General features: G+C 39.4%; 5 protein-coding genes across 9 annotated transcripts; 4 read left to right on the top strand and 1 right to left on the bottom strand.

Moving 5' to 3' along the window:
* Positions 1–5,781: 5,781 nt before the first annotated feature.
* Positions 5,782–8,120, top strand: LOC135470929 (malonyl-CoA-acyl carrier protein transacylase, mitochondrial-like). Its single transcript, XM_064749977.1, is given in 3 exon segments — positions 5,782–6,660; positions 6,662–6,890; positions 6,893–8,120. Coding segments are annotated over 3 exon segments (1,392 nt in total). The 5' UTR covers positions 5,782–5,868; the 3' UTR covers positions 7,264–8,120.
* A 10,202-nt stretch (positions 8,121–18,322) lies between these two features.
* On the top strand, positions 18,323–31,204 carry LOC135470759 (threonylcarbamoyladenosine tRNA methylthiotransferase-like). The gene is made up of 15 exons (XM_064749798.1): positions 18,323–18,488; positions 18,875–18,976; positions 19,776–19,939; positions 21,186–21,252; positions 21,894–21,970; positions 22,596–22,639; positions 24,278–24,381; positions 24,985–25,151; positions 25,895–26,040; positions 26,416–26,476; positions 27,496–27,618; positions 28,683–28,745; positions 29,437–29,520; positions 30,262–30,444; positions 31,100–31,204. Exons 1-15 carry the CDS (start codon positions 18,323–18,325, stop codon positions 31,202–31,204), a joined length of 1,656 nt encoding a protein of 551 aa, XP_064605868.1.
* A 3,663-nt stretch (positions 31,205–34,867) lies between these two features.
* Positions 34,868–44,604, bottom strand: LOC135471946 (uncharacterized). 2 transcript variants are annotated; one of them, XM_064751403.1, is made up of 3 exons: positions 44,548–44,604; positions 42,715–42,807; positions 34,868–40,614 (listed from the first exon to the last, which is right to left on the bottom strand). In XM_064751403.1, exon 3 carries the CDS (start codon positions 40,585–40,587, stop codon positions 37,231–37,233), a length of 3,357 nt encoding a protein of 1,118 aa, XP_064607473.1. In that variant the 5' UTR covers positions 40,588–40,614; positions 42,715–42,807; positions 44,548–44,604; the 3' UTR covers positions 34,868–37,230. The 2 variants fall into 2 exon arrangements, with proteins under 2 accessions (XP_064607473.1, XP_064607474.1); XM_064751404.1 differs by lacking the exon at positions 44,548–44,604 and adding an exon at positions 43,999–44,107.
* LOC135471947 (probable thiopurine S-methyltransferase) lies at positions 44,117–53,470 on the top strand. Its single transcript, XM_064751405.1, has 9 exons — positions 44,117–44,180; positions 45,971–46,071; positions 46,738–46,830; positions 47,313–47,436; positions 48,101–48,153; positions 48,751–48,825; positions 50,063–50,157; positions 52,141–52,185; positions 52,568–53,470. Exons 2-9 carry the CDS (start codon positions 45,992–45,994, stop codon positions 52,687–52,689), a joined length of 687 nt encoding a protein of 228 aa, XP_064607475.1. The 5' UTR covers positions 44,117–44,180; positions 45,971–45,991; the 3' UTR covers positions 52,690–53,470.
* A 4,649-nt stretch (positions 53,471–58,119) lies between these two features.
* Positions 58,120–64,610, top strand: LOC135471633 (thiopurine S-methyltransferase-like). 4 transcript variants are annotated; one of them, XM_064750931.1, is made up of 9 exons: positions 58,120–58,303; positions 59,420–59,545; positions 60,476–60,568; positions 60,959–61,088; positions 61,727–61,779; positions 62,274–62,348; positions 62,796–62,881; positions 63,621–63,662; positions 63,950–64,610. In XM_064750931.1, the coding sequence occupies exons 2-9, from the start codon at positions 59,445–59,447 to the stop codon at positions 64,066–64,068; spliced, it is 699 nt and encodes a 232-aa protein (XP_064607001.1). In that variant the 5' UTR covers positions 58,120–58,303; positions 59,420–59,444; the 3' UTR covers positions 64,069–64,610. The 4 variants fall into 4 exon arrangements, with proteins under 4 accessions (XP_064607001.1, XP_064607004.1, XP_064607002.1 ...); XM_064750932.1 differs by lacking the exon at positions 58,120–58,303 and adding an exon at positions 58,931–59,013; XM_064750934.1 differs by lacking the exons at positions 63,621–63,662; positions 63,950–64,610 and adding an exon at positions 63,158–63,238.
* Positions 64,611–72,089: the final 7,479 nt, after the last annotated feature.

Here is a 72,089-nt window from a genome sequence, read left to right as displayed (position 1 = left end):
GTTTCCCAGTTCCAACTAGTCGTATGCGCATGCTTGAATCCTGCCACCGTTTCGGAATCCCTCACATATGGTGGATAGCACCGATCATAGTAGCAGATCACCTGCAAGTGGCGGTCTATGTTCACTAGATCGGGATGCCTTTCGTAGATCTTATAGGGAATGTCCACTCCATTGAACCCCCAGTCAGTGTCCACAAAGGTCTTCATACTCTCTAACTGAAATTGCAGGAATCTTGCCTTTGGTTTGGCTAAAATAATTCCTAAGTTCAGCGTGTCTGGAAAGGTTCCTTCCGGATAAAGAAACGAATCAACGTTCGTGGTGAATTCAAACTCTCGTAGACGTACAGGAATGGGTTGAACGCAAAGCACATCCCAGTCCAGATAAACCCCACCATACCTCAGCAAAACGTCAGCTCGCACTATGTCACTGGCGTGAGATGGATTTTCCACTTTGTTTCCCCAGATTTCGTCTGGAAACGTTCGGTATATGAAGTGGACGTTGCCGTAGGCTTGTGCTTTGAGCCAATACTCTCCCAAAGGCATATGGTCGCCGTGGATGTAAACCGTGTCGACGCGAAGTACGAAGAGGACGCTGAGCAAACTTAGGTAATTGAACACTGACATGTGTCTTTTGCCAAACCACACATAATGAGCAATGTTAGGAACAAGCGTGGTGTTGGAAGGTTTTGGTGCGGCGGGCTCGGAGATACCGTAAGACAACCATCTGAGGTGAGAAGCCAGGGGCAAACGACTGGTCATAATCTGAACAGGAAAGATTTCTTCGTTCATGAAAATGCACGCATACGCGTTCAGGTCACTGGAGAGGTCTCCGTTATTAACACATGCGTATATATTTTTCGTCGCATTGACATTGTCTTCGAGCGTTTGTTGCCTCTGAGTACTTCCAAATTTTGATGAAGCGATAACAGTTCCTCTAAGAAAGTCTGACATTTCCAAGTTACCCGAAAATGGCAGACGAATATTACTTGGCTTTCTTCTGGTAAAACTTTCCGTGAGGATGATGTTTTCAGGAATGTAAACCCCACCCTCGGCGTCCAGAATGTTCAGTATGCTTGTCAAAGAAGGCCTGCTAAAATGATGGCAGTTCCTTGTTTCCATCGGTCTTAAGTTCAGCTGAGGAATGTCTCGCAGAATGGCGGGAAAGTAATGGTAATAGCCCAACCGGTCCATTACGGGCAGTTCACTGTAATGGAAGTGTATCTGGTGTGGGTTCAAGATTTTCACAGCGCTTAAAACGCTTAAGAAATTGTGGAATTTGAAATGGCGATTTCCGCACCAAAAGAAATGAACCGTGATCCTGTGTTCGCCAGCCAGTAGTATATTCGTATCTGCCTTCACAGCAGACAGGTGCTGCCGCTGGTAGTTGTGGTTGAGGAGAGGCGAGTCTTGGCTCTGGAATGGAGGCATGAGATGGTCCGGCAGAGCGCCGACGTGTCTCCCAAATTGTTGCTGACGTCGGGATAATTGAGGTATGGACTCGGACGGATTACCAAATTTGGACGGGGATAAAGTCAAATCTTTCACTATGAAAATATGAACATAAAGTAGCCCCAGGAAGACGGGCTGCCATAGGTTAGGTAAAATGATCTTTGCTCGGCTCAGGACAAATCTGACACATTTCGCCATTGCTGAAGATTCCTTGGTATAGACCTGAAACGGAAAAAAACATGAAATTAAAACTGAAAACATACGTATACTTAATGCAAAATTCGTTTTCTTCTCTCATTTTGTGTATGGTTGTTTTCCAGGTAACCGTACATAAAGAAAAGGCTTCCATAATTCCCAATGAGCAAATCGGAATCACACTTTCGCCCGCCTTCGTCATCAGCATCTGACAATATTTGCCATGTATACATGACAGCCTTCGCCAAGTATATGCGTGACAAAATTCGACACGTATACCTGAAAATGACAATATTTCCAGCGTATACACGTTTGACAAGCTTCGCCATGTATTCCTTCACGAAATCGCCACGTAGCCTATACGTGGCATGCGTGGCATACCTGACAACATTCGCCACGTGTAAACGATATGACTCTCTCCAAATACACTGGACCACCTTCAGAGTAAGGAATACAATCAAACTGCACGACCTGAAAATCACCAACTCACATCACCAATATCCGGTAGAGGCTGTGAATGACATACACCTTAATCTGGTTATATGGTGTACATTTGCAAATGTGATACAAACGTGTCAGGGAAATGACGCCTAGAGGACATGATCACATCGATCTATACAGCGTTTGCTTCATCGCATCTATGTCTTAGTGATGTTGATAAAGTGTACTAATTAACAGATCTAATTAAAGACACTGAATAGCCTTGGCATATTTATATAGAATATGCCCTACTTTTCCCGATTTCATATACACAAATTTGACCTAAGATTTGCGATGTCGTCGCTGAACATGCACTGTGATGCAAATAGTATATAAACTATATAGACCCCGAAACGTTCTCTTTCGCCACTGGAGGAAGTTGTTATATTAATTTTATTTAAAAATATACTGACTGCATGATTGAGTTAAACAGGCTTCCCACATTTCTTACTTCTCAAACATTTTCAGGTTTTACCTTATTTTGTCCTACATATAATTTTCACCCTTCTTAGGGAGTTGACTTCCTTGTTTTGAAAATGTGTTAAACATATGTATACATATATTTTGAAAAATACTAAAAGGCTACACAACAATCTACATTCACGCCATTTGTTGATCATTCTTAGGTTAAGCATAGTTTGGTGTTTCTTTTGTACATACTCCTGTGTTAATTAACACAATAACGGTAATTAAAAGAGATTTCCCATTATGTATGTATTGTACATATCTGAAGCGGGGGGGGGGGGTATTTTATTTACTCAGCGGGAACTATAGATGGACAATATTGGAAGGCAGTGTAGTTATTTATTTATATTTTCTTTCTTCTTGAAGAAAAGGAACTTGGGTTATGGCGCGTGGTTCGTTTGATGCCCTATAAATTGTAACATGGAAATTGATCAATGCCTATAAAACCATAATTTGGAAAGTATATTAAACCACATTCAGATGGTTATCTACCATCATTAACTAATAACAAGCTCTCACAATGTCAAATGACTTCATCCGGCTTATCATTTATATTCTGGTAACTCTGGTCTTTAAACCTCGTTAGTTCGCGAGAGCCTACGCTCTGTCTCGTCTCAATCTGCATGAACTCGCGAGATATCTGAAATGCCAACTCGGCTTCAACTACATCTTCTTTCAGTATAAAACCATCTACCGCGAATATAAGCATGTATGTATAGTGGCCTATATAAATTGGTTTGCTCAACACTTTCGGCTGGCCGCCGTCGTATAAGTGAAATATTCTTGAGTACGGCGTAAAACACCAATCAAATAAATAAATAAATCAACACTTTCGAATGAACGCGTGCGTACATACCAAATGCCTTCCCCAGAGGCAAATCAAAAACCAACAATCTTAGCCAACTTAACATCAGGTTTATACAGCTTAACCTATATACAAGATATACAAGAAAATACGTATATTAACCGGACCATTCCAGTAATTACAATAAGATAGAACTCAAATTGAAGCATCTTTTGCCCACACCCCCCCCCCGCCAATCCCCCCCCCCATTTTCAGGTTCCCGAAATTATGTATATTGTAACACAAACAGGCCCCTTCGCCGAATAAAAGAGCACACTGTTGCAAATCTAGTTTCTCGGTAAAATAAACATGGTAAACTACAATTTTCTAACAACGCAGTTATAACTGCTGCTTTATGTAGTTCTGAGTAAATAAATTTACATGAAATAAACGTGCTGTGCACTGGCATCTAGTGTGTCTAGTGACTTCATCCAGCTTATCATTTATACATAGAATGCAATTTTTCTCATGCGTTTTGCTCGGCTCAAAATAATCTTTGAAAATAAATCCAACCACCTGGACATTTTTCATGGAGTTTGACATATATTTTTTATGTTATTGTTTTCCTTTCTTTTTATGAGAGTTATTCAGCGTAGGCGTTTTTTGAAGTATGTTTTCAAATGTTCATGCCACATGTACTGAAATAATGGCCTTTTTTTTAAATAACAATTTTTCTGCAACGTCGGTTTTGTATTTTCTGCATCCATGCAACCAGGGCTGCAATTGTCGTAGGTTGTGAATTTTGATTATTTCTCAAAGACTTTGCTTTTCCAGATCACATGCTATATTGTCACGAAGTTATACATGTACCTGTTTTCCCAAACTGATAATGTGCCAAAATTACATAGGTTTGCTTGTTTTAACATTCAATACACATATGGAAGTAGCATATATTAATATATACAATTCTCCCATAGAAGGGCAAATCATCTACAGTGTAATTTGTGAACCCATTTGTCTCCAAATGCAATCTTTTTTTCTAATTTAGTGACTGCGTTTCAATGCGATGACGTTGCAGTTCTATTTAGCCCAAAAAGCAGAATAATTAATATATTTGTACAATATATGCACTCATCGGTGTTATTTATTTCATTATGGTTTATCATCATTCCAAGATCATTTCACTCAAGACGGGTTGCAAGATTCATCAGTGAATAAAAGATAAGTAACCGTTGTAACCACCAACTTTGGCGCGTTACTGACAATTCCCTTAAATCAGATGCACGCCTTTTTTCTGAACCAAAGGCCTGATCAAAAAGTTTATGCATAGGCCTACATGTGAATGACACTGATTTCAAATGAAAGCAAGCCAGCGCGAATAGGCCGGCAAGTTCACCACCAAGGCCAAGTAAAAACATGTATGTTTCCTTCCACGGCTTCTCCTCCATACGAGTTAAATGCTTGTGTTAGTCAATCTACACCAATCTTTTTAAATTTAATGTTGAATTCTGGACAAATTGTTACAATGTTCTTTGTTGACCCGTGGTTCTCCAGTTAAAAACGTCAACAATTGAGCTAAACGTTTATTTCAATTTTTCACATCTCAAATGGCATATCTAAGATACGGCAAATCGTCTCTAAGACGATATAGCTCCTTCAGAGCGGCCTCTGGACCCTCGCCTGTTTTGCTAGGACTCTTGGCCTCTCCACTTTCAAATTGCTTCCTACGTCCCTGCTGAATTAGCAATACCCCCCTCCTTGAATGTAGCTAATTCACTAGTTCATAGGAATAAAATATCCTTAATACAATCTTAGTTAATTTCCTCGTTATTCGATTAAAGTGCATATAATTGCATGATATAATTATGATCTAGATGTTTTTGTGTTGATCTAATTGACATTGGGTTTAATTCACGAAACCGGTCTTAAGCACATAAATAGTAATAATGACTGGCCAGTAGATTCTAGTAAACTGAGAAATTACAAAAAGGTTAACCGGTTACACGGGCGGACGAACGGACAGACGAGAAATATATCATATATGTATCCCTTCATTTTGGTGAAGAGATAACGATGGTAGCCGGCAGATTAACAATCACTGATAAGATCGACCAATTAGGCCCTACGTCATTCGTATGACATCACTAAATTTTTGATAATTTCAGACCTTAGGAAAAAGTCTCTACCTTTCCAAACCTGAGATTAAAATCTTCTCAGCACACATGGCACTGGCCGAGAACCTGGTTTTAAAGCTGAATGTAAAGTTTCTACCTATCAAACTTGAAGTTTGTGAAGTTGCCACTGACAAGCGTGACATCCACATTTTGGACGATGTCACGAGGTTAAGCGGAGAGTGTATCCACATTATCGATGACGTCATGTGCGTTGGGCAGCTCCTCCACGGGAACCACGTGAAGGTGACAGTGATTTGTTCACGATTTCTTGACCATGTAACATTCTGATTGCAAGTTCAGGACTTATTGTGCTAGGGAGAGAATGACGTGGATACACTGTTGTGTTAATGCTCTTAAACACAAGTCGTTTGCTGTGAGAAATGCGCTGACTGGACGTGTGCCCGCACATGTTTGTTGTCGACAACAACAACAACAACGTGGGTTGTCTGACAGTTCGGCGGATTGTGAATCTACAGACGTCCAACTGGTTTCCCAGCGGCGTCGACGGAAAGAGCAACTTCAAAAAAGTATTCAAACAAAGAAGCGTGAAGGCGATGAAGAATTATATTTCGACGGAAATAAATTTAAAAGAATTTCTACCCAGCAACTTGCCGAGTTGACCAAAGCAAATCAGCACGAAGCGGTGTACAAAACAAGTCTCCAGGACGATGTGGATTTTCCTTCTGATAGACAGAAGTATTTACATTGGAAATGTGAGCAAAGTAAACATGCGTTCAGGCCTAAAGTTGACCCTGCTAAAACCAGTATAATTTTGTTTCCAGGTCAGGGCAGTCAGTTTGTGGGAATGGGGAAAGAGCTGTTGGATTTCCCTAATGTTCTGGAAATTTACAAAACTGCTAGCGACGTTGTGGGATTTGACGTCCTAAAGCTGTGTCTTAATGGACCGAAAACTGGACTGGATAAAACCGTACACTGTCAAGTAGCTGTGTTTGTAACGTCACTGGCAGCAGTCGAGAAACTACGAGAAACGAAACCCTACTTGATTGAAAACTGTATATCTACAGCAGGATTCAGTGTTGGGGAATATGCAGCTCTTGTGTTCGCAGGAGTGATGTCCCTTGAAGATGCCTTACTTGTTCTGAAAGCCAGAGCGAAAAGCTATGCAAGAGGCTTCAGAACAGGTGTCCAGTGGAATGATGTCAGTGTTTTGCGGCCGAGAAAGTAAATTAGGACTTGGAATGGAGGCGCGAGGGAACACTGTCAGAAGCAACATGGTATCAAAGACCCCTGTGTGTTCTGTAGCTAGTTACCTCTGTCCAGAGGTGAAAGTTGTCGCCGGCCATCAACAAGCACTAACCTTTCTGCAGTCACATGCTAACAGCTACAGTTAAAACGTCTAAAACCTTTGCCTGTCAGTGGAGCCTTTCACACTGCATTGATGAAAAATGCTGTCCAGCCAGTATCGAAATGCCTGAAGCAGGTCTCCCTTCGTGATCCCTTAATTCCGGTTCACTGTAATGTATCTGCTATGCCATACAGGGGTGATAAAATGATCCGAGAGATGCTGACAAAGCAGATTTATAAGCCAGTGAAATGGGAACAAACCATGCATGTAGTATATTCACGACGCAAAGGAGAGAATTTCCCATCGACTGTGGAATGTGGCCCAGGAAATCAGTTAGGCATAATTCTCAAGCAGGTTAACTCTTTGGCTCACAACTCCTACAGTAATGTCATTGTGGGATATATCAGTTGATCGAAACCTGGATGAAAATAAATTGTTGAATTATGCTTTTTGCAATAAATATATAAGCCTATGATGATGGGTCACGACTCACATTTGGCCATTTTTGCAGTTGTCATGGTTATAAGATTGCCATTTATACTTTGTACTATATAAAATAGAAATGACTTCATCTCCAGGCTATAACTCCAACATTTGTCCACAGTTTTAATTTTGGTGGATTCATAGACAGATGACGATATGTTGTGACCCACATTTGTCCATTGTCATGGTTGTCATGGTAACCAGAGCCATTTTCCTTATATATACTATATTAATAAATATGATTTTATGTCCGGGCTACAACTTCAACTGTTTTCCACCCAGAGCTTTAATTTTTGGTAGATACATAGGTACACAGATGACAATGTGTCACGACTCACATTTGTCCTTTTCTACGGTTGTCATGGTAACCTGATAGCCATTTTCTTTGTATATACAATATGAAAAGAAATGATTCCGTGTGCAGGCTACAATTCCAACTGTTTTCCTTTTTGGTGGACACATTTGTTCACTCGGTGGTCAAGGTAAGGACTTATTACCCACACTGACAGATAGCTAGATTTCTGCATTCAAAATGCTTATGCACATAGAGTTATGAATGCATTTATCAGAAAGAACTTACCCAGCAGTTCAAACTTTCAAGCTCTATGCACACATTATATTCCATCAAACACAATGCCTGTCATTCCTAGTAAATGAAGGAAGTGGTAAGAAATTTGTAAACAAGAACAAAAGTCACTGAGATATTATCTTAGTTTTCTAATATAACCAAAAGCATAAACAATGCCAACACATTCAAAGTTAACAGAATTTATTACCAAATAAAATAACTGAGAAAATTCATAAAAACTTGTTTCACTATTAATTTGCCCATGTCTGCTGAAGCTTGTGTTAATGAAAAGCCTTGCATGGATAAGTATATCTTCAAATATTTGTATATATGTATATACTGGGAGTGAAGTCATGGTTAAGTGGTTCAGACACTTGTTTTTCAGTCAACAGGTAATATCGTTATAATCACGGCAATCAACCGTGACTTTGGTGACTGTAAATGGTTTAGGCCCTACACGATCAAAAGTGCACGTTTTCGAGCACAAAATACAGCTGTGGCCTAACAGACCTGTGTTTTAAAAGCTTCTTACTCGATCATAAAACTAAAAAAAAAATAGATGGAACTGTTCTCCAAGATAGTGTTCAATGGTCTTTCGTTTGACATATGCTGACAGGGTGAGGTTTATGGTCATGGGAAACCACAACACTATGCCATGTATTAGACAAATATGTGAGCTGAAGCTTACTGTTAAATTTATTTTATGTAAAATAAAAACTTCATTGATGATTAAAATAACAAACGGTCATATATTAACTTTTGCAAAAATCAAATTCTCATTCTTTGATAAAAAGTGAAAATGGTACTTAAACCAGTGGTTAATAGGCGTGGACTGTTGAGGTTGCAGTTTCAAATCCTGACATAGCCAATGTCGAAAATCGGCGATGGAAAATTTAACACGTTTGAAGTGACTTTGATGTAGTTCTAACCGCAGCAATGATTCAAACTCAACATGTCTCGTAGCACTGAGGTGAATATAGTACAATTCTAGGGCTAGTTTTAAGAACTGTTTGCCTGTTTACGCTACACCTATAATTGTGCTAGGGTATGGCTCCACTGTAAAGGCTGAATTTGGACATATCCTACGCTACACTATTTTTAATTTACCAATACATGTACTAGGTATCGTCACTGTATCTTTATTACAAAATGCATGCACTGATAGACATGTCCACATCTTTATTCATCAGCTTTTAACAACTTTTTCATTTGTCTTACGTTTAAGATGTTTTACGTTTTGAGATGTATCGCAGTTTCACCAAATTGGATCCACGTTTTCGTTGATAACGTTACCAGTACTTAGGTTATGGTGCCATGCGTATTTAGAAAAGGGTTTACCAAAAAATAGAGTTACGAAGTTTTGTGAAAGTGGACCCTATTATGAAGTTAGTAGTGTGTTCGAATGCATCTACAATTGTTTCGTCAGGCAATTTTCATTTCCTTCAGAGATGGTGTGCTGGTCTGTGCCCCTGTATAGTAAGAAACAGTGATGCCAAAAAATGCCTTATATTAATGCCTTATGGCTCGGGCGGGGCAACTTACTTGCCTTCGGTAAGGCGTCTCAGTGAAGCAGCACAAGATAAAAGGGCGGCGTCCTGCCACAAGAAGGCACATTACATGCATTCTAAGGATTCTTTCGTCGTCATATGACTGAAAAATTGTTAAGTACGACGTTAAACCATAAGCACTCACTCACTCACTGCACTAATGTTTTTAACCTGAAACCTATTCGATTCTGTCACTATACTCGGTCAGTTTATGTACTTGATTTAGCGATATTAACAGGGCTCCAGACTGCGTATTTATTTGCGTACTAAATTACGGAAAACATTTCCAGAAATAATCCACTTTTTATAAAACCTTGTGTACATAAGCGCATCAAGAACACTAAGATACTGAAACAACTTCATTTTTATGCATATCGAGAGCTCTTGAAAATATATTTTTTTAAAATGTTGAGTGTAGGTTTAAACAAACTTCAAATAACTGACAATGACGGAATCACGCGAGACTTTATTTGATGTAGGACACTAAAAGTGCATTTCAGGACTACACCATAAAAGAGATGACCAACGTCCTACAAATTACAGTGACCCAGGCCTTGTGGGTTTAAATCTTAGCTGTATAATATAGTTTCTTTATAATGTAATGCATAAACACATATTGAGAATTGTATTCGAACGTTCGAATTCAATGTTGTTATATATATAATCTGGAAATATTCCTATATAGGACCAATGCATATGCCTTTGGGCTGCGTGCAAATACTTGGTTTGACTGTAAATGCAATCAATGACCTAAAACTTTAACCATGACACATTTTGCTTGATTCTGAGATTTCTGTTGATCTTAAAAGAATGTATGAGGGTCTGTTTGGAATGTTGGATGCAACAAAGAAATATTTTGTTACATTTACTTGGCTCTATAATTGCAATTTTTTGAGCTAAATGTAGGTCATTTACCGTAGAGAGACTTCCGCCAGTTGCTACAAGTAATGGAAAATTTGATGAAATACATTATGTACAGATTAAGTTTTCAAAACTTAATTTTGCTTTGTAGATTGACACAAGTTATGAAATCGTGTCTGTATAGTTTAATTTCCGAAATCTGTTTGAGTCAGATTCGACATATATAAGCCACTCATGAGAATGCCAATTTCTGACATAAGCACTAAAACTAAATAATTGCCAATCAAGAAATATGCGCGTGCATGTATATATGAAATTTGTAAAAACTGGAAATGGTACTTAACCCAGTGGTTAATAGGTGTGGACTGTTGAGGTTGCAGTTTCAAATCCTGACATATCAAATGTCGAAATGTTTACCTGAATTTTGGACATATCCTACGCTACACTATAAATATATATATGCAAACTAGAAGAAGTGATCATTTTCCTTTTCATTTCGGGAATGAACACCAAACCCATTGCTTGTAAAGAACAAGAAAGAATGCCGTAGAGTTCTGTACACTAAGTAATCTTCTGCCAAAAGAAGAGATACAAGAAATGGTGTTTATACAAGATAATAGAGGAATAGGTTCAACAACCTTAAGAAAACTGGTCAAGGCAAATGAAACATACCATTCACGATTCTCCTGCATGACTACAGAGACAAAATTGTGAACAATATTTTTGTTCACAAGCCAGTCGCAAAATATGACCTTGAACAAATTGGCCAAGTTCACCAAGTTCATCCCATGGCTTGTCAAAGTGGGCATTTGGCATATAAATCATCTGTTTTCATATGTCTGTCCTGAATATCACATCTGGTTTGCCAGGAAATACAACGAGGACACTCGTTCTCTTGACTTTATTGCTGACCTTTCCCGGTTCAGATAACCAAGCAAGAACCAGTCAGCGCCGCTCCCTGTCGTGTACAGCTGGAATTTCGTTTTTGGCGCGATTCCCAGAGACGGGTGGAACATCGAGTAAATCACCTGTTGGTCTGTACTCATAATGTCGCGGGCCATGAGAGCCGATACCGTGCGTTTATATTCCTGGACGTATTGTAAGATCACGTCATGGCGACCTAGGAAAGAAGCACCACCAACCCAAACAGCATTCTGCGAAACAATCTGCCATGGGGTCAACCAGCCATTGTAAGGGTAAACTTCCGAATAGGCAACCATTTCATCGTTGAAATGAGGCGGAAGCGAGAGTGTAAAAGCGTCTTTTTCGAAAATAACCTCTCTGAAAAGGCCAATGTCAAGCCAGGAGAAGTATTTGTTGTGGAAGTCATTCCTGCTTATGGCGTCTGCCATGGCTTCGAACTTTGCGTGCATAGCGCATGAGTACTCGGGTAACACCGTATTCGGGCTATACTGGGGATAGTCCGGTTGGTTGTAAATCCTTTGGATTCGGTCTTTCAATCGAAATGACCACAAATCGGACCGGTGGACTTTTATCAGCCTGGTTCTGTTGGCACCAAAGCGTTCCGAATTTGGTTCAAAGCGTGGAAATTCTGATCAGTGTCCACGTAGATGACCATCGGATTCTTAATTCTGGAGAAGATGGTCATCCAGTGATGGTATAGATCGGGTGTGTATGTGACCAAGGGTGCCTTTTTGAAGGGTTTGAGCTGGAAGTAGGCTGTTACCACGGTGATTTCATCGGCGTCTGGTTCTGGGATGTCCCGCTCGTTAAGAAGATCATCTAGACCGGATGTGACGTCGGTATAAATGCATCCTGGTGGACCCTATACGAGCAGAAGTCCATAAAGAATAGAAATGTGTATCACTCTGTTACGTCAGCTAAATGGATGGAATTGGAGAATTGCAGATTAAAGGGGAATCTTTTCCGCCTAGCGATTCATTAATGACCTTATTATGACGTTTAGTGGGCAAACTGATTATGTAGTACTCGTGTATTACAAAGGAACACAGGGCAGTTTGGTATGGAACGGGGTGCCATACACTGCGTGAGAAAATGTACCCTTTCATTTGTATGTCTCACCATATCTGCTATACGTGCGGTGTTTGACCTAACTACATTATTCCTTTGCGCCTGACAGGCATTATAACATTCCGCATTATAGGCATTATTCCATTCCGTATTATAGGCATTATTCCATTCCGCATTGTAGGAATTTTCTTTTGTTTCATCTGAGGGTGAACATTTCTAGCACAGCCTCAACAATGTTATATGTCACATGTTGCCATGATGAGGCATTCTGCATGGCCAGGGGTACCCAGTATATAGATACAACTGAGACTTGTACACTTCTATATATGGCTCTTGGATTGAAGTTTCTGATGGAACAAGAAGTAAAGAACAATTGCCTTTATTCGAATCGAAAGGTTTAGATACCATACAATCTGTTAGAAAAAAATCGCGTGAACAGTGGAAATAGTTTTTGTTCCCCGTCAGTTCGGGATATTATTTCAGCTAACGGCGTCATGGAAAGCATATATATATATGTATATACAGTTATAATATGCATGTGTGTATATGTTCCGTGGTTAACACAACACAACCCACATTATACATATAAACAGTATACCACCGCTTTTATACCAAACAAGCTTGATATATACACACATATTCAAAAATAAAGCACAGCTTAAGGTAGCAGAAGAGCCATTCACCAGCTTACATAGGTACCAGATGAAGAACGATGTGGCTTATGTTATTGGAGAGCCCCTGCCGACTAAAGTCGACCAGGCCTCACACTTGTTTGTTGTTCATTTCTGCCTTTGTGATGAGGTGTTTTGAGCAAGGTGATAACCAAATACTCGTGCATTGCAAAAGAACAATTGTCCATTGAGATTAAGGTTTCCCATTGATTTAAACCTTAATTGTCAAGTATTGCAATGTCAGTTGAATATACACTCAAAAAATTAATCTGTTAATGTTGACAAAAAGTCTGTTGTCTGGGTGATGCTGGAATGTATTCTGTTATTGCAGCAGATTGTTCTGTTAAATATAACACAGATTCTATTAATTCAACATATTCTGTTAGACTAAGAGGATATTATGTTGAATATGACAGAATATTGTGTTATAACAACCTATATTCCAGCATCACTTAGACAACGCACTTAAATTAACAAAAAATCACATTAATTTTTGGAGTGTACGTTTTGGTTTCTAAGTACCCGTCTCGTATATTAACGCATTATCACCTGGTCAGTGATACCATGCATTGAGTGAACAGATCGAACATCAGCGAAGAGCAAACTGGAGAAAGCTGAACTCTAGATTGCTCTTCGGCGATGTTCAATACACGGACTTCCTTTGCTTGAAACAAAAAATGAATACGAATGAGCTGTTGTTATTAGCATGCTATATGAATGGGCATGCGGGGTGATTGCAACACACTGTAAGAAAGACTCCTGGAAAGATTTGGTTGTACATCTGTATTGGCTTGAGTCAGCAATAAATAACAGATGATCATGGTTCATAGTGGTGTAATGGCGTGATGGGGACATCGACAGGAGAAACATGCGATGGAAATGTCGACCAGGTTGTGTTTGATTTAATGAGCCAAAAATGCGTCTCGGTTCATCGTACAAAAAAACACACAAAAAGAAAAACAAAAAAACAATCCACTGAACATTTTTATAGTTGCCTTTGCGTGAAATACCATCAGTTGCATTTACCGTCATCAAATTCGGTATTCGCTGAATATATATTTATTCTGTATACCTTTGCAGCTGCATGCAGCTCATGAGTAACCGTTTGCAAAGAGCGTGAACGTAATGATAGACACAGGTATAAACCAAGCGAGACATGCGTGCAATATAGGATGCAGGAACTTACATTATAGTTTAGAAGTTTCATTCTTCTGAAAAATTTGTTCTTGTGTTTCTTTTGATTTTTCTTTCTTGAAAAGAAAAAAACTTCTTCATTCATAACTATAGGCACTACATGCTATATAAGATATTTGAAAGACTCGCCTCAACAAATAAACAGATTACTCTTTGCTCCGCGCTTAATATTCAGTCTACAAACTATAGTTCGATCTTGTTGGTATCTTGCCAAGTACACACTATTTGACAATGTAACTGAATTAAACTTCAGTATTGTAAACTGTAACGTGTACGTTCAACTTCGAATGTAACACAAAAATTCACACTGGTGTAACTATTAAACACTAACTAAAAATTTACGAGTATATGCAGTGCACACCGTGATTTATTTAACGTGGTAAGTAAGATTTTCCACCAGGCTGTAAAACTTGCAGTCTAATATTTTGACTGCGTTTCAGCCATGCATGATATACTTCCCAATACTGTTCATTCAACTGCAATGATATTTTCCCATAGAAGTCTATTTTGCGTATATATAATATAATACGGACCGAGGCAAGGCGCAATAACCCAGAAGTATGTCACCAATGCGGTCGCTGTGAGTTCATGTCCAGCCCAAGAAAGGTGGGAAGGTCTGCAGCAACCTGCGAATGGTTGTTGACTTCTCCCGGCCTTTATCCGGTTTCCTCCCACCATAATGCTGGTAGCCGTCGTACAAGTGAAATATTCTTGAGTACGGCGTAAAACGCCACCCAAATATACATAATTATATACATGTATGTAATTCTTGGGTCATCGTTAAAAAATAGTTAAACATAAATGTCATCAAGGAGACTGTGAAGAAAGGTATATCTGTTTTTGCAGTTTGGTTGTCGAACTGTAAACATATTTCACTTGCTGACCTATACAGTGTCATTATACGGACGTCCTTGTTTTTCTGTCTATGTATATTGGCTGCAAATGACTTAAATATTAAAATGATCTTATAATTTCTCACCTTATAATTTGAATGTTGTTCACTTTCAGATTGGCTTGTCTTCCAAGAAACTGAAATTAATGTAACGGCAAATGGTCAAAATGATATAGGCCTACATGAAAATGCTCTAGACAATCAAAGACATAGGCCTGGCTTACAGAAACTTTCTCCATTAACACGGGTGATATCTATATATGTACAAACTTTATAGTCATGGATATTCATTTACAAGTATATGCTGGCGCGTTCTAATAATAATATATTAGGTAATAATATTCTTGAGCATTCTTTTTTATTCGTTATTGATAAAAACACAAAAATATGAAAAATACAAAGATTAGGTACAAGCCAACCAATATGTATCAGTTGCTTCGACATGCAAGATTGTTAGTGAAGTGAAAGACAAAGTAGAAATGGAAAACTCACGTGGTTGTATAGGCAGCTTACAACGTATCTGTATGCCGAGGAACACGCATGCGACGACGACGAAAAGCACGTTGATCCATAGAGGATGCATTACGAAACGAGAACTTTTACACGTGCATGCATCCGCGGACCGTCAAGATCGACGACCACGCAGGCAGATAAAGGATTATATATAATGCACGTGGCTAGCGTGAAATGAACACCTGTAATGAACACCTGTTAATCCTGGAATGTATTATGATGCGCACATATATATATTTTCGCCGTGCATACCCATATACCCTAAAATTACATAACCTATAATTATAAAACAAACCCCTCAGGTTTGAAATTTGAACGGAGAAATATGTGCGCGTGAAGTTTGGGTGTACTCTTATTGTTTGAAATCCAAAAACTGTGAACTATATAATGACAGACATTTGGCTAGTATGTGATAGTTGACAAATGCTAATGCCACCGACGCATTTAGGTGAAAAGTGCCAGTGCCATCCGATGCCAGTGAATATATACAATTCGCGAAGTTGATGAAGAATTTGGCTTTTACTTAATTCCTGCTTTTTGACCAGTTGGTTATTTCATTACACTTTCGAAACTTTAACCCTATTACTTAACGACACTAAAAGCATCTTTTATATAAACGACAGATTCCGGTGCCACTGTATAGCTGTGTGTAGTTAATGGTGATCTGGCTATTCGTGAATTGGCGAATGAATGTGCAACAGTTGCCATTAACTTTCCAGTTTCAAGGCGTATGTGCTACAGCTGGTGTGTGCTATACAGGCGTATACAGCTGAGGAACGTGTCTAAGCTGTAGCCACATCAGGCACAGATAGAGTTATACCAAATGACTAACTACGGCCAAGAGTATTACCCCCAAAAACCCAAGTCTCGAGCCTTATATAGCCCAGTGCGTTTTGAAATAAAAACTTCAAGAACTCCAAGAGCAAAACGTTTTCAAATTTAAGAATTCTACAGACCACAAATTATATATTAAGGCAAATTTTTCACATTCCATTTGTTGGCGTGATTATTTTGAGCCGATTAATTAGGCTTGTAGGCCTACCCCGTGTTGTCTGGGGTTATCAACTGTGGAACCTTTGAACAAATCACAGCAAGGGGTATATAGTGATACTACTAGGCTAATTTCGGTGAGCCGCGTCCATGCATAGAGTTTTGCAGCCATGGATACACACCTGCCGAAAATGAATGATTTTGTACGTATCGTCGGTGAAATTACCAGCATTAAGGACATTCCGTTGCCATTGGTATTGTTCTCCTTGATAACTGGGTGGATGGGACGTGTTTAAATAACAAGATCAAAACAATGCGTTCAAATCTTTCTGAATCACACCGTGCCTTTACGTGTGCAAATAAATATCCGTTTTAGCAATCAATAGGCATGGTTTGTAGGCAAGGCACAAGTATGTCATATTCTCTTATTGAGCATTGTTCTTCCAGATAATGACCGTAGCTAATTCTTCTGTAGCAATTCTTTACGTAATATATTTCTAAAATCGCTAAACTTAATCCCATGAAATACGACAATACGAAGGTGTTCATTTAATTCTATTATATGTGGACATTTGAGTAGAGCTCGATTTATTAGAATCTAGAAGAAAGAGATTTCCGTAAAGAATATTTTGTGAAACGTGAAAAATTGTCTAAAAAGTGAATATCTGTAACTCTTCAGCGCTTGGAGGAAATATTGTCAGAGTCCCTCGTGTCGCTGGAAAAACGTTTGTTTACATTATTCTTAGTTTGATTTACCTTCCAAGGTAAAAATGACTAACAGGGATGAATATATATATATAATGCAATTATTCGTACGCTATAAGTCTAGCAGTTGTAAATAGCTGAACTGGAATTAAGATGTAATGCGGATTTAAATTTAATTTCAGGGGACGAAATTTGGACACTTAGTAATGACGGCATTCGTATCCAGTACTGGTTGTTGGTTCGAGATGGTAGAGGGACAAATTAGCATTTGTGAGAAAAAGTAACATAAAGGAACTTATCGATGGTCTTGGGTTTGCCCCGGGCTCTGCCCAGTTTCCTCCCAGCGTAATGCTGGCCGCCGTCATATGAGTGAAATATTCTTGAGTAGGCCTACCACGTGAAACACCAATCAGATATATAAATGAAATAAATGAACGTAAAAGGCGCATGTGGGAATACCTGACAACAACCTGCGAATGGTCATGAGTTTACCCTGGGCTCTGCCAGGTTTCCTCCCACCATAACGCCACTCGCCCTTGTTTGAGTGAAATGTTTCTGAGTACACCAATCAAATAAATAATAAATAAATTAAACACGAAAGTGAATTGAATATTGTGATAATTATCCAGAACTGGCAGAACTTCTCCAGTCTCTTGAGCATTTAATAAGTGGAGAGCAGTTTTGTGCAACCAACCTCAGTATGTTTGAAATTTTCTCTGTGTGGTATGCACAGTCTGTGCAATGACGCCATTGACTATAGTTTAGCAGAGATGTCACAGCTCACTCTTAGGCTTACATGAGAACTTCTTGTTGGTGGTCTACTTTGAGTGATGCAAATTCACCACATGGAGCGCAATTATCTCGCTAAAGCACAAAGTGCTTGTTGAATTCCTGAAAAATTTATCTCCACACTAACAGCAAAGGGGTGCCTTGCCTGGATAACACATGAAATTTCAGGATGGTTGTGAAATATATGAAAACAGAGCTTTTGTTAACTGATTATTTTTATTCTTTTCAGTGATCTTATCATTGATGGTGTCTTAAATACTGCACAATGCCGACCACCAGTGAAACAGAGCTTGAAGATATTGAGGATATTGTATCAACAGCAGACAATACATCACGTCCTACTGGAAGAAAGCATGTAGTGACAAGGCTGAAGAAATCAAGAATAGAATCCGAGGCGTTTGGAGCACCAGTGGCTGACAGCCATATTCCAGGTATGCTTAACAGCTTCAGAGTAAATGGCTTCAAGTTACAATGTTGACTGAATGAGTGAGTCTCACTTTTGTTCAGTTGTCACTTGACAGTGAATAAGGTAACTTGTTGTAATGTACAATACCATGTAAAATTCTTTAAATTCACATACAATTCATTTCAAAATTTATTATGAATAATATATAATTATTGCTATCAGAATCTTTGTTTTCATAAGCATGGTCAATAAAAGGTTAGGCTAAATTAAGATTGGCCTGAAGCATTTGTATCTTTCAAAAAAAATCTTTTTATTGAAAATGATATATTTATGTGTATAAAGAATAATTGTTGTTTGTTGATTTTGGGAATTGCAACATATGATGCCATGTCAGCTGTTTTCCGATTACAGGCACACAGAAAATTTATGTGAAGACATGGGGTTGTTCTCACAACAATTCAGACAGTGAATATATGGCTGGTCAACTGGCTTCATATGGTTACACTATCACAGGTATGCAGTTATTTGAGAGAGCCTAGGATTACATGTAGTTTAGAGGCTTCTGAGACCTTTGTAGTTCTGTCTGTTACCTCTAGTTTGTGTGGTTGACGATCATATGTATGTGTTTAGCATAAAGCATAAAGCATGTTATTCATCGTTCTTGAATCATTCTTGAGTTATTTGATTTATGGAGGTAAACCCACATTGGATTCATGGTGGACCAACATTTTGAGGGCTGCGCTGAAAGTATGAAATTGTCTGTGGAATGAAGTCCGTAATTATAAAATTCTTGTGAAAAAAACATAAAAAGGTAATTTAGTGTGCAAATGTTCGTTTTTGACTAGGTGTATTAGGTAGCACTGGATTGTGACCGTCAGACACTGTCCTGTTTACATTAGGAGACATAATTGAAGTAAAGTTTAATATCCTCTGACATTATACAGGTACCTGAAACCCTTGACCAGTGGGGTCACAGGCTCAAATCCTGCTCAGTCATGATATTTCAGCCATGACATTGTCTGGCATTTTTCTGTATTTGTAGTTGTTTGTTCGTGGTCTATCAGATCATATGTTCTTTGTTTTTACTGCATACCTTATTTCTTCAACCTGTTCGCATGTTTACCTGGTGTTGTTTTAAGAATATTTTGTTTTTATTTTTACTTTCTTTGAAGCCATGGTGCTAGTAAACCAGACAAAGCATAAATTGTTGCCATGATAAAAATATTAAAGTGGGTAAGTTGCTTTCAAAGTCAACCATAAACATGGAAATCTGTTGAAGAAATAGGGACTCGGCGTTTCATGTGTTCTGCAGATGACAGTCGAGCTGCAGATCTGTGGCTGCTAAACAGCTGTACGGTGAAGAACCCTGCAGAAGATCACTTCAGGAATGAAATCAAGAAAGCCCAGGAGATGCGGAAGCATGTGGTATTAGCTGGGTGTGTACCCCAGGGGCAGCCTAAAGCTGACTATGTCAAGGTAAGACAGGTAACACCAGTACTACCCAGGAGGGTAAAGGGAGACTATCTACTGAAGTACAGATCCCTTCATGTTTTTAGCAGTGCAAAAAGGAAACTTTCTTGATTTTAAGACGAGAGTATGGAAACTTTGCCAAAATTGTCCCCTCCTTTAATACACACATTTTATTTTGAGATAAGATAGGAAAAATTAATTGGATTGATAAAGATATTCTAATGGGGCTTGGGGTGGGGAGTAGCTGGAAATGTAACAGAGAGTGCCCAAACAACACTTTTAGCTCCCCTGTACAAAGTAACAGTGTTGTCCAATAACAGTGACTTATTTATTTATTTGATTGGTGTTTTATGCCTTACTCAATAATATTTCACCTGCAAACGGCGACCGGCATTATGCCAATAACAGTGAAAACGGCGTCAATGTAAATGTGAGAGTGACATCTCAAAAAGTGCACCATGTGTTGTGCTCAGGTTATTATGTTTGGTCGTGCTACTAAATCTAAGTTTAGACCATTTTGCTTGAGCGAAGTGTCCAAATTTCATTTATTCTTCTATCTCTCCTTGAGTGCACTAGTCTATTTCAACCAACCCTGTGAAAGCTAACCATATATTAACACTGGCCATTATCTTCAAAGCGCTGTGAAAATTCATAGAAGATTTCTTGTAGAAGATTCCTTGTACTTGCAGCCAGTGGTCAATGTGGCGAAATAAGGACAAACTTGAAAGTCCATGCTTCTGTCATACAAAAAGAGGCCACATCATCTAATGCTGTATTGATTAAACACAGAAACTTAAAGCGTAGGGTGAAATTTGTTATATTTATACTTACAGAAAATGAAAAATAGACACACAAATATTGAATAATGTAAAATATAGTATGACTGTAAATGTAACTTGAATATATACCAAAAACATTTTGACAGAAAATAGGATCACAGTCAAAGAATATGATAGGTACCTATAAATATTAAGGTGTGTATATATTTTTGTGTCATTTGTATGACGGCAGAGAGAATCATGGTGGAAGGAAACCAAGCATAGCCAGGGGACAATCGGTGACCATGGACAGGTTGCTGACAGACCTTCCTGCGTATGGCCGGAGAGGAAGCCATTATAAACTGGACTTGAACTCACAGCTATCGTGTTAGAGGCTTCTGGGACATTGTGCCATACTGGCAAGCTAACCACCTGGGCCATGGAGGTCACCATGTATATTTATGTATACATCTTTATACTTTTTTTTATTGTAGGGTTTAAGTATCATAGGAGTACAACAGATTGATCGTGTTGTGGAAGTTGTGGAGGAAACTCTCAAAGGTAAATCCAGTCAGTTTGAATGAGTAATCTTTGCCACAACAGCTGTATAATGCTGTTGTGAGAATAATTACATTTACCACAAATTTGGCTGCAATTTTATGATCACTCACGATGAGTATTTTATTTGGTATTAAATTTTAGTTTTTGAAAATTTGTTTTGAGATTCTTCTGTTCTGAGCTATCATAACATGCTACATAACAGCAAAGCTGTGAACAAAAATTAAACAATGCAGTTGCAGTGTTCATCATCAGATCATTTTTGTTCTTATATAATTTTTCCTGATGTGAAAATATGGTTCATGTAATATGGCAGAACTTTGGCTATATTAATAGAAATTAACAGAGGATAAAAAAATGTGAATGACATTGTACATGCAAGATGTGATATTATGGCTCTATAAATTGCCTAAAGCTATGTTGTCACTGCAGTTGCAGGTTCAAATCCAGCTGTTGCTGGTTTATCTGCAGCTTTAAGCAGGAGGTTTTTTTGGGGGGGGGGGGGGGGGGAGGTGGTTTACTTGGGCACTAGTTTCTTCCATTCAAAAACCTGACCTCTACCTTATGATGAAAATCTTCTCCATAGCAGTTCATAACTTGATATCATATTAAGTGCGCATGTTTTGTTTGTTATTACTCTGCAGGTCACACAGTCAGATTGTTTGGGAAGAAGAAACAAGATGGCAAAAAGATAGGCGGAGCATCCCTGGCATTGCCCAAAGTTAGGAAGAATCCATTGATAGAGATTATAGCCATCAACACAGGGTAGGCACATTCTCACATCCCTGGCATTGTCTAAGGTTAGGAAGAACCCATTGATAGAGATTATAGCCATCAACAGCTGGTAGGCACCCTCACATCCCTGGCATTGCCCAAAGTTAGGAAGAACCCATTGATAGAGATTATAGCCATCAACACAGGGTAGGCACATCCTCACATCCCTGACGTTGTCTAAGGTTAGGAAGAACCCATTGATAGAGATTATAGCCATCAACACAGGGTAGGCACCCTCACATCCCTGGCATTGCCCAAAGTTAGGAAGAACCCATTGATAGAGATTATAGCCATCAACACAGGGTAGGCACATTCTCACATCCCTGGCATTGTCTAAGGTTAGGAAGAACCCATTGATAGAGATAACCATCAACACTGGGTAGGCACATCCTCACATCCCTGGCATTGTCTAAGGTTAGGAAGAACTCATTGATAGAGATTATAACCATCAACACAGGGTAGGCACATCCTCACATCCCTGGCATTGTCTAAGGTTAGGAAGAACCCATTGATAGAGATTATAACCATCAACACTGGGTAGGCACATCCTCAGATCCCTGGCATTGTCTAAGGTTAGGAAGAACCCATTGATAGAGATTATAGCCATCAACACAGGGTAGGCACATCCTCACATCCCTGACATTGTCTAAGGTTAGAAAGAACCCATTGATAGAGATTATAACCATCAACACTGGGTAGGCACATCCTCAGATCCCTGGCATTGTCTAAGGTTAGGAAGAACCCATTGATAGAGATTATAACCATCAACACAGGGTAGGCACATCCTCACATCCCTGACATTGTCTAAGGTTAGAAAGAACCCATTGATAGAGATTATAACCATCAACACTGGGTAGGCACATCCTCAGATCCCTGGCATTGTCTAAGGTTAGGAAGAACCCATTGATAGAGATTATAACCATCAACACTGGGTAGGCACATCCTCACATCCCTGACATTGTCTAAGGTTAGGAAGAACCCATTGATAGAGGTTATAGCCATCAACACAGGGTAGGCACATCCTCACATCCCTGGCATTGTCCAAAGTTAAAAAGAACCCTTTGATAGAGATTATAGCCTTCAACACAGGGTAGGAACATCCTCACATCCAGGCTTCTGTTGTACAAATGCATAACTTTGACAAGTGGCACACACCATACTGCTAAAAAAAAATAAAATAATTGTTCTAATCTATAAATGAAAGATTGACAGGTTTGAGTGTCTAGCTCGTTATTGAGAGCCTGGGGTTCATCCAGTAGTATGGTCAAACTGAGCTTCTCAAATTTGGCAGCTGTAGTACTTTATGATCTCACACAAAGCAGAATGGGATGATTAACTGTGTGGCTGAGTGAGCTGGTGTCTTTGGCATGGTGTTTTAATTAGTCAGCACTCTATGCCATTGTCCAGATTTGCCTGCTGCAACAGGAAACTGTTGTGATACGATCAAGGAAAGTCGAACTCCAAGGAAAGAAGTCGAACATTGATCCTGATGTTTGCCATCAGGGAAATCCTTGAAAAGAATTGTTTTTGCATAAATACCATGGTTTAGTTTCATTGTGGCATGGCTCAGCCAAATATGTTAGAGTATAGATAGGCATATATGCTGTAGATGTAAGTGACATTGTCAATAATCTGGATTTGCTTGTTACAGGTGTCTCAACCGGTGTACATATTGTAAAACCAAACATGCCAGAGGAGAACTGTATATATAACTGACGTTGTCAGTAGCCTGGATTTGCTTGTTTACAGGTGTCTCAACCAGTGTACATATTGTAAAACCAAACATGCCAGAGGAGAACTGTACATATAACTGACATTGTCAATAGCCTGGATTTGCTTGTTTGCAGGTGTCTCAACTGGTGTACATATTGTAAAGCCAAACATGCCAGAGGTGAACTGTACATATATCTGACATTGTCAGTAGCCTGGATTTGCTTGTTTACAGGTGTCTCAACCAGTGTACATATTGTAAAGCCAAACATGCCAGAGGTGAACTGTACATATATCTGACATTGTCAGGAGCCTGGATTTGCTTGTTTACAGGTGTCTCAACTGGTGTACATAACCAAACATGCCAGAGGAGAACTGGGCAGTTACGCTGTACATATAACTGACATTGTCAATAGAGTGGATTGCTTGTTACAGGTGTCTCAACCAGTGTACATATTGTAAAACCAAACGTGCCAGAGGTGAACTGGACAGTTACGCTGTACATTTAACTGACATTGTCAATAGAGTGGATTGCTTGTTACAGGTGTCTCAACCAGTGTACATATTGTAAAACCAAACATGCCAGAGGAGAACTGGGCAGTTACCCTATAGAGGATATTGTTAACAGGGCAAAGCAGTCGTTTGAAGGCAAGTCAGTTCTCAACTCTGTCTCCCTACAAGGCAGATAAGTCTCATTCGCCATGTAACAACCATAAGGCTGCAGTCTGTTTTGCAGTTTTATTTTCTTTTGTAAGGGCAAAAACCGGAATTATTTATTGTTGTCATCAGTGTTGAAATTTCTCTGCTAAAAGTTAAAAAAGGCTTTAAAAATTTCTGATATGAAGCTCCATGTATTTCGTAAGGTTTTTTTTACTTGAAAACAAGTTGACCAGCAACCTGATGATGGTCATGGACTTCTTCTGGGCTCTGCCCGATTTCCTCCCACCATAATGCTGGCCAAGCATTTCAAAATGGTTTAAATAAAACTGAAATATTGGATCATTCATCACCTTGTATCTTTTGTTGGAGTTACCTTAATACTCTGCTTTACGAAGCTTATCAGTGGAAATGGAAATAATTCTGGCTGCCATTGTATAATATCCTTGAGTGCGACATAAAACACTAGTCCAACAAATAATTAATACTTGAAAAGAATTACATCTCAATGACACAGATTTCTTACTTTTTCCTTGTTTTTTTTCTTCTCTTGTTTTGTCTTATTTTTTGCTCACAAAGTTCTTTATTCTGTAGAGGGTGTTGTTGAAATCTGGTTGACATCTGAAGACACAGGGGCTTATGGCAGAGACATTGGAGTTACATTGCCTCAGCTGCTATGGCGACTGGTGGAGACCATTCCAGAGGGTGCCATGTTACGATTAGGCATGACCAATCCACCGTATATACTGGAACATTTAGAGGTACTGGTAACTCCAAGGCCAAGTGGATAGCTTGCTAGTGCAGCACAATGGCTCAGGGTCCTTTCACTAATGAAATCCAACTTCGACTGTCTTTCTCTACAGTCATACGTGAAAAGGCCGGTCAGTCACCTGCAGATGGTTGTGGATTTCCCTTGGGCTCTTCCCGGTTTCCTCTCGCCATAATATATATGTGCAATATTCTTGAGTACGGCGTAAAACATCAATCAAATACCCTAATTCAATCTTCTCAGCTGCCTCTGACCAAAATTTAGAAACATTCTGTGAGAACTGTAGGGTGTAGAGAAATAATTTGCACAGTTTTATGAAGCTTGCATCTTTAGTGACCACACACACAAATCACTTTTAGCGTCATTTCCTTAATAATTGTGTACATAAATTCTGCTGAAATAAGTGTTTTAGAGGTTGAAAAGTTTGAAGATTTACAGTCATTAAATAAATGCCTGTATATTTGATTGTTGACCAATTTCATGACTTCACAAAACATATAATTTTACCTGGCTACACAGAGTACTCAGACTGTCCTGGGTTAAACACCTTGCAAACATGTGAAAAGATTAAAGTTCCATGAAATACCACTCAAATACATAAATAAAAGCATTTAGAATGTTCTTTAATGTTTTCCTCCAAAAAACATATCAAGTCCACAAAAAGCGCTGTTGGTTTCATATTCCTTCATGGGGTTTATATTTGTAACTGTACCTAAATGTTTGTTGTGCTTTCAGGAAATGTCAGGGATACTGAGTCATCCGCGTGTCTACAGCTTTCTTCATGTCCCTGTACAGTCAGCCTCAGACAGCGTTCTGATGGACATGAAGAGAGAGTACTGTATTGCTGACTTCAAACATGTTGTCAACTTCTTACAACAGAGGTAACAACCAGTAAAGCAAAAGCCTAACTGAAATGAATCTCGAACTGTCTCTCATATCCTTTGTTGTCATTACTCCACAGTGTGCTGTGAGCTATTATAGAGATATGAAATTGTGTAGATTCACTTGATCTCACTGTTCGTTGGGTCTTCGTTACTGTAAAAGGTTGATGACACTCATGCGACCATATGCGGTATAGAGGTTTTCTCCATCAATAAATACAGTCAGCCATTATAGAAGTAAAAAATTCTTGAGTAAGGCCTTAAATAACATTTATATATATATATATATATGTATATATATATATATATATATATATATAGGAAGTAGATACTGTTTTAGATTAATTTCATTTGGCCTTTGTCTTCATTTAACAGAGTACCTGGTGTTACCATAGCAACAGATATTATCTGTGGTTTCCCTACAGAAACTGAACAGGTAAAACATCTTTGTTTTTCCTTTGTAGCATGTGTTTTGTGGGTTTTTGGAATGAAGACAAGATCCAGGCATTTTAAATGAGAAAATAGCTGAATAAGGTGAAATGAACTATTGATTTATTTGATAGATCTATATCACTGTACTTCTAAGTCGTGTTTCGCATATATGACAGCAATCGGGTTTGTAAGTATCCTTGTGCCAGGTATCTGACAAACTGCAGAACTGGAGGTCAAGCCAAAAGGTCAAATCCTAGAACCAATCAGAATAGAGATTTGGAATGAAGTTGAAAACCTGAAATTGACTTGATTTGAAGCTTCTGGAATTGGATGAAAGTCTATTGAAGAGGAAGAGCTCAAATAAGAAGATTTTAACCGATTTGGACAGGAAGTAGAAAATGGGGGACATATGTAGTTGATCTCTGGCTTCAGTTCCCTAAATACATAAGAAAGTATTTAGTTAGATCAACAACAGACAAGCAAGGACTATGTCTTTCTTCAGATATTAAGAGATTGTCGACATTACTGGGATTGGTTATTGGTTGGCTTAGTCAATTGTAGGCTTTCACAGCAAACTTGACAAACACATACTGATACTGATGTACATGTGCATTGACGGTACCAGAAGTACATAAAAAAGAAGTTTACCACTGCGATACATGATAGTTCACATGTCTCTACGCCCGCTGGTCTGATAGATGACTGGGGCAATATTACTAACAACACACATGGTGATACTGAGGAATTATGGGAAATAATTTGTAATCTGCGTTGTCACCATCAGCAAATACTGTCAGTTTTGCCAAAATGCATTGTAACATTATCAGTAGAAAATGTCAGATCACAGCTATTGCCGTGACTGTATGGACCAATCAAGGTGCAGTGGTAGTACCTAGGTAAAGAATCATGTACAGGGAGCGTGGCACATGGCTCTGTATATATGTACTTCTGATACTATGGAACGTAGATTATACTTTTGATTATAGATGAAAGTCTCATGTGTTATTTCCTCTCTTTTTTCAGGATTTTGAGGAGACCTACAGATTAGTGCAAGAATACAAATTCCCCAGTTTGTTTATCAACCAGTTTTTCCCACGGCCTGGAACACCAGCAGCCAGAATGCCTCGTACATGTACAACACAAGAGGTAATAAATAACATGTGGAGGGTGGCAGTCTATTTGATGTGGGATTGTCAGGCCCCATTTTTAACCTTCCAGTTGCCATTTTCTTCCCCTTGGACATCGGTATTGTGAAATAGAAGTCTAGTGTCTTAGGAAACTTTTAGACTATTTATTTTTTTCATTTATTTATTTGATTGGCGTCTTATTCTGTAAACAAGAATATTCCAGCTTTATGGTGGGAGAAAACGCCACGACCGTCCACGTTGTTGGCAGACTTTGTCATGTACGAGTAGAGGGGAAGCCAGCATGAACAGGACTCAAACTTACAGCAATCGCATTGGTCAGAGGCTCCCTGGATATAGTGCTGTGCTAGCATACTAACCACTAGGTCATGGAGGTCCCCCTCTAAGACTAGATGTGCATGAGACATGTAGAGACACAAATCCCTATGGTATAACTTCCTTGTTGCCATTTTCTGGGTCGTTGAAATTGGTGTTCACGTGTCAGAAGTGATTTACTTGAAATGAAGGCAAATGTAAATGGTTTTATGGTTCATGGGCTAGTGAACCTCATTGCCTCACTGGGATTCACTCTGTTGTCCTCATTTTAGCCATAGTTGGTTAGCACGCTAGCGCAGCCTAATGACCCAGGAGTGTCTCACCAATGCGGTCACCGTGAGTTCAAGTCCAGCTCAGGCTGGTTTCCTCTCCGGCTATATGTGGGAAGGTCTGCAGCAACCTGCAGATGGTTGTGGGTTTCCCCCGGGCTGTGCCCGGTTTTCACCCACCATAATGCTGGCCGCCGTCATATAAGTGAAATATTCTTGAGTATGGCGTAAAACACCAATCAAAAAAAAAAAAGAAAAAAAAATCACTTTAGCCATAAGAATAAAGGAGAAAGTCTGTTGACACTAGGTGTTGCTGATAATGTACATTGCTGAACAAATGGGATAATTGTTGGCGGGCTACACCAAAAGTCACAGCTGTATTGCTTGTGTACTGTCTAAGTGTTTTGATTTCATTTTAGAAATTCATTTATCATGGAATTGATCAATGCACAATAATCAACTGTGTCCATTTTTGTTTCAGGTTAAGAAGAGAACAAAAAAATTATCAGAGCTTTTCCACTCTTACCACCCATATGAACACAAGGTAAATATTGCTGCTGGGTAGAGAACAGAGAAGTATCACTCCTTAAAATACAGCGATACTTCGTCACTTTGTGTGGTGCGACTTTACTGTACATGTCAGTACAGATCCAAATATCTTGTGTGCTAGTGCTAATTTATAATGCCATGAAGTGTAAGGAAATTATTCTCTTATCGTTTACCTTGATGTATTTGTTAGCAAACACTAATCAAATTTCTCACTGAGAAAAGGAGCACAAAGCAGAATTTACTAAAAATTAAAAATGGTGGCTGCAGCAGACACATTAGCGAATGACCTCAGAAAGAACTAAACTGAAGTTATTTTATGAATGCGTGCAAATGGTTATTATATTCAGAAGTATAGCTCTACAAAATTTCTCTACGGTTTGAGAGGAAATAAAATGACCAGATCCCTTCCTCATAGATCTGTGCAAACTGCTAGTGCTGCCTCACTGAACCATCATGAAAGAGACACCAAACCTGAGACTCTGTCCGGTGACGAAGTATTGACTCCAAGAAATCTAGACTTTGCGCTCTTCCTTAATTAACTGTTGAAGGCAAAGTAAAGTGCTGTTTCGAGGCTGTTGGACAACAGCTGGCTTAATCTAACAAACAGGGTTCCATAGCAGTTCAAGTGTCAAAAAAGTGAGAAGCTTGAATCAAGTAGATAACCTGTCTTTTCTTCCTGTTTTCAGCTAGGTGAACACCAGAAAATATTGGTGACAGAGGTGTCCCACGATAAGCAGCACTATGTGGGACACAACAAGTTTTATGAGCAGGTACTCCTTAACAAAAGCGTGTATTCGTATGAAGATTCTGGTGTAGATAAAGTATCATGTAAAAAGTGATGTATAATGTGATGTTGCCAGGTGTTTTGAAAACTTTTATATGTAAATTAGGCACAAATCACAAGTCTTGTTAAATGATCCCGGCCTTTGACATGCAGGGTTTGTGCTCAGAATATCTAGATTCCTCAGATCTCCAAAGGGGTTAGGGACAGTTTCTGGCATACTGTTACTGTATTTCACCTGATGTTGAGCACTTTTCAAGTGACACATTTTGCTTGATTTTGATTGATTCTTCCACTTTAAAGAACCTCTTCTGAGCCCACTTTCACAAAATGTTGTAAACTATAACATAGACAATATCTATTGCGCGCAAAAAGGTACAAGAAATATGACTTAGTTTTGGGGAAGTTTAATTAATTTCTTATCAGAAAAACTTCAGTTTTTGTTATCAAGAGTATCAGTTGAAGGCCTTTATGTGCTTTTTTATATACCAAACTTTAGGTGAAATATGGTATATGTGGATTTTCCTAACTTTAAAGTAGTGTTTGCAGATTATGCAATGAGTACGCCACAAATCAAAGTTTAGTATGTCATTGAAACATCAGTTGAATGAATCTGTGAAGCTAAAAGATGTACATGTGTACATATAGATACTGAGACCAGGCAGTGGTTCTGACCTTTTTAATTTGGGTGACAAGGAGAAATGATTTAATACTGGTTTGTGTGTCTTAGGTGTTGGTGCCAATGAAGGACACATTATTAGGGAAGATGGTGGACGTGAGGATTGTGAAGACTGGAGAACATTATCTGATGGGAGAGGTGTTGTGTGAGAAGAGTGCAGTCAGACCCCAGGTACCCCCTCCCCTCTCCCAGGGCCAGGTGTCTGGGGTGACCAGGCCCTCACAAACTTTCCAGGTAAGCACTTAAAAGCCATTGAGAGCCTCTCTAGTTCCTAGAGAAACTGATTTGAACTTTAAAATTGTTCATATGATTTGAACTTTAAAATTATTCATAGGATGCCCTTATTCAGAACAGAATTTGTGATCTTCTGTTAACACAGATGTAATAACTGAAATGTTCTGAGATAGAAAATATTGGGCAGTTTCCTGATATGAGGTGAATGAATATGAGATCAGGTGCATCATCATGTCTGTGTACATATATTGTGTCTTCTTGTGGCAGGGCGAGTCCATGCCGCCAAAGTTCAGCCGCCACTGATGCATCATGCGGAAGACACCAGACGTAATACCCCACCTAATCACTCTGGGCCTAACAGTTATATTTCCTTGCTCTAACCTCTCAGTGCTGAGTGCCAAGCAAGCAGCACCAAGTACCATTTTTAAAGTCTTTAGTATGACTCAATCCAGGTTTGATCTCGGGATCTCCCAAATTTGAGGCCACCAAAGCGGTCACGAACAGAAGGATATATTGAGTTTGTCTCCCTCCATCTGCCTCTCTTAGTCTGTCAAGAGTTTCTTTGGTTTCTGTGCAAATTTTGTCCCATTTTGCACGTGTAGTGTGGGATATCATATAAAATCTGTGAATTTTGCTTGTTTTTGTCTGTTTTCAGGATACGTCCTCAAGATCTGGATATTTATTCTGGCTTTCCATGTTTGTGGTTAGTGTAGCTGTGACTCTCAGACTGTGGTATCTCCTGCCCAACCTGTTGAGGTGATGAAGTATGACCCAGTAAACAGAGTGGAAAATCCCAGCGGGCCTGCTTAGACAGAGCATCTGCCTTGTAATCTGGAAAGTTTGGCTCTATCCTGTGTCAGGTCTTACTCAACTTCACACACACACTGCTTTTACTACATGTGGTACCTTGGGAAGCTTTCATGACTCTTGTGAAACCCTACAAGTTAGAGAGTGCCACTAGTTCAACAACATTAACTGTACTACATCCGTGTTTTATATTTCTGACTTTCTTGTGATGGGTGGACATGTCAGAATGTTAAATAAGGAGGGAGATCATTTAGCTTGTTGAATTAGGATTGCCACCTGTCGAGAAGTTTGAGGATGTACAGATCATTGTCTGTGAACATTTTAACAGTCAGCTTTTAAATTAAAAAAAAAAAATTTCTACACCCACTTCAAACTACCGTGGTCAGTGACTTTTTTTTTCTATATTTTTGTGGGACCAAAAGTTTCCGAATACATCAACTGCCATCTCATAGGTGGATACGAGTCCCTGTGAAGACGGCAAAACTGCTGAGGTGAATTGGAAGCTGCCATGTTAAATGAGCAAAATATCACCTTGAACAACAATAACAGAAGGCCTTCTGTTGTATTTAATGTAGTAAGTTTATTGACTTCTCACTTCATCTGGTGCATTGGATGAAAGGTGCTGTGCTTCCTTGTGTGGTTTAGCCAGTGAAATCTTCCAAGAAACTGTACTTAGGTGTACCTGGTCTGAAGATTTCTTGTGTTCTTTAGAAGTTGACCAAAGACGAATATTTGTCACGTTGCCACTTCCTGGCTTCTCTGTCAGCATAAAGGGATAGCTTAGTACTGAGTGGCTCAGTGAAATTGTGACTAAGATCTGGAACCGTGGGTAAAGTAAACTTGTAGAAAATTACATGCTGTGCATGTAAATTTATCTTCAGTGGTATTGCCAGTTTTTAAAACAAATGTGTCTATACACATTACTTTATTGAGACTTTCCACCACAGGCACCAATTTGGAACCATTGCATAGAGAATAAAATACAACAAAAGATGGTACCCTTGGATAGGTTATTATGCGATCAGAGGGTACCACAAATTGTAATACTTTATTTACAGCACACTCTTGCGTAAAGCTATCGTAGTCTAAGATGACTACCATAGTAATGTATGTTTCTCATGTGTCTCCATGGCAGTTACAGTCAACTTAGCCTTTGATCACCTTGTGCAGGTGGTTTCTGTTTGCTTCCAAATACATGTGTGTCAAATCTTCTTTATTGGTACACAAGATAATTATACATAAGTGGGACTAGAGCTTTGAAATACTCCAGTGGAGGAAAAGATTCCATCCTAAATGACTGGGAAGGTTTAGATTGGAAGGGTTACTTTTGAGTAATGCCTCTTTAATGTACATAATGTAAGATATATTAATTAAAGATTTTATGAATGTACATGCATGAAACTGGTTGTTTGGTGTTGTACCTTGAAAATGAATGATTGGCATTCAACCCCACATTTTAATATTCACCGACGTCATTATAAATTGTGGCAATTGAGATATTTGAGTGTATTTACCTTCTGCTATCAGTAGTAAAACATCACTTGGTGAACTGAAGTTTTATATGTGGAAGGTTTAAAGCAAATTTTATTATCCCACTGAAGTCTTGAACGCCTTGAATACAACTGGCTTGAGGATCACACAGAACTAATTTCAAGTTTGCCCCAAAAGTCACAATTTTAGCAGTATGAACTGTTTGGAAATTAAGACTATTTATTTATTTGATTGATTGGTGTTTTACATTGTACTCAAGAATACAAGAATAGAAATTAATACTGAGTTTGACCATCTAAGCTTCAAGATTCCATGGCCAGGGCATTTATTTGAAGATAGCAAGATAAAGTTGGATTTTGATCATCAGGATCTGAGATCCTGATAAAAAATTTTTGTCCAACAATCAGTCAATAGTATCTGCCCAGGTTGACTTTCCATGGTGTCATAGTATTGGTTATTGTACTAGAAACAGTCACCATGTGGTGAACATATTTATTACTGACCCAAAAGCATCCCATCCTTGGATACAGAATGTGTGGATTCTGCAGCTCTGGCTGTTCCACTAAGCAATCTAACCTTCGTTAAAGACTACTTTGTGTTATCTTCAATCATTGTCTGACTATCTGAATATCATATATTCATTAATCTGCCAAAGCTCACAAATTTATCTCAGGTACTACAGCTGTGGGTGACGGATACAGCTTGTTCAGACACATCTCTCTGCTCACAACAACTGTGGATGACAGATATTGATTGTTCAGACATTTGCATACTGCAGCTCTGGGTGACATATACAGGTTGCTCAGGTATTTGCACACTGCAGCTTTGGAGGGCAGACACAGGTTGTTCAGATACTTGAACACTGCAGCTGTGGACGACAAGATACAGGTTGTTCAGATATCTGCATACTGCAGCTATGGAGGACAGATACAGGTTGTTAGATATTTGCACATAGCAGCTGTGGAGGACACATACTGTACTGTATGGTTCAGATATTTGCACATTGCGACTGTGGAGGAAAGATACAGGTTGTTCGGATATCTGCATACTGCAGCTATGGAGGACAGATACAGGTTGTTCAGATATTTGCACACAGCAGCTGTGGAGGACAGATACTGTACTGTATGGTTAAGATATTTGCACATTGCGGCTGTGGAGGAAAGATACAGGTTGTTCAGATATCTGCATACTGCAGCTATGGAGGACAGATACAGGTTCAGATATTTGCACACAGCAGCTGTGGAGGAAAGATACAGGTTGTTCAGATATCTGCATACTGCAGCTATGGAGGACAGATACAGGTTGTTCAGCAGGTTCAGAAATTTGCAAATTGCAGCTTTGGAGAACAGATACAGCATGTTCAGATTTTTGCACACTGCAGCTATCAAGGATTTTGATTTGATTTGATTGGTGTTTTACGCCGTACTCAAGAATATTTCACTTATACGACGGCGGCCAGCATTATGGTGGGTGGAAACCGGGCACAGCCTGGGGGAAACCCACGACCATCCGTAGGTTGCTGACTGACCTTCCCACGTATGGCCGGAGAGGAAGCCAGCATGAGCTGGACTTGAACTCACAGCGATCGCATTGGTGAGAGGCTCCTGGGTCATTATGCTGCGCTAGCACGCTAACCGACTGAGCCACGAAGGCCCCGCAGCTATCAAGGACAGATACAGGCTGTTCACATAATTGTACATAGCAGCCATGGTGGACAGATACAAGCTGTTCAGATATTTGCATACTGCGGTTATGGAGGACAGGTACAGATACTTGCAAATAGCAGCTATGAAGGACTGATACAAGTTGTTCAGAAATTTTCAAAAAGCAGTTTTGAGGGACAGACACAGGTCGATCAGATATTTGCACATAGCAGATGTGGAGGACAGACACAAGTTGTTCAGATATTTGCAAATAACAACTGTAAAAGACATATGCCGCGGGTTCAGATATTTGCTCACTGCAGCTGTGGAGGACTGATACAGCTTATGCAATGTAGCTGAGGAGTACAAGATACAGTCTATTCTGATATATCTATCGATGCACCAGATGAGAACAACAAAAGTAATGCACACAAATGCCAAATTCATCAAAAATAAACATTTGTAAACCATATACTTATTGCCCCCAACTTTTTCAAAAAAAAAGGTGTATTGAAAATTTAACATAGTTAACAGGCAGAATAACATAGGAGAGGCACAAAATATTACAAAAGAATAATCTAGGTGAGGCCTTGGCTGGGTCAGTCCAAGAGCATATGCTTGTGGCAATGCACTTCTTGGCAAAAATAAGCCCTGTAACATTGAATTCACATGTTTCAGCTTCTGCTGCTTCAGTTGCTCAATTCTTGGGCCCATAGTGTACCGTGCTGGCCTTAGAATTGTGCAAATGTAATTTTTCAACCTTTTCGCATGTTTGCAAGATGTTCATTCAAGCGTGTTCTCAAGGCACTATTCTGTGTTGACTGACAGAATCAAACCTTTTGTGAAGCACTGAAAGTGGCCAATCCAAACAATGTCTCCAAAATCACATTAAAAATGTGTATAAATTGCGCTGAAAGTAGCTCTTTCATAAGTGAAAGGTTGAGAAATAAGGGTACTCGTTCAGCTGCAATCTGTCACACGTGTTCTTAAATACAGCATACAGCCTCGTTAAATAAATCAACAAATGAAAGGATTTGATTACAGGATACATTATAAGCAACCCAAGATAACAATGCAGTAAATTTCAGTGATACTGAGTTAACAAATATATTTGGAATATTAGCAGTGCCAGGATACCTGTATTTCACTTTGATCAATGCTACGTAACAGTTTAAACAATCACTGGCTACCAACATTAAGGATACTTAATGAGCAATCCCAGACATGCATCAGTAGATTTAATTGACTGAGGTCACAGAGACATGTACTTCCAATATAAGCCTTAACATGCTTTTCAAACAAATGTTGACTCACCTGGCTGCACTAATTTTAATGTTTAACATTTCATAACATCACACAAGAAAAAAACCCCAACAAAACCATTAAACCATCTGTGACTATTTTACATTTGTGTTCAATAAGCAGGTAAGCTCACTTGCTGGCCTTACAACAATGCACTGGAACTCATGACATCACAGGTTCAAATCCAGCTCTCACTGGTTTGACTACACCTATTTCTCATGCTTGACTTCTGTCAAGGTACATGTACTCACTAAGGTCTCTTTTTCATCCCTCTCAGTTTCAGTGTCTGCCGACTGTTTTCAACCCGGAAATCTGATTACTGTCACTTAAGCGAAAGCAGCTGTGTACCATCATGACCAATCAAAACACAACAGAAAGTTTGGGATGAGTCAGATAGCTGTCTTGAATGCGCATCAGTATGCATGGTTATGGGAAATGGGTCATACAGTATTGAGTAGACAGGGCAACATACATTGCCGCTGGTGTACGTACACTGGTTTCTACAAGACAGCAGACTTTGACAACAAGATTCATCTCAGTTCTAATCTTTTCTTTCTTTGTTATATGTATTTTTTTATTAAAATACCTGAACTATGCTCAAATCCATATGCAGTTTCAAGTGTCAGAAAAGTTATGTAAAATGTACAAAATTTGCTGAAATTTGTGCGACTGCTGAAGGTAACAATGCTACATGGTAAGCCACAGGGGTAGGTTTGTCCCACAACGAGAAAGAATCCCATTCATGTACACTCGTCCATCTATCTGGCATCATTTGTAGAGAGACAGTTATTCAATGAACATCTATACAGAATTGTTCTGGAGCCTCAGGGATGTCTGCCCATAAAGACCATAGTCTAAATAAGGTTGCAGTTAAATCAATATCTATTAAGTTCATTGAAAATTGAAAACAGAAACAAATTCTGGTACAGAATTACATGTACAACAGTAAAATGTTCGTTTTCTAAAATGAGCTTGATGGAGTACTTTGCCATTATAAGTTCCATGACATCAAATGCTTTCCTTTTCTTGAACCATCAGTCTATGTATATTATGTTGGAAGGAGTCTTCATATTAGTACACAAAGCATGAATAAAACTGACAAAATATGTTTATGTGTAAGTATAATAATAGAAAAAAGCAGGTGTAATCCTCCAAGGCAGAACACCGTCAATGTGGCTTTAAAGCTTGATTTAAAAATCAAAACTACTTGTACATGGTGTCTATATTTTGGTGGAGAGAAATGAAGAAAAAGTTCAGTATGTCAAAACTTGATTTAGCTTCGCTAACTTCTCTGTTGGATGGTCACAAGATATGTCTTGAGTTTCCTTGCCTTTTTTTAAAAATTTATTTATTTATCTGATTCGTGTTTTATGCCATAAGAATATTTCTTTTATACGACGGGGGTCAGCATTATGGTGGGACGAAACCGGACAGAGCCCAGGTTGTCAGATCTTTCCACGTACAGCTGGACAGGAAGCTAACATGAGTTTTGTCTTTTAAGAACTACATGTATATGTTTTAACAGGCACGTTTATGTAGCTCTTCATAAATCTGGGTTTTCTACTTTAATTCTAACTACATCTTGTGTGGTCGTGTCTTGGATGATCACCTCTGTAATTTCTTCACCATGAGAGGCATCCTCATCCATATCCAACTCATTAGCCAGGTCATCATCATCACTGGTTGCTTGATCAAGGTCAATGATTTCATCAGTTTCTTCGCTAGCATCAGCAACTGCAATATATTCCATACCAGGGCTTATACCATTATCATCAGTGGTTTCACTGTCCTTGTGGGCATTGTGCAAAGCCTGTTCATTACTGTTGGAGGAGACGTGCCCATTAGGCACAACATCACAGGAGTCAATGTGCGTCTCGTAGTCTGTCTGATGTTTGGTAATGAAGTCACAGGAGAGCTTGTTGCACATGTAGATTCTGGAGGCCTTGCACTGTTTGCGAGCCACCACATCCCTCATGACCACCACCTCTCCCTTGTGACTCTTCGTCAGATGAAGTCGCATAAGCGTCGGGGTGTCCCTGACCACAGAACCCTCGCAGTACAGGCACTCGTATGTCGGAGGGAATTTGGAGAACATACGGATGTCCAGCTCCGAGACGTCCCTTGGGATAGGCAAGCTTTCCAGACCATGTTTCTGAGCGCAGTGGTGCAACCACTCGTCAGTGTTCTTGGAGGCAAAGTCGCAGCCGACCTGTGGACAAAGGTAGACGCGCCCTCCATGCTTGTTTCGCCGCATGCCGACATCTGTGGCGATCATGGAGACCCCATGATGGTCATTGTGAATGTGTGTTCTCATCAAGTTTGCCCCTAGACATTGGTACTTGCAAAATTTACACTTGTAGCACCTTGGGGTCTGATGCTTGGTTTTCAGCCTGACTTCTGCTTTGACTGCAGCATGACGCAAGCCACTGCCAGAAGTGGCCATCTTGTTCTGAGTCTCATCTTCTAGGTACTTTTCCATCATGGCTTCTAACTGCCCTCTATCAGGTCTGATCTCCTCCTCCTCTGCTACTGTCTTTTGCACCTTTTTAGCAGAGACTTCAACCCCTGCCTGCCTGCCATGGTCCAACAACTCCCTAACTGTATAACTGTTGGTGTCTGAAATCCTATGCTTGGTAAGCAGGTGTTCACATATCGTCTGTACCGAATTACATTGAAAGGCAGAGCAACTGGGACAAAAGTAAATTCTGCTCTTAGAAAGCTTTTTACCGTGTCGCACTGCCAGCGTATAAGTAGGTTTCTGGTTAAAGTGAAATCTGACCATGTGGTTCCTCATCCTGACTGGTTTGGCACACTGGTAACGGCAGTTTTTCTGGTGGCACATCATCCGTTGGATTTTGCCATTGGAGTCAGCTTTACCTCTGATTATAGTTCGCATGGAATTCTGTGCAAACAATGCAGTTTTCGACAGGCTTTGGAGAACGTCTGAAGTTTGTTTGGAGTCCTTTTTTCCGGGACAATCATCCCATGTGATGTGTTCGGAGAAACCTTGCTGACAGCGTGAGAAGAAAGAACAACCTGGTCTCGGGCAAAAGATAATGTATCTGGCTTGTTTGCGGCGGACAGCTAACAGATCGATGGCTATGAATGGTTCTCCCACATGCTCCTTGGATAAGTGCTTGCGTACCTCTCTGAGCTTGAGGGACTGGCCGTGGCAGTTGTAGCATTCATAGATTAGAATATCCTTTGATTTTGATTCCTCTTCTAACACATTTTCTTCATGGTCCATTTCAGACTCTTCCTCTTCTTCATTTTCCTCTTCCATATCTTGTTCTTGATTTACCTCTTCTTCCTCATTCATCACCTGCTCCTCCTCCCTTGCTACTGAAGGATTACTGGACGATGATGTACTCTCTGTTGATTTCAGAAATTCCTTTTCCCCTTTCTCCAGATGGAGCTTACGAATCATATCCAGTTTACGGATTTGCTGCGCCAGCTCACTTGAAACCGTCACTGCCTTAGCAGATTTGTTCATCATGGGGTGCATAATGGTGCAGTGGATTTGGATCAGCTTGTAGTCCTGTGAGACAAAGTCACAGTGGCGACAATTCCAACTTTCGGTTTTCTCAAGACTCCACTGCTCTTCGTTTGAGATGTCTGCATCTTCTTGTGACTGAGTGGTCTCAGACCTTGCAGAAGTGTTGATTATTTCTACCTGCTTCTTCAGCACTTCACTGTCTGACATCTCTACCATATCTACAGGAGCCAAGTTGAGCGATTCATGGTTACTTTCCTGCTGTTCTTCTGCCAGACATTCTTCATCTTGTGGCTCAGTCTTTACTGTTAGGCTCTCTTGCTTAGTTTCTACAGACAGTTTTAAATGGTCGTTGAGTAGAGAACAGAACGACCATGGCTCTGCATCAAAGGACGAATGTTTCTCCACACAGTGGCGGACAACATCAGCCCTGGAGAAAGCCTGGAACGTACAAAACCAGCAGTTAAACCTATGACTCATCACATGACGTAAGAAATCCACTTTTCTTTCACATTTGAAGGCACAAAAGTTACACCAGTACAGGTCAATGTCCAAAGGCAGGGCAGAATTTTCACTCACTTTGACCCTGGCTCTGCAAACCAGGCCACAGATCACATCCCTTAACAGACCACCGGCCTGGTCCTTCTGCACATGGACCTGCACCAGGCTTGAAGCGAACAGGGATTCGTCCTTGGGATGTAACAAGCACATACTAGTTGGGCTATCAGGACGGACTATGGCATCGGCGAGCCTAATTTTCTTTTCTGCTGAAAGTTCCCTTTTTAACAGAACATCGCGCTCTGTTGGAACTTTGGGATTTTTTACAACAAGTCCATCAGGAATGAACTGGGTTGGTGGCAAGTTCAGTTTCTGGAACACAAGTGGGTTCTTTGATTGAATTGTAGATGGTTTAGACTGCGGAGAGGCAGTTTTGGGGGAATAACTTGATGTGGCTCGCAATCTTGGTCGAACACCAGACACATCGTGTCCTTTCAGGATGGTTTCATTTTGCAAAATCAACTTATCCACAAATGAACCAATCTTGGTAGACAGAGTGGCGGACTGTGAGGTGACTTCTGCCAAAGAAACAGGAGAACTGAAGCCAAAGTTAGCTGGCAGACCACTCTGAGTTTGATTCACGGATACCTGCTGAGTGACTGTTGGTTGCTGAGTGGCCACTTGGTGAACCGTCTTATGGATTTGCTCAGCCGGTACTGTGATATATGCAGCAGAGCCTGGCACTCCCGACACATTTGTGGCTGGTAAGAGATACATGCCCAAGCCATTGGGATTTGTTACAGCCCCATCCCCTTGTCCTTTCTCCTGCAGGAATGGTGTGAAGTTTAAAGCAGCATTAGTCGAAACGCTGCAGACATTGGCAATCTTTAAGAAGCTACCTTCAGACATGTTCCTTCATGAGCTTGCAATGCACACCTGTGAGATGACAGAGAAAGGAGATAGGTTCGACTATAGATTACTTATTGACTTATTTCACTAATGCAACAAAAGTCAGCCTTACTGTGGAAGGAAACCTTGAAAACCCTTTGACCATTCCCAGGTAGCAGGTTCAACTAGAATTTAAAATTACAAAAAAAAATCTTTTCCTACTTTTATCTTCCTTTATTCAAAATAAGATTTCATAAAAAATTTCTGTATTCATTATGCTGTTATAGCAGTACTTGATTCTATCAGGACAATAGATAAAAAGTTAGCTTCGGATTGACGGCTTAGAAAGGTTTAAAACAAAAGAAAACTCCTGAATGATGTTGAATTCTTAGGGTTTTTACACGTTGTATCAATGACTTTTCACAATTTTTTTGTAAGCTAGTGACTGTTAATAAAACACACAATACACACACAAGCACTGCTCAGTTGAAACATTCTAACTAATTGCGTACAGGTAAATGGACACTAAGCGCTTGAATAGGGCTTGTGAGGATAACCAAACCAATGACGTAAAAGGCAGGAACTCGGAACTCTACCATAACATTGCCACATGGGCCAAGATCTATTGCACAGGTTCACAGAGCTAGAACGCTGCTCATGTTTTCATCTTTGGAATCTTCTTGTTTAACTAAAAATCACAAAATCTGAAAACTTTTGTTCGAGCAATAAAAGGTTTAATTTGTACTGCATTGCTGGCACACAAGTGATACTAGGTTGGACTGCTGATGCAGGGATACTCTATAGGCTGGAATGGTAGTGCTGTGACAGGTTTCATCAATGACATATTGATTAGTTTGACTGTCAGTGCAGGAATACTGAACAAGCTGAAATGGTAATGATGTGATAGGTTTGTTCGTTGGTGCAGCGATAGGTCGGAAACAGGAAAGGTAGTGCTGTGATATGTTTCTTTGTTGGTGCAGGGATAGGCTGGAGACTGGATGCAGTCACAGGTTACAGAGCTGTTGAAGGAATACTGAATAGGCTGGAATGGTAGTGCAGTGACTGGTTTGTTTGTTGGTGCAGGGATACTGAATAGGCTGAAATGGTAGTGCGGTGATAGGTTTGTTTGTTGGTGCAGAGATAGGCTGGAAAAAGGAATTGTAGTGCTGTGATAGGTTTGTTTGTTGGTGCAGAGATACTGAATAGGCTGAAATGGTAGTGCTGTGATAGGTTTGTTTGTTGGTGCAGGAATAGGCGAGGAACAGGAATGGTAGTGCTGCGATAGGTTTCATTAATGACACAGTGATAGGTTTGATTCTTCGTGCTGGAATAGGCTGGAATGATTATGTAATGACTGGTTTGATTGGCATTTGATTTGTGGCTTAGATATAGGATTGGCTGGGTATGTCAGGACTAGTTCATACATAGGCCTGACTGGTATGACAGTGACAGCAGACTGATCACTGGTGGTTCAGATATAAATCAGATGGCATCTGTAGATATGATTGACCCTGTGTAAGTGATTGGTCCAGTTGGTAACAGAATAAGTGGTTTGATGATTATCAATCTACAGTAACAAAATTTCACGTTTTAAGAAAAAAATGTTGGAGGCAGAGCTAGTTGTCCAGAGATATGCTTTCAGCTTCCTACAATGTAAGATAAAGAGTCAGGATATGTTTGTGCCCATGTGAACAACTTTGTACCTTATGCTAGGTCAAAATATGTGTATTTCATTCATTTATTTGATTGCTGTTTAATATTAAAAATACTCAAAAATATTTTCACTTAAAAAAAATAAATAGTAGCCTGATTCACAAAGCCACTGACCTTTAGACAGTTACAGGAGAACTGTCCCACATGACATATGGGACATACTGATAGAAGGCAAGTGGTCTCTGCATAGTGAAATTCATACAAGACCGCACAAGATTAATTGATTGAACTGGTGTTAAATGTCGTGTCTAGAATTTTTCACTTACGCTCATTACTCCCACCAAGGCCCCAATAACAATGAAACTGTCCCAAGAATTGTATTGAACCCATGTGTCACTTTACCTACAGTCCCCTACTAGTGACTAAGAGAATAGCACCACGACCACTTGGCTATGGCACACTTCTCTGTATTAGTGACATGAAAAAAGTACTTACTTTTAATGATGAGTAACACAGGTAGTAATAAAACATTTTTTTCATCTCGGTTTGGTGTGGTTAGTTCAGTTCACCTCACTTGTGGATGAAATTCTGCGAACAGGAAATACCAGAACTCACTATTGCAGAATGTACCAGCCTGGCAATATGCGTTTCCAGAGTTGTAGCATCATGTACAACCCCAGAGAGATGTGTCTCACAATCCCTGCTGTTACACACTCATGCATATTCCTTAAAATAACTGTTATCTCCATTTCAACATGGAGTCTACAACATGGTAGTGTTAAAATGAGAAAAGTGGGGGAACTTTAAAAACCTGAAACATTATGATGTTTTATACATTATAAGCAAAATATTTCAATACATGTATTTGCATTAATTGTACACAAACAGATTATTCTATCCCTGAAACAAACATTTCAGAATTAATACCATTACTTTTGGATGTACATGTACCTAGCAGTTAATCTATTGTACCAAGGTATTGTGATAAAAGTTTGGTGAAGGACAGTGATTTCTTTTGTTGATGTGTACACCATGCACCAAGGATGAGTACACACAAAAACATAAAAACAATATAGGGGAACATAGTTCTAAATAAACATCATATTCATGTAAAACCATTCATGTTCACTGTTTTTGGTTCCATATAAGTTTTACGCTACTTACATAGAAGTATTTCTCTCCCCCCCCCCCCCATTTTAAAACTACAAGTACAATGTTATAACTCCATGTTGAAAGGGAGATAACCTTTCCTCATGCTGACAATGACTTGGTGATGTAGTCCTTACGTACATGTACCTCTCGCAAACAACTCTTAATGGTTGTCCTCCACTGATTTGATCTATCATTATTTAACACCATGCTCTGTCCTCGACTGAAAATAAATTATATCTTGTCTAGTACTTCGAGTTAGATCAATGCTTACCAGAGAGCAAAACTTCAAAGTTACCCACCATTATATAAATTAATGAACAGTTTTAATGTAAGATTAAAACGATTATAAAATTTCTCCCCAACTCCCTCAGACATAGGAGTATGGGATAGTAGTAATAATACTTTAATATCAATTATCTTCATTTCACTCATATGTCTGTATAATTAAACATGTAATACAAGCTTTGTCTAGTCCACAGAACACTTACAATAATCAAGGGTCAACTTTTTAGCTAAAAAACTGATTAAAATAAATACATTATGAATTAACTGGCTGACACCATTTAATAAAACACAACTAGCAGACTCTCGCAGGGTTTATCTTAGCATGTCGAAGGATAATTGTACCCAGCTGAGTTATGCACCCGATCGTTGTGGAACGGTTGTAACAGGTTGACCTAGTTTTACCACCAAGAAGCTGTAGACGGCTGTGCATAGTCCACTTAGCTTAGCGGAAAGTAGGTCACCGAAGCACGCGGTGCAGAAAGGCAGACAAGCAGCATATTGAATGTCGACTAAAAAGCAAGCGGGTAAGGTCAGCGTTGTGTACATTTTACAGACAAGAAAATCAGGCCTTTTTACTCAGTACAAGGCGTACATGTTGCGTGATTAGAGACTTTTTCCCCGTTGACATTTATAAATCCAGTGCTGTACGCGATTTCTGAGCTCGTAGTCTTACTGCAGCAGCGCGATTGTCCGCTCGCCGGCTCGTCTACTTCGTGAAGTGCCGATGTAATGCAAGATGGCGGTGGCGAGATGTAGCTGCAGTCGGCCGATATCTCGTGTGAGAAACGAGGCTTACATCAACCTTACAGTTGTGTTCTGATGCCATACAGTTTAGGAAAGCTATGTGCTATTAAAATATGATGATATGAGCCATGAAACAGCGTGACAAACCTAGTTTATGTACTTCGTCTGCAGCACTGAATCGCCTTCCGACTCGACCGACGAACGAGTGGACGATAAATGCGTAAGAGTCACGTGATCAGAAGCATGACGTGACACATGGCGCGGAAAATGACCGTAAAAACAACAAATACGGTGTTTGCTGCGCTCAGTTGAACCGTTTTTAGTGTTATGTTTTTTTATATATACATTGCATACATTGTAACCTAATTTTATAGCCTTCTGGTAATGGAAATAACGATTTGAAATGTATTAATTTTTACCAAACTTTCGCCTCTTTGGGGATTATCCCTATGTCCTCCACCAAATGTTTGGCGTCTGATGTAGCCTAATAGTTGCGACAATTATTTTCGCTTATTAAATACATTTTTCTTTTTGTCCCACCTCGTTCGCTGCATTCATCAAATGTTGTGCAGAGAAAAAGCAAGCATTCAATAATCAAGATAAATTTTGAAGTAGGCCTAAGTGATCGTAATCATGCATTCTGAATACTATAGACAGCCATTCAGTACAGTGGATAACAAATTAAGCTAACGACAATACAAAGGTTTCACAATTTTTTCTTTTATCATAGAAGATAAAATGATAAACAAAATACTAGCTTGTAAATAACTGCATGGTTTCTGTGTCACAGTGTTGGCTTAATGTTCTGCACCAGGATGTTCCTTGGTCCTATTTGTCATTTAGAAAACACATCATATACAATAACATGTATGTATGTCTACCATTACATGCATTCTCATATCTCAAATAGCTGTAAGCAAGACAATAGTTTTCACGGCAGTATATATATATATATATATATATATATATATATATATATATATATATATATATATAGATCGTGGGACTACGGCCATTAGAAACAAATCAATATATATAGGTCTGTAGGCATAAAAACAATTAAATGTAGGGGCGTAAATGGTTAATTTTATTTTTCAAAAGTTGAAAATTTAGTGATGCTACGCATTTTCAGAATTTTTCACTTTATGTAATGCTCTTACCTCTTCCAAAATCTGTTTTACTTTGCAATCAAATGACATAGTCTTTATGTTTAGACTTATATGATACTTATTCGACAATAGCCAACATTATGGTGGAAGGAAATGGGCCAGAACCCGCGCGGGGGGAAAGCGTATAAAACAAGTTTAATGGTTATAAAGTTGCTGACAAACTAGTGACAACTGGATTTGAACCTAAGACATTTAATGGTCAAATTTAGTGGAATGTTGCATTATATGTTAGCGCACATATATCTTCTAGGCCATTGTAGAATTGTATGACGCTAAACAACAATCAAGTAAATAAATAAATATCTAAATAAATAGAGCTCTTTGATGAATCTATGTGCATGTTGAACCCATTCAGTCCTGTCAAAACTTTCTGATCACGTGCTTGTCTTCATATACTATAGATATACCCATTATATGTCAACATGGAAGTTACAGCAGACGGTTGGAGAAAAATGTGGAAGGAAAGTGACATGCCATGCCACTACAGGAACCACGTTCACAAGTATGTTAATAATCAATGCCATATTGTCAAATTTGGAATAACGTTATATGTATATAATAAATTATAAATTTATGCAATGTGTATTTTGCATTTTGATTAAAAAGAAAAAAAAGTTACAAGAAGTTCATAGTATAAACCAGATTGTGTGTATGTATTTCGTATTTTCTGAACGCTGATGAATGTAATTTGGGGGATTTTTTACCCGCGCTATATTTTTCTACAAGTCTGTGCTTTGCCACATTACAGTGAATTTTATATTTTAAAGTCGCGCTAAGCGAATCCTCTGCGATATATGCAATGAAGGTTTTCTCTGCGGAACAATTTTTGTTCTGTTAGTGTCACTTTTGTTTAGTTTCGGGAATTTATACCATGCAAACATCACCTTGAAGCTTTGATAGATGTACTTCACAAGAGATACACTATAACAAAACAAGGTTCCAAGTATACAAACCTCATGCGTGAATATATTTTTGCCATGATTTTCACCAGACAAAAATAACGCGTTCGGTTATAATAGGAGAAATCCTTTGCACCGCGGAGTAAACCTTTTCACTGCGGAGAAATTCTTTGTGCTGCGCAGAAAATCTTCGCAGAGTGAACTATTTTTAGCATTGCTTTTGTCACAGCGATGCTAACAATTTACTTTGGGCTTTTCACCCCAATCAGATTGCTTCAGTCTAATTTTTGTGGACAAGTGGAAGGCAGACGCGACCTATACATTTTCGTACCTTTGTGTGGGAAAACGCTGGACATGAGATGGTATGCATAATAATATTTAGACAAAGTTTTTGACGAGTTGTGTTTAACACTGAATGTTATAATAAGTGAAAGAATTTACTGAAAAATGTGGAACAACTAATGCAGTTTCTAAAACTTGAGAGGATGTTACACTTTTCAAATGATTTGAAAAGAATGTTTATTAATAAGCATGCTGACATGAACTCTAATTTTGGCCACGTCACGTTGGCCATATATGAGGACAAGGTTGACTCACTGAAACAAATCATTAATGTGCTCTCAGTTTTAGAATTTAGATTCTAATGATTTTTGAAAAGATGTTAAAAATTGAGCTTAATCATGACGAGAAAACGTATTTGTCTTCTCAAAAATCACAATTTTGATTTAATTTAATTTTGTGAATTAAGCACAGTCCTATATAAAGTGTCCCGTCATGAAGTATGTAAGAAATGCGTAATTAAAATTGTTTATTAAGATGAATAGACTACAATCTATACATACAGGTTGGCTGAGCAGGGGAATCACGTGGTAGGGGTTGATATGGTGGAGACACCCGTAAGGACATTCTTTGAAACAGAAAAGCTGGACTTTGTGGTGGAGAACAGTGATACCGGCCCTTTGTATAAGGTGCGTGTATGTAGACTTGTATATACGTACAAAGGTGTTTTACTTAAGCAGCATCTTTGCCGTGCTTAAGCGATTTATGTGATGTTTGATTTAAGTATTATTTAGGAACACTCCCTCATGGATTATATGCAATGAACTTCTGCCTTAAGCAGTTTACTGAATGAATTTTCGTAAAACTGTTGTTCGAATTTACTCTTTGCGAGCTATTAGCTGAGGCTTGGTTCAACTGTTTGTGATTGGTTTCCCTGTAAAGGAGCATTTCAGTGCCACCTAAGATCTAAGGTGCCTATAGACTATTGATTACTCGATCGGTGACGAACGCCACTTTAAGTTTTCTTTTGATATGTGTACAGCGTTCCAAATAAAGACATTGACAGCTATACAAGCTCTGTATTTTTGTAGACTTGCATTCAAAGAGGAATTCTAAGAGAAGAACTTTATGCTCCTCTCCTGGAGTAGATCTATACCTTTATGTGCACTGGGCCGCGTAATTCTTTTGTTAGAGATCCTATATAGCAATGGGTCTTACTCATGTATACAGTAGCCTCACATGAAAGAGGAAGCGTGTAGATGGCTATCATATGTGACAGGTATTCACAGTGCTAGAATTTGCTTCTGGCACACATGTTTAATTCATTTATCTGTTGGTATTCGTGTTTTCCAGACAGCCGACGGAAGGATTAAAGTACACGTTTGCGATTTGTTTCGTTTGTCCAAGTAAGTAAAACATTCGAAGAGAGGACGTCATATTGTTTAGAGAGTGGGTCGTGGTCGATTGTTTTAGACACTTGTCTTTCGATCGCTAGGTCACACGATGTATAAATTCAATCCCGACTTCGGAAAGGGAGTTTGTGGATTGGGGATTTGATAGCAATAAATGGTCGATGACTCTCTTGTGGCTGGTTTCCTCCCACATAATGCCATTTGTAGCGGATATTTGTTTTATTCGGTTCAATTCAGCCCTTAATCCCTGTGGCTGCTTACACTTGAAACCAGTACCTTCACACAAATGCAATAGTTGGACCTGAAACAGGAATTAATTATTTATGGACATCAATAAACATGTTTTGAGTCCACAATAAAATGTGTACTTTCATACCAGCTCAGCTGAAGTCTACAGATATAAGTGTACTGGCTGTATAAATCAGGAAATCTTACACATACTATGCACTAGACCTACTTGGCACGTTCATTGACAGTAATATCAGAAATGCATAATATAGATGCATAATAGAGTATATGTGTGTGACATGTCATTGCATCAAGTGACATGTGTTCTTTCTTTTTTTTTCTGTTCTTTATTTGTATTTCCAGAGAAACACTTGGGGTGTTTGATGTTATTTGGGACCGAGCGGCTTTTGTGGCATTGAATAGGACGGACCGGCAAAGGTAGTGCTGTATGTGTTTGTATCATCTGTAGATGTTAACATGCATCAACATTTTGTCTATATCAGTGTATGTAGATAGAATAGGGGGTTTTGGGGATGGCAAATGTAAGGTATACACTGCACGTTTGGCGCCATGGTATTTATCACCGGACAAAAACATATATGCACTTAAATTAATTGTTTTTTTTTGTTTTTTTTTTAGCAAAGTGAGTATATAACTACAGTATACAATTTTAGTCATAATTGAAAAATGTGTAGTAAACAGGTGGTAGTGCCAGTAGCAAGCAGCCTAACAGGTGTCTGAGCTTTTCTCACCCTCAGCTGAACATATGTATCAAATCAAATTACTTATCACGTGGCAGATTGTTAACCACTGACCTGCGTAAATTATGTTAGCGTATACACACAAATATGTGGAAATTTTTGGACAACATTGGCTTGAAGCATTTTGTGAATACTTACTCCAAATATGTTATGTCATTTAAAAGAAAAAAAAAGGAATGAAGAAAAAAAAACCGTTTGTCATACACTATTGAAAACTGAAGTTTTTTTGTTAATTATAAACGTATATACACCAATATAAAACGCTCATTCCCGCGCAACATAATGAACCCTCTATTTCCAATAAGGGAGATAAAACCCATGCGTACATTGCAAGCATTTTCATATTTCCCTGCATTTATTCTTCCAAAGGAAATTTACATAAATAAGTGAATGTATTCCCAAGTAGATGGATTTAACTCCTCAGTATCGTACATTGATTGGTTGTAAACAAGGTGAACAACTGAAAGACTAGCCACATTGCAGACATCTTCTTCGGGAAGAATTTGGTGTGTCACGTGGTTTGGTAAAGGTTGGAAGCTTAATAGGTTTGGCGATACATGTATATTGTAATTAATCCATATGTCAAACTATAACAGCTTTAACTATACATACAATTTATAGTTTTTTTTATATGTTTTTGTTGGTGGAAGCCTGGTATGTATGTAACTGATGTTACTGATGTAGCTATTCTGATGTACCTCTAACATGGACATGATTATTTTTTCTATTTAGTTGGCCACATTTTCGTGACATCTTTTGCTTATTTTTCTTTAATTTTCCTTATACTGGTTTTGCAAATTCTTCTAAAGCTGTTTTTGTTTTATTTGCCTGTTTTACATATTCTCTCAATTATTTTTGTTTTGTTTGCCTTGCCTTGCCTTTTTGCTTTTATAACCATGTCGTTGTTTGGTCAGATATGTCTCTCTGCTTAAGTCATTAATGGCTGAAGGGTGTCGCTATCTGCTGAGTGCTGTGGACATGAAAAAAGCAGGTGGAGAACCCCATAAAGGTAGTATTCAAATGGCAACTGTGTACAAACATGCTGTAATATATATATGCGAAGACACGATTTAACGTACACGATTTATAATGAATTACGCGGTCATGCAAACACATGATTCAAGATATACTGACACCACCGTATTTAGAACGCTTCGGTGGCGTAATGGTTAGAGCGTCGACCTTGAAGTCGTATGACTCGGGATCGAAGTCGAAAGACCCAGATTTGATCCCAAGTCAGACCAAAGACTTTAAAAATGGTACTTGTTGCTGCTTCACTTTTCGCCCAGTACTGAGAGATTAGAGCAAGAAAGAGACACTGACAGTATTTGTAGTGCACATACAAACTAGACTTTTTAATGGACTCGACCATGCTATCAGACGATACCAGACATACTGAAAACATACTATCCATACAGGAATCCTACGATATACCATCAATACCGACTAAACGGTATTGGAGACCATACGAAAGGTCAACGTTTTAATGGGCGTGGCCGTGCGATCACGCGATACCAGACACACTGAAAACATTCTGTCCGTATACATAAGGTGGACTTTTGAATGGACGCCGATCAGACAATTTTAGAAATACTGAAAACATACTGTCAATACAGAAGGTCAACGTTTTAATGTACGCGATCGTGCGATCAGACGATAGCAGACATACTGACATCATGGTATTTATTCTACATGCTGGAAATCGATACACGTCGGTTTGATCGGCATTTGATAAACCAGTATATGTAAGCTTGTATGTATAATCCACGTGGAAGATAAACAAGTAAGGCGATTTATTCACATTTTCACCTGAAATACTAACATAGTATAGTATTTATAATTCGCATCAAAAATAGATACGCAGATTTAATCTGCACGATTAATATGACTCACAGTATTACATAATAATCCATGTGAAAAGCAGACATGCTTTTGGGGTCGGTGCATTTTTAATTGTAGGCCTGTGCTTGTATTTAGTTATCCGTGTTATATATAGCACACTGAACATGTTTAAATTCAGTACACGCGTATTGGTAATAATGTAACCAATCAGTAACCAGTAGTAAACTGGTGGAAGTTGTAAAGGTTCCATTTACCGTCATTTTGTTTCAAACATGTTCCATTTACCTTCATTTTGTTTCAAACATGTTCCATTTGCCTTTATTTTCTGTCCCTGTTTCGTGTGGAGATTTTCTGATCCGATACTAAAACGACTAAAAGAATAATATATAGATTGAATGAGTAAACTCAACGAAGTATTTTCAATTAAAAACCACGAGGGTACATTAAAATAGCTCCGTGTTTTCAAGAAAGGAATAAATGTCATATACATTGCCAAACATTGCGTTTGTCTGAATTCACACATATGCGGGTCCTCATGTGAAGATAATGATGGTATGTATCGCATTGACAACGTGCATACATACAACATTTGTAACGCATGCACTATAAAGGCGGTTCTAAGTAACGATCTTGCAATCAGGATACAAGTTATGAAAACGTAACTTCTTTGATTGATTGATTGATTGATTGATTAGATTGTGGGCCTCCGTGGCCGAAACGGTTAGCGTGCCAACGCTGCGCACTTACCCAGGAGCCTAGGTCTTACCAATGCGGTCGCTGTGAGATCAAGCCCAGCTCAGGTTGGCTCCCTCCCCAGTCGTACGTGGGAAGGTCTGACAGCGGATGGTATTGGGTTTCCTCCTTCTATAACGCAGGCCGCCGTCGTAAAAGTGAAATATTCTTGAGTACGGCGTAAAACATCAATCAAATAAATAAATAAATAAATAAATAAATATTTATATTAGATTGAAATTTTGGGCCATACTCAAGAATATTTCATTTATGTACAACGGCGGCGCACTTGATCGGATATGGAATTGATGTGAAACAAAATTGCTCTGTGGAATCGTCCCTTGAAAGGTTCATTTGATCTGTGCATGCATGACTCATTGCATAACTGCTGGTATTGTTATCATTTGTCAATGTATAGGTCCTCCACAGGTGACCCGAGCTGAAGATATCCAGGCGCTGTTTGGTAAGTTAGTTAAAAGCAAATGTACATAAATTTTAATTTTGTGTCTTCGTCTGGCTAAATTCCAAGAATGGATAAGTAATCAGTTTTCTATATCCTGTATCATATACCATGATTGCGTGTTGTACAATTGTCCTAACCCAGCCATTCAATACACTTGCACTGGATCCTTTGTTTGAGGTACAAAAACCCGTAAATGTGTTGACGTTGGTGGCGTTCTGCAATAAGAGGCCTTCCTGCATGGTATTACTGAAATAATGTAAAAGAAAACACCTGGTAAAAAATACATACACTTGTAAATAAATTAGGGACACAGTGTTACATGAGAAGGAAATTGTTTATTGATATGAAAAGTCTCTATTTGCGGCTTTCTTGACTACGACAGGTAACGAATATACTGTGTCCTTCGTGGAAGGCTTGGATTGCACGCCGGACGCTGATCCCGTCTGGGACGTTGAATGGTTTTACGAAAACTTGTACCTGATCCAAATGCGGAAGTCAGCTTGATTCAGTCAGGCCAAGAATGTGTTGGAGTTGAAGAAACTGCCTTACAGTTATCACCATTCATGTAGAGTATAGCATGGCCATGGAGTGTCGACCATGTCGAGTTCCATGGCCTTGAAAGTTCTTGAGTTTATTTTTGGAAATTACCTTGAAACACTTATTTTTTTTTTATGAGAACCTAATCAGTTAATGAAACATTGTATATGGATTTTCAGCTTAAACATGTGTTTAAGCGTTATGGCGTATCGTTGTCCAAACTAAAGATGATATTACTCTCTTGCGACGAACGTTTTGATATGGTACAAAAGCATTTACAAAACGTCATGGCAAAGGCAGGAATGACCAGTAGACAACACAGCTTATGCCTGAATTACTTCAAGAGGTAACGGTTTCCATTAAAACAAACCCTTTCACTTACAGTGGACACAGACATGTAAAATACACGTAATAGGTTAATGACACGAAATAATTTATTAATCAAAGACTTTCAAGTAAAATGTTTTTTTTTTATAACAATATAACTTCTTATTATTTTTTTACATATTTAGTCTTTATCCAGGACATTGTGATCAGCTTTTCCAAAGGAATGTATAATTTACAAAATGTTTACAACAATTTAACCAAGAAAAATTGAATGTAAAACAGAAAACGCAGTATTGATTTGGTAATGGAGGAACTATGCAGGGTGTTGGTCTAATGCTTTATCCAAATAACAATCAAAATAAATGTTTACTATATTTGTTGCATGCTTGTTATGTTTTGGTCTGACATTCGGAACTTACCACAGATCACTAAATGTCGTTTGTAATAAAATGTTATACTTTTACATGTTTTGTCGGTTATTTATTTATTTATTTCGGTAAGTATTCGAATTATATTTGGTACACACACAAATCTTTGAGTACGGCGTAAAACTCAAGTCAAATAAGTAAATAAATTAAATCGGTCTCATAATATCTCATTATAGTACCGCTATGATGTACACCTAGTATGAGCGGAAGAAAGGGAACAGGGTAGAACCTGAAAGAAACCACTGCACATTGTCTGTACACACCTGTCAACTTTCTGACTTAAATCCTCGATCGAAGGATCGTGGGCTGGGTTTGAACCTACGACGTCACTGGTCAAAGGCAGACAATTATACGTAGGCGGTAAAAGCCACTGAAAGTAATCGTACATGGTACATTATTTATTTATTTGATTGGTGTTCTACGCCGTACTCAAGAATATTTCACTGATATGACGGCGGCCAGCATTATGGTGGGCGGAAACCGGGCAGAACCCGGGGGAAACCCACGACCATCCGCAGGTTGCTGGCAGACCTTCTCACTTACGGCCGGAAAGCATGGTACATTATAAGAGAAGTCGACGTTTGGCTATATTGAATGTACACTGGAGCTGACATTCTATATTTTATCTTCATGATACAATAGACGTATGCATTTGGCCAATTCTACATTTTATTGCAGTTCCGATAAGAAAGGTCAAGATACAACCACCGTTTGCTATACGCATGCACTGATGGCACAATATGCCATTGTTAATTTTAACAGAAAGTCTGTTGTCTGAGTGATGCTAGAATGAATACTGTTATTATAACGCAATATTCTCATATACAACACAATATCCTATTAGACTAATGGAATCTTCATGTTGAATTAATAGAATATGTGTGTTGCATTTGGAAGAACAATCTGCTACAATAGCAGAATACATCCTAGCATCACTCAAACAACAGACTTTCTGTTAAAATTAATTATTATCAGGTTAATTTTTTGAGTGTATTACAGTTTACATGTAGCTATTATATAATTTGAAAAATACATAACCACACCCAGCAAAGCCAACATACGCGGTCCATAGACTGGCTCTCTCTCACTGAACGTTTTTAGACATAACTATATATGTAGACCATATACTATTTTAGGGCTGTATAGGTAAATTACATACAATCCATCCGTTCTGCATCAATGACTGAAACAAAGAGTCACTGATAATACGGCCACAGACCCCCATTAGTTTTCCATAAGCGACAATGTTAACGTTTAGCGCTGTAGCTCAGTCCCAAACATTCCGAGGCCAATAAGCTTTGGTGCATACCTGGCCCAGCCTGAGAGAAAGAAGCTGTAAAAATCTTGACATAGGTTGACCGTCAAAATCTGGACCTTTACATGCCGGCAGCTGGGAGGGGTGCTTAGCAACGCCAAGGGGACGTCACTCGCAGCCTCATCACCACCTGTCTCCTTGTGTCCTCTCGCCCAGAATTTCAAACTTTCACCATTAAAACTCATACCTGCCCAAAGCTTAGACAATTTCCATCATTTTCATACCAAGCATGCACTTGTACACTAAAAACGGCAGGCTGGCAGCAAAAAAAGACTTTACACCCTAAAATACACAGAACTACAATCGTCCCTACTGAAAAACGCAAGTTGTAATGGGGGTCTGTGTCCTATCACACCAGCCAACTTTTTTTAAAATCAATCATTTTTGCACCACATAATGCTTACTACCTCTAAACCTCACACATAAAGTTACAGCTTGATACATGCAAAAACTTTTCAGTAGGAGGAATTTAACTTGGGGTACCCCTATCTTGGAAATGTGTCTGTTTGTCCGTCCTCAAGCACCAAGTTCAAAGCTCTGTAGTGCACATACCCTTCAAAATATCTTAACCAGGTCAAATGTTTTGGAAAGCTGGTATGTATATCTGCAAGAAAAATGAAAAAATTCCAATGACAAAGTATTTTACATTTTCCATTGACAAACATTTAGAAAATTATGGATTTTCAAGTAGATTTTCTTGTTTACAGCAGTGTTAAGAAAATACTTAAAAGCCAAAAGTGTCAAAATATATATCAAAAGACAGGTAATTTATCTGACAATTCACTTAGCAAATATAGGACATACCTTTTAGCAACTTTGTGCAAAATTTGACTTAAAGTGATACAGGTGGGTAGCAAAGCCGAGTTTCAAAATTCCAGAAAAGTACATTTTGATCACCATCAAAGTAAACGTATGCATCCAAATTGATATAGAAATGCTCATAGGCACAGTTTCCATGGATAGGGCTAAAGAAAAGACTAGTATCCCTTTTACATAGTGATTCACATGATAAAACCCTTTAAAAGATCACCCACTCCCCCCCACACACACACTACCCCCCTTTCCCGTCTCCCCCATGGCTGCCATTGGTTGGCTGGCTTACCTCAACTCAGTGCAAAAGAATCCCACCACCTGTGTTGTTGCCTCAGACTAAATTAGTACTTTCCACATAACAAACACCAAAGTGTGACACTGGCATCTACAAGAGATAAGTAGAGGGGAGAAATATGAATTTGCCACTTACAAAAATAAAGCCACACAGTACATGCACATTGGTCATTCAGACAGTCAGCAAGGCAACCCTCCCAAGACATGTTGAAGGGACCCAAGAAGAGGGGAAAAGCTATACTTTTTAACCTGTAACAACACAGAAATCCTCAAATAATCAGTGAGAAATTACATCCGTAATCAGGTTCCACACTGGGTGTTGCTGGGTGGGCATGAGGAATGGACATTCAAACTGTCCGTACATATATGAGAAACCTGTGACGTTTCCCCGGTTGGGGGGGTGGGGGGGCCGGAGGGGTATGTGTCATGGTGTAGTACCGGACCAATGACGGGGATTCTAGGTCGGCAAAGGGAGTGGAAGACTGCATCCGAATGGTCAGGCCTTTGAGGAAGCTGAACGGCTAGCAGACCCCACTCACCTAGGTAGATCCCAGTTCAATATATGCATAAACCAGGCAAAGTTCACTGACGCCATGTTTGGGAGACAAGATCTAAAGAGGGAAACCAAGACAAAAGCTCAATAGGTATTAAACTAGGATGTGAAAGACATATGTAGCTGTCTAATTTCTAACTTGTGTGTGAGGACATTGGAAACATAAAAAAAATCCCAGTTGCCCAGGGAGGTGGATGCCACACTGGGCCAGATACTAAAACAAAAACTCCTTTGAGATGTCGCAGGAACAGCGTACTATGTTCTGGTGGAAAAACAGACACCTGGTGGGGCAGAGACTCATTTTCACAAGGGCAATATTCCAACAGATCACACTCACATGTATGCTAGAAACTTGAAATTGATCATTTTTGTTCCAACGCCACACATACTGTGTGAGTGCACATGTAACTTGTCAGAGGAATGAATATACACATGCAATGAAAACTACATGCCTACAGTGGTTTATTTTTAAGTTTAAAGAGGAAAATTTACCTTGTCCACTTCAAGTCTATGCCCAAAACAGCAGACAGTGTTTCAGCAGAGATGCCTGTTTTTAATGTTTTGTGACCTGCAGGATGATTTGAAGCACATTTACCTAGTGTGTGGTGGCACACATGGGAGGAACCTGACTTGGTTTGTAAATTAAATGCACACTGGCCCTCTCTACTACTCTAGCCAAGTAAATTAATCTGCTGATGTGTTTTTATCCACCTGTGTGAGGCTGGGCCCTTATATGTGATGCAAGGCCTTATTGACCATCCTTAATCACACCACCCTATCTATCAGCCACATACTCCAATTTCACTCGCAGCACTCAAATTTTGCATTATTTATCAAATGTCAGCCCCAAAAGAGACATTTTAAAAACCAGGAACAATGAAACATTGTCTGTGTTTGTTCCAGTCTGTTTATACTCCTGTACTACCCTTGACCACAGAGCGTTTTAGCCGATTTTTAGACAAAATGGATATGTGGGGAAAATATAGAATTAAAAAGCTTTAAAACTGCTCAATCAAGTTCCATGTCAATGCAAACCACATCGCAGATGTACCCACCAAATATTATCAGGCTGTTGCCAAATCTGAGCACACAGTGACATATTACATGTTTTGGCACAAGTGGACAGATCAGGCCACAGACCCCAATTAGTTTTCCATAAGCGACAATGTTAACGTTTAGCGCTGTAGCTCAGTCCCAAACATTCCGAGGCCAATAAGCTTTGGTGCATACCTGGCCCAGCCTGAGAGAAAGAAGCTGTAAAAATCTTGACATAGGTTGACTGTCAAAATCTGGACCTTTACATGTCGGCAGCTGGGAGGGGTGCCTAGCAACGCCAAGGGGACGTCACTCGCAGCCTCCTCTCCACCTGTCTCCTTGTGTCCTCTCGCCCAGAATTTCAAACTTTCACCATTAAAACTCATACCTGCCCAAAGCTTAGACAATTTCCATCATTTTCATACCAAGCATGCACTTGTACACCAAAAACGGCAGGCTGGCAGCAAAAAAAGACTTTACACCCTAAAATACACAGAACTACAATCGTCCCTACTGAAAAACGCAAGTTGTAATGGGGGTCTGTGTCCATACATGCTGAGAAGCTATAGATCAGCGAGCGTGACCGAGTAATGGTAGACGTGGTTGAAATTCACCCAGGCTGTTCAGTTTGATGGGAGGAGGATAAATCAAGGTCAGAGCGCCCCGGGGGTACATAGACATCTTACTTGGTTTTGTGTGCACGGACAACCACACGCTTTCAGTGAGTTACACATGTGGAGTCAGCGCGGGCGTGCACGGTAGTCCAGCGCAGATCCTACGCCGGGTTAGAGTGTCAATTCACCGGCGTTGTTGTCCGTAAGTCTCCAGTCGGTTACTATACAAGATTACTATCAGTGTATCCTAGTACATTGGTGTATACGTGTATGTGTACAAGGACTATTGCTGTATATTTAGTGAACATAGGCTTAATTACATCTATATATGTATACGAACACCTGGTCGCATATACATGTATGTGTGGTACGTGTCACCATTACACCTGTAATCAAGGTAGACCTGTACCACTGTAGCAAGACATGTAGGTCATGCAGATGGACAAATCACTGTAAGCCTGCCATTCTGTGCTTTCACCCAGGAAAAATATGGGTCAACATGGCCGCAGCTCCCGCTTTGCGTTGAGTGCCATACACAGTGCATATATATATATAGTCGTTACTGTAATGCTGAATATACCGCAAGGGGTTCTGTATTCAATTCCAAAGCCATGCAGTATATACTGTATACTGTGCCACGCATGGAAGGTGGGCTGTAGCAAACAAGACTATATAGTGTACGTTGGTCCCGCATACATGTTTACTATAAAGGCTTGTTGACTCGTGAGCTATATATACCGTTATTATAAATGGCATTAATTAGAATTAGGGTTCTTTTTGTTTGGGGCCCTCGCTGGCTGCAGTGCACTGTCTAATCAGCTCTTCCGTTCATGAGGTCGCGTGTTCGAATCCAGCATCCATTCGTCCGTGGTATAATGTGAACGATGAGATTTGTTCAGGTACAGGTAACTGGTGAGTTGTGATGGTCGTCTGTATGGGATATTCCCTGGTTTCAAACAAATACTTGTTTAATTTATTTTTATTAATTTTAAAACTTGAGAATATAATTTTTTTAATCATAACTATTGATTAATTTAATTATTGGTATTAGATAAATGCTACCATCTGACCAAGTGTCTTGCAAATTAACTGTCAGCAATCGAACTATGGCCTGAGCGGGATTTGAACTTCAATACCTGAATTCTCTGACCAACTTTCAGATAGTCGGTAAGAGCATGGATATTTTTAGACAGCTCTTAAACAGGTGTTTGCAGTTTCACTTGTTCCATTGATAATGTATGTTTACTGCATTGTTATGTCTTTACAATTATTTCATGTTTTCGTAGCCATGTCTCTGAACATAGGCCTCCTTCCATAGGTATTGCTTTACATCGTGCTCCACTATGGCAGAAGAGATCAAAGTTCCCGGTAACAAGGAAGAATGGCTGAAGTTCTGGAACGAGTGGGGCTCTGACTGTGATCACCCAGAGACTGATCCTTGCCCGTAAGTGCGTGACTTATCCTTGTTGGTACGTGCGTGATTGATCCTTGTCTGTAAGTATATGTAACTGATCTTTGTCCGTAAGTGCGTGACTTATCCTTGTCTGTAGGTGAGTGTCAGATCTTTGCCGCAAGGACGTGACTGATCCTTGTGTGTAAGTACGTGACTAATCCTCGTCCGTAAATGCGTGACTTATCCTTGTTGGTACGTGCGTGACTGATCCTTGTTTGTAAGTACGTAACTGATCTTTGTCCGTAAGTGCGTGACTAATCCTCGCCCGTAAGTGCGTGACTTATCCTTGTTGGTGCGTGCGTGACTGATCCTTGTCTGTAACTACGTAACTGATCTTTGTCCGTAAGTGCGTGATTGATCCTTGTCTATAGGTGAGTCTATAGGTCAGATCTTTGCCCCAAAAACGTGACTGATCCTCGTCAGTAAGTGCGTGACAGATCCTCGTCCCTAAGTGTCTGACTGATCCTCGTCCGTGAGTGCGTGACTGATTGCTTTTCGTAAATGCGTGACTGATTCTCGTCCGTAAGTGCGTGACTGATAGTTTTTCGTAACTGCGTGCCTGATCCTCGTCCGTAAGTGCGTGATTGATCCTCGTCCGTAAGTGCCTGACTGATCGTTTTTCGTAAGTGCGTGGCTGATTCTTGTCTGTAATTAAGTGCAGGGCTGATCCTTGCCATAAGCGCGTGACTGATCCTTGCGGTATAAGCACATGACTGATCCATGCCGTATAAGCACGTAAGTGCTTCCTATCGTAACTGCGTGACTGATCCTTGTCGTAAGTGCGTGACTGATCCTTGTCCATAAATGAGTGACTGGCCGTTGTCCGTAAGTGCGTGACTGACCCTTGTCCGTAAGTGCGTGACTGATTGCCGCATTGCCTGTTGCCACACATAGATGTAGAGATTTGACGTTGTGTTACAGAATGTTACAGAAGCACCTGGACAAACTGGTCAACGGGAAGAAAAATGCAAAAATATTTGTCCCTTTGTGTACCAAGAGCATCGACTTGAAATGGTGAGAATACTGCGTGGAAATACACAGCTGTTTACTGAAAAGTCTCTGCTCATGCAGCATGTGTCCATTTTCTGGATGTACACATACAGGCCTATACATGAAAGCCCACTTAGAGAATCAGATTCTTTGTGTGTAAAATTAAATAGTAAAGCATATATTTACGTTAATAAATACTCTTTTTTATTTTGGTGTAACTCACGTTTTTCGGTTGATATTATGAGTGGCATAGCTGGGAGCATACTAAAATGATTAACGGGTGCAGCATGCCCTAATCACTTGACCATGTGGCCGTAAAGAGTCACAAAGTCACCCCAGCTCTTCTCTGAATTGATTATAAACTGAAGATGCCGTCCACCATTGATATACTCGTTTATGCATCAATATATCCAGGTTGGCAGATCAAGGTCACACCGTTGTGGGGTTAGAAGTCGCCGAGAGTTGCATTCAAAGCTTCTTTAAGGAACAGAAGCTGGAGTTTACCGTGGAAATGGGTCTTGGAGGCAAGGCAAAAATTTACAAGGTGAAATGAAAACATTTGCATACTGAAGAATCCATTATCCTTAATGTAAATACATGAACATGCATTTGTAAAGACTGGGAGTGCGTATATTTGATGTTCTTATTTGATTATTTATTTATTTATTTACTTATTTGATTGCTGTTTTACGCCGTACCCAAAATGTTTCACTTATTCGACGGTGGCCAGCATTATGATGGGAAGAAACCGGACATAGCCGGGGAGAAACCCATGAACATCGGCATGTTGTCGGTAGACCTTCACACGTAAGGAGCTGGACTTGAACTCACAGCGCCCGCTTTGGTGAGAGGATCCTGGGTTATTGTGCTACGCTGGGATGCTAGCCACCTTGGACACGGAGAGCTCAGTTATAACCAGTGTACGTTCACAAAGGAAAAGGTTTCGTGAAGTTAGCATCTAAGAGAATTAGGCAACTTTTTCTATACCTTTATTATGTTCAGGTCTGAATAAAGTTCAGTGTGAATCAGTCGAATCTGAATACGTGCCATGTCTTTATCGATGGAATTATCCCAATGTTCGTACGAAGATTTTAAAGACATCACCAGTATGCATGCTGTTTTTTTATTTTGGTTTATATTGCCTTACCCTTTATCACTGCATGTCATATATTTTCTTTGAAGGCGGTCAATCACAACATAAAACTTTACGTGGCGGATTTCTTTGACTTCAATAAGTAAGTTTATATAAGTATTATATTACCGGTTGTATACGATATTGTCTCAAACAAGTACCTAGACTATATGACATATATGGATAATAGTAATAAGTCTTATAGATATTACTTTCTCTCTTACAACTAAATGTTTAATGAAAATTATGTTGAATCTAACATTTTGATTGTTGTGGAGGATGGAGAACTAGCATTAATAATGTTTGGTTAACACTAAGTTGTTAGAAAATGTGAATACATTCTACAAAATGCTTAATTAGAAGTTGTAATCTATAATACTGTATCTTGTGTGAAATTAACTCTTTTTTGTGTGTAATTCCGTCATACAAATGTTAATGAATTTATGATTCAAAATTATGTTATACATGTTGCAAGCAAGCGTTGGGCGACGTAATATTTAAAATGTTAGCACTCATGTTTTATAACATTATATAGTCTTATTTCACACTTAAAAATGTAGTGTTAAGATAGTTAATTCTTATACCACGATGTTGCAGGGAGGCAGAAGGTCAGTTTGACGGTGTGTGGGACAGGCGCGCTATGATATCCCTTAACAAAGATCAGTACCCAAGGTAAGGAATTTAAATATATAGGCCTCATTTCGCCGATTTCTATATGTGATCATTTGCAAACTATCACACTGTTGTCAAATGTCTTATAATAGCTTCGTAGTTGTGAGTTCAATTCCAGATCATGCTGGCTTCCCCTCCGGCCGTACGTGGGAAGGTCTTCCAGCAACCTCCGGATGCTCGTGCCCCCCCGCCCCGGCATCTGCTCGGTTTCCTCCCACCAAAATGTTGGTCGCCGTCGTATAAGTGAGATATTCTTGAGTACCGCGTAAAACACCAATCAAATAAATAAATGAATAAATAAATGTAAATATAAAAATAAATAAACACATGAATATTTTACAAATAATGCTGTCCGCCGTCGTATAAGTGCATGACATATTATACGACGTACGCCTTAAAACATCAATGAAATAAATAAATGAATATTATGCAAACTTTTATTTGTAGATATGTGGCACTCATTAAGACTTTACTGGCTCCTGATGGAAGGTGTTTATTTGTGAATGCGGACTTCGATAGGACTACATGCCCAGGTGAGTGCTTCGGTCTTTCAGATACAGATAATTTATTTGAAGCATTTAGCCATTGAGTTATGTGTATATCACCTAGATTAGTTCAACTCGCGTGTTATTTGATTCAGTATATAATGGATAATATATGTACATGTATACATATTAAAGTTTCATTTAATCTAGACTACCAAAATGGACGCTCCAGGTCAATGGGGAACTGGAAAAACTTCTTCCCGTCTGTATCAAGACGGTCCTAAGCTCCAAAACTCATTTGTTCTTTCCTTTATTTTGTCACAGTTATCAGTGTACGTGTGCTCATAAAACGTTCATGAAGTACACACGCACTGCAACGTCACAGCAGAAAACGACGCACTCTACAGTCATTTTGACTTTCTGGTGTTGCTCGTCCTCTGGTCTCCCATTATTTCCAAAACAGGCATGTAGGAATAGCGTTGTGATACAGATTCAGTACATATTAGTATTGATCAGATACTTGTCTAACTGAAACCTATTAACAGTTGACTTTAATTTACGAATTTGCCATGTACATGTTTGTAAAAAAAACTCCGATATGCCTTTGCGTGAAAAAGACCTCAAAATACAAACCAACAAATACAGCGCACTTCTTTGTACGCCTGTAAAATTTTCCACGTGTACATGTTCCACGTGTACATATGTGCCTATACTTTCTCAGAAAGTCATAAATATATATAAAGAATTTTAAGCTGTTTTTTTAATTCTTTTCTTACCCTATTTGCAGGACCCTATCTTGTGACCCATGAGATGCTGAAGGATCTCTATAGTAAGTGATTGCTGATATGCATAGTATTCGAAATAGGACCTGATATTTAGGTACAAAACACCTCCAATATTCTATAAGTGGTCTGGCTGGCTCGATCATTCGATAAGGCCAAAGCTGATCGTCCCATGGCAGTGCAATGATTCTATATGTTACATACTGCAGAATGGAGAATAAAACTAGAGCAGCAGTTACAGGGTTTTTTTTTACAGGCGTGTAAGTGAACAAAACTTTGAGTGTGACATTAAACAACAATCAACTAAATAAATAAATAAATCTCGTGATTCCAGAAGACGGATATAAAGTGGAATACGTGGACGAGAGGAACAGATCGGAGAAAGACGATCCTGAAGAACTCGTTGGCTTCAAGTGGTTTCTCGAGAAAATGTTCTTAATCTCAAAAGCCTAAGTCCCGAAGATCATGCAGTGCCTTCCCATGATCAACGCTGTCATAGATACATTCTCCAGCACAACAATGAGGGGAGGCAACTCCAGTGAGTGATGAGAAGGATTGTGGCGAGCACAATGACACTGGTCCGTACACATACAACATGCTTTCTATATATATACACCGCGGTGTGTAAGTTTCAATTTGGCCATACGTGATGGTGTATTTGGATCTCAGCCAAGCGATATACTAGATTATGCAACTGTCCTTTTTAGCATGGTAAAAGTTGATATCTAAACTTTTCTCAGCTATACATCTACGTCAATACAGCTGACTCTTCTCTTATATACTGCGTGAATTGGCCGGTACAGCTATTTCTACATATTGTTGTTATTGTCTTTATTTTTTAATTGCCTGGCTTACTCTTCTTGATACATAAAGCGTATTCTTATACAAGGTGTCATTAGTTATTAGCTTTTAATAACCTTTTATTTTTCATATCCTCTGCCTCATGACATGGCTTTGGCGGCAACTATAAAGAGTTTCAATAAATAAAACTTCATTCCAAGATTTTGAGAACGTATTTTGGTTTTGTATTTTAGGGGAGAACAAACATGTAAAAGGATAGAACCTTCAGAACCTAAGAAATTCGTCTTAACCTTCTTCTTCTTCATGAGAAATAGCAGTGAATTCTGGGCGACCTCGAATTGGACAATTGGCGAAGAGGAATTAGGAAAGCCTACCTGCCCAAATCGCTTTAGTCATATAGACACTTTCCTCCACGGGTTCCATGCATGTACTGATAAAATGGATGTACCATATCAGTAGCCATTTTGCTGGATTTTGCTCACGATTATTTCACCTATAGGTGAGTGCATGGGTGGAGTTTTAAAGATAATATTGCAGGGTGCCATACGAGGAATACAAAACTGCACATTTTTAAGACTGAGATTTGTACTGCAGAGCTGGAAACCTGTATGCAGCACAGCACCTTTTGTGATATTGACAGCTACAGGCCACTTTGTGAAAGTGGGTCCTTGGGCAACTTTCACAAAGATGTCGTATGTACGATGTCGCACATACAGAACAATGGTACGGTAACAGTGACGTACAAAATATCGTACAACAAATGTACGATGAAAAGATGTCGTAGTCCACTTTGTGAAACTCTGCCCTGATTCTTATCCTGGATTGCATGCGTTGTGATATGGTCGTTCTGTTAACTTGTCAAACAATTTTATAAAACTTTACAGCAGTGGCCAGTCTGTATTAAATGAAGGGTTGATCAGCCTTGTTTTACATTTATTTATTTGACTGGTATTTAATGCCTTACTCATATCACGGCTGTCCCAAAAATCGGTGGAGGAAACAGTTCCCAGTTTCACAAAGCGGCATACATTTTTTTATCGTGCATTTGTCGTGCGACGTTTTGAACGTCACTAGTATGCCGTACCACTGTCTCATGTGCGATTATCACACATGTGCGACATCTTTGTGAAACTGGCTCCTGGACTAGACGGAGTGAACCATGTATGCTTCTTTTCATTGGCTTGCAATTTTAAATGCCTGTATTTTTGCCTAACGCCAGATACAGTAATTTCACACTCCTCTATACTTTGGCATTCAGTTTTACGGGCGGAGTAGTGCGTGTATATTGAACAACTCACCAACCTTGGACAAGTTACTACGTCTCCATACACGTACCATTCATACACTTTTGATTGTGGAAGACAAGTTGACTTCACTTATTCGAACGTAACACTGTGCAAACGGCGCCACGAACGTCGCTGAGCGCTTATTTTGTCGTCAAAGCTGTAAACGAACAATGAGACCCGGGGAATCTACTAATTTCCTGTTCAAGGCCGGGATTGAGCCGTGTACTTTGCTCATTGAGATACACAATGATCTCACTCCCTCTGCCGTTTGGAGGTGAGATGCCCACATCATCGTCCGTTAATTTAAAACACACAGTGGTTTAGGTGAGCAATTTTTTCCACACCACATAGTTTGTTGGGGAGGGGGTTAAAAGAAGCTTTAGGCTACCAGAGACGCAAGACCTTTACGAAACACATAAATGCGAAACTTCTGCTCACTTAAAGTACTTACTGACATACCACCCATAATCTTTACCAAAATGATCAATAATACACAATAGAAACAAACTCATTAAGTCAGTTTATATAAATGAAGAGATCAAAGAGAACAATGTGCGGAACATTTTCCGCTCGTATCATTATAGTTTATATGCATGCAGAACTTGAGCTCAGTGCAGGCAAAACTTGGGTTTGTGCACTACTTTTTCAGACACCACCCTTAACATTGAATTTTATCTTAACATTGCTTTAACTTCTATTCGACGCCGACGCTCTGCGAATGACGTATTATCCATCTCTGTGCTTCATACATGCAGGTGAGCTATAAACAAAAAGATGATTCCTTACAGAGCAAGTTTGTTCATTTACCAGCATTAAACCACAACTGACCGAGCAATTGGAACATACTCAAGTCAAACTGCATAGACACCAAACTTTTGTTTCTGATATGCATGTGATACATTGTTTGACATGTGGGATAAAATGCAAACCATAACATAATGACCGTGTCCCAGAATTAATCAGTCTTTCTCCAATGATTTAGTTTCTGACACACAATTCCCATGTTGCCATGCGTTACAAATGAAAACATGTAATATGCGTTTTTTATGTTTAATTTCAGCGTTAGGACATTCAAATGGCGACCTTTGATGTTGCGTATTTACGGCATGGTGAACATACTCCTCACAGCGCATGTGTCGCTCTCTACGCTCGCTTAAATACATCACTTCCAACGCAAGACTAGCTTGACCTTTGAAGCCTCTGAGAGCAGGTAATCTTTTGGCTTAACCGGCCCCAATAGCACAGTTGGTCGAGCGTCCGCTTCAGAAGCGGTAGATCCCGGGGTTAATCCTGGGTCGAGTCACACCTAAGATTTTAAAAGAGGAAGTTGTAACTTCCTCGCATGGCGTTCAGCATAAAGGGAATAGTGCAACGACTGGATGACCCGTATCAGTATAATGGCTCGGGCGAGCCGCTTACTTACCTTCGGTAATGCGTCTCGGTGAAGCACCACGCGATAAAAGCGCGGTGGAAATCCGTCTTCCTACAACAAGGAGGCACATTACATGCACCCTAATGACTCCTTCGTCGTCATACGAAAGAAAAATTATGTACGACGTTAAACCACGATCACTCACTCACTCTTTTGTCTCACCACTGGTGAACTATTTAATCAGTATCACCACTCGGGTAACTATTTAATCAGTGTTCATCAATTAAATTGTTTTCTTGTGTTCGTGGGAAACATACTGTGGATACTTCAGGTTAGCAGGACGCTTTTATATAAAATATTATAAGAAACAAAGGTTCAGTGAGGCAGAGCTTTAAGTTTTCTGACCTCACATCCTGCCTCATCACCATAATCCCAGTGACCTCGGCGATGTTACAAAGATTTCTGACGAAATTTGCTGGCGGTGGCAGGGATGTAAAACTAATGTTAAAGAGCCGCACATGCACTGTTAAGGAGTATGCATTGGACAGGTTAGCCATCCTCACATCTTTTCTTCCACATTAAGTTCTAGAAGCAGCTAAGCTGAAAAGAGTGAAACCTTTCCAAGATCAAAGTACATCACGGTACTGTACATACCAAGCTTGATGGTTTATCATTCATCACCACACCAATTCATAGATTTGAAGTGATGTCAGAGCTGCTCTGAGCCAATCAACACCACACTCTTCAGTCACGTGAATACAGTAATGAAGTTAAAAATACAAACAGAATTTTACCCAGGCGAGACAGGTCTTGAATAAGATTTTAGGATGAATGATGGAAAATACAGCTTTCAGGTTAGAATTTTTCAGAAAAAGTACTCAGAATGTGCCTAACTTTCAAATATGATAGCTTCATTCTCCTGTAGTACTTTAAACTTTTAGAAATTGGCAAAAATCAGCATTTTGCCCATTTAGTATTTATTTATTTATTTGGTTGGTGTTTTACGCCGTACTCAAGAATATTTCTTGCCCATTTAGCTCCATGTTATTTATCACCTCCTGGCCTGTGCAAGGAACACAGATAGATGCTCAAAGCTATGAATATTCATAACAACAAATCATGTATTAAAATCAGCCTTGTTTTACATTTATTTATTTGACTGGTATTTAATGCCTTACTCATATCACGGCTGTCCCAAAAATCGGTAGAGGAAACTGTTCCCAGTTTCACAAAGCGGCATACATTTTTTTATCGTGCATTTGTCGTACGACGTTTTGTACGTCACTAGTATGCCGTACCACTGTCTCATGTGCGATTATCACACATGTGCGACATCTTTGTGAAACTGGCTCCTGGACTAGATGGAGTGAACCATGCATGCTTCTTTTCATTGGCTTGCAATTTTAAATGCCTGTATTTTTGCCTAACACCAGATACAGGTATTTCACACTCCTCTATACTTTGGCGGTCAGTTTTACGGGCGGAGTAGTGCGTGTATATTGAGCAACTCACCAACCTTGGACAAGTTACTACGTCTCCATACACCTACCATTCATACACTTTTGATTGTGGAAGACAAGTTGACTTCACTTATGCGAACGTCACACTGTGCAAACGGCGCCACGAACGTCGCTGAGCGCTTATTTTGTCGTCAAAGCTGTAAACGAACAATGAGACCGGGGGAATCTACTAATTTCCTGTTCAAGGCCGGGATTGAACCCACAACCTTTTGTGTGCCTTGCGGTTAGGAGCCGTGTACTTTGCTCATTGAGATACACAATGATCTCACTCCCTCTGCCGTTTGGAGGTGAGATGCCCACATCATCGTCCTCTAATTTAAAACACACAGTGGTTTAGGTGAGCAATTTTTTCCACACCACATAGTTTGTTGGGGAGGGGGTTAAAAAAAGCTTTAGGCTACCAGAGACGCAAGACCTTTACGAAACACATAAATGCGAAACTTCTGCTCACTTAAAGTATTTACTGACATACCACCCATAATCTTTACCAAAATGATCAATAATACACAATAGAAACAAACTCATTAAGTCAGTTTATATAAATGAAGAGATCAAAGAGAACAATGTGCGGAACATTTTCCGCTCGTGTCATTATAGTTTAAGAACTTGAGCTCAGTGCAGGCAAAACTTGGGTTTGTACACTACTTTTTCAGACACCACCCTTAACATTGAATTTTATCTTAACATTGCTTTAACTTCTATTCGACGCCGACGCTCTGCGAATGACGTATTATCCATCTCTGTGCTTCATACATGCAGGTGAGCTATAAACAAAAAGATGATTCCTTACAGAGCAAGTTTGTTCATTTACCAGCATTAAACCACAACTGACCGAGCAACTGGAACATACTCGAGTCAAACTGCATCGACACCAAACTTTTGTTTCTGATATGCATGTGATACATTGTTTGACATGTGGGATAAAATGCAAACCATAACATAATGACCGTGTCCCAGAATTAATCAGTCTGTCTCCAATGATTTAGTTTCTGACACACAATTCCCATGTTGCCATGCGTTACAAAAGAAAACATGTAATATGCGTTTTTTATGTTTAATTTCAGCGTTAGGACATTCAAATGGCGTCCTTTGATGTTGCGTATTTACGGCATGGTGAACATACTCCTTACAGCGCATGTGTCGCTCTCTACGCGCGCTTAAATACATCACTTCCAACGCACGACTAGCTTGACCTTTGAAGCCTCTGAGAGCAGGTAATCTTTTGGCTTAACCGGCCCCTATAGCACAGTTGGTCGAGCGTCCGCTTCGGAAGCGGTAGATCCCGGGGTCAATCCTGGGTCGAGTCACACCTAAGATTTTAAAAGAGGAAGTTGTAACTTCCTCGCATGGCGTTCAGCATAAAGGGAATAGTGCAACGACTGGATGACCCGTATCAGTATAATGGCTCGGGCGAGCCGCTTACTTACCTTCGGTAATGCGTCTCGGTGAAGCACCACGCGATAAAAGCGCGGTGGACTTCCGTCTTCCTACAAAAAGGAGGCACATTACATGCACCCTAATGACTCCTTCGTCGTCATACGAAAGAAAAATTATGTACGACGTTAAACCACGATCACTCACTCACTCTTTTGTCTCACCACTGGTGAACTATTTAATCAGTATCACCACTCGGGTAACTATTTAATCAGTGTTCATCAATTAAATTGTTTTCTTGTGTTCGTGGGAAACATACTGTGGATACTTCAGGTTAGCAGGACGCTTTTATATAAAATATTATAAGAAACAAAGGTTCAGTGAGGCAGAGCTTTAAGTTTTCTGACCTCACATCCTGCCTCATCACCATAATCCCAGTGACCTCGATGATGTTACAAAGATTTCTGACGAAATTTGCTGGCGGTGGCAGGGATGTAAAACTAATGTTAAAGAGCCGCACGTGCACTGTTAAGGAGTATGCATTGGACAGGTTAGCCATCCTCACATCTTTTCTTCCACATTAAGTTCTAGAAGCAGCTAAGCTGAAAAGAGTGAAACCTTTCCAAGATCAAAGTACATCACGGTACTGTACATACCAAGCTTGATGGTTTATCATTCATCACCACACCAATTCATAGATTTGAAGTGATGTCAGAGCTGCTCTGAGCCAATCAACACCACACTCTTCAGTCACGTGAATACAGTAATGAAGTTAAAAATACAAACAGAATTTTACCCAGGCGAGACAGGTCTGAATAAGATTTTAGGATGAATGATGGAAAATACAGCTTTCAGGTTAGAATTTTCAGAAAAAGTACTCAGAATGTGCCTAACTTTCAAATATGATAGCTTCATTCTCCTGTAGTACTTTAAACTTTTAGAAATTGGCAAAAATCAGCATTTTGCCCATTTAGTATTTATTTATTTATTTGGTTGGTGTTTTACGCCGTACTCAAGAATATTTCTTGCCCATTTAGCTCCATGTTATTTATCACCTCCTGGCCTGTGCAAGGAACATAGATAGATGCTCAAAGCTATGAATATTCATAACAACCAAATCATGTATTAAATCGCTGGCCGCTGGCGTTAAGAATGGAAATAACAATCAACAAGGAATTTTTTGAAACATATAATTATGTGTGTATATATATATATATATATATATATATATATATATATATATATATATATATATCAAATATCTTTATAATATTAAGGAAAGTTAAACATCTTGAACAAAAACAAACCTAGAACTAGAACTGTTGAATTATGCCTAAGAAATGGTAAACATTATCTGTGTAGACATGATATTTTGCCTAAGATTTTCTTGGACATTATCGCAGGTAAAGGTAGCCTCGAGATGTCCCTAAAGGGCAACCTGTTAGTCCTGAAGTGATGACGAATGTGCCTCACACATACACAGGTCAGAGAGGGGGCTTCATGGGCAAGATTTTGTAGCCTCTCCGCTAACTCCTCATCTTCTTCATAAACTTTCTCTAACAGGGCCTTTTCTTTGGTTACTGTGTCATCAAAAAGGTAACGCTCTGAGCTCAGGTCTGCCCCAACCTCAAGAAATAGTGAACCAATTCGAAGTTTTCACACTCAATCGCCAAACCTAGTGGGAGAGATGTCGTCTTGGGATCAAATTCTGACCACACTGTTCTTGTGTTCACGTCTGCTCCGCAGGACACCAGCATCTTGGCACACTCCAGCTGGTCGTTAACCACGCACATGTGCAAAGGGTTATAGCCGAAGTTGTCCATCAGTGACCAGTCGGCTCCATTCTCAACCAGTAGACTATGAGCTCTGGACATTCCATGGCGGCTGCATTGTGCAGGGCTGTTTTGCCATCAGCTACTCTGGCACTGACATCGCAGCCGAGTTCTATCAACTTTTTGGCCAAGGATATTTGCCCTTCTTCGCATTTAGCAACGGCGAAGAGAAATGTGCCTTCGCTGGACTTGCAAAAACTAATATCAAAAGTGTCTGCCAAACGATGAGTATTCTGGAGCAAGCATTTTGCAGCATCAGTGGCACTGCGGCAAAGAGCTATGAAAAGCG

The sequence above is a fragment of the Liolophura sinensis genome, chromosome 7, assembly GCF_032854445.1.
Source record: "Liolophura sinensis isolate JHLJ2023 chromosome 7, CUHK_Ljap_v2, whole genome shotgun sequence".
Lineage (NCBI taxonomy): Eukaryota > Metazoa > Mollusca > Polyplacophora > Chitonida > Chitonidae > Liolophura > Liolophura sinensis.
Note: the sequence above shows the minus strand (reverse complement) of the source record. Positions and strands in the feature narration are given on the sequence as shown.

Coding starts and splice junctions, on each gene's coding strand:
- LOC135470759 (XM_064749798.1), top strand. CDS start 18,323: ATGCCGACCACCAGTGAAACAGAGCTTGAAGATATTGAGGATATTGTA. Junction 18,489..18,874: donor GGCTGACAGCCATATTCCAG/GTATGCTTAACA, acceptor TTCCGATTACAG/GCACACAGAAAATTTATGTG. Junction 27,619..28,682: donor GTACATGTACAACACAAGAG/GTAATAAATAAC, acceptor TTTTTGTTTCAG/GTTAAGAAGAGAACAAAAAA.
- LOC135471633 (XM_064750931.1), top strand. CDS start 59,445: ATGGCAGAAGAGATCAAAGTTCCCGGTAACAAGGAAGAATGGCTGAAG. Junction 60,569..60,958: donor AAGAGCATCGACTTGAAATG/GTGAGAATACTG, acceptor CAATATATCCAG/GTTGGCAGATCAAGGTCACA. Junction 62,349..62,795: donor AACAAAGATCAGTACCCAAG/GTAAGGAATTTA, acceptor TTTTATTTGTAG/ATATGTGGCACTCATTAAGA.
- LOC135471947 (XM_064751405.1), top strand. CDS start 45,992: ATGGAAGTTACAGCAGACGGTTGGAGAAAAATGTGGAAGGAAAGTGAC. Junction 46,831..47,312: donor AAAACGCTGGACATGAGATG/GTATGCATAATA, acceptor CTATACATACAG/GTTGGCTGAGCAGGGGAATC. Junction 52,186..52,567: donor AGATATCCAGGCGCTGTTTG/GTAAGTTAGTTA, acceptor TGACTACGACAG/GTAACGAATATACTGTGTCC.
- LOC135471946 (XM_064751403.1), bottom strand. CDS start 40,587: ATGTCTGAAGGTAGCTTCTTAAAGATTGCCAATGTCTGCAGCGTTTCG.